Source organism: Mixophyes fleayi, chromosome 5, assembly GCF_038048845.1.
Source record: "Mixophyes fleayi isolate aMixFle1 chromosome 5, aMixFle1.hap1, whole genome shotgun sequence".
Lineage (NCBI taxonomy): Eukaryota > Metazoa > Chordata > Amphibia > Anura > Limnodynastidae > Mixophyes > Mixophyes fleayi.
In genome coordinates, this window is record NC_134406.1 from 252,663,660 (window position 1) to 252,735,748 (window position 72,089).

At 41.7% G+C, this 72,089-nt stretch overlaps 2 protein-coding genes across 3 annotated transcripts in view; both read left to right on the forward strand.

The window, feature by feature from the left end:
- Nucleotides 1–20,451: 20,451 nt before the first annotated feature.
- Nucleotides 20,452–58,896, forward strand: FZD6 (frizzled class receptor 6). Its single transcript, XM_075213916.1, has 7 exons — nt 20,452–20,844; nt 28,337–28,704; nt 48,670–48,866; nt 49,502–50,510; nt 53,205–53,353; nt 56,631–57,065; nt 58,233–58,896. The coding sequence occupies exons 2-7, from the start codon at nt 28,525–28,527 to the stop codon at nt 58,381–58,383; spliced, it is 2,121 nt and encodes a 706-aa protein (XP_075070017.1). The 5' UTR covers nt 20,452–20,844; nt 28,337–28,524; the 3' UTR covers nt 58,384–58,896.
- A 12,477-nt stretch (nt 58,897–71,373) lies between these two features.
- Nucleotides 71,374–72,089, forward strand: part of LOC142159221 (uncharacterized) — a 4,519-nt gene continuing 3,803 nt past the window's right edge. For both annotated transcript variants that reach the window (XR_012692928.1, XM_075213917.1), the window contains exon 1: nt 71,374–71,617. Coding sequence is in view for 1 of the 2 variants with exons in the window: in XM_075213917.1 (XP_075070018.1) it covers nt 71,449–71,617 (169 nt within the window). In the remaining variant the exon portion in view is untranslated. The remainder of the gene's footprint in view (nt 71,618–72,089) is intronic.

The window sequence follows — 72,089 nt, forward strand, 5'->3', positions numbered from 1 at the left end:
TTGATTGATGTACTGAAAGCTGGGGTTTTTTGGACTCTGGTAGGCGGCCTTGGCACTACTGCTTATATGATATATTTATCAAATGTGACGCTGTCTATTTCAGTTATTTTTATTTATTGTTTTTATATGAAATTTTAGAGGATAAAGCACTATGTTATCCTTTGTTTAATTCATTCATCTCTTTTCTAAGATGAATTAATTAAAAAGAAGAGAGAGTTGGTTATTAACTTTGCTCACAGGTGCAAATCTGTACTAAAGTCATAGATTTGGGTGGTGTTCGTCTATAAGATTAATTAATAAAGTATCTAATTCCTTATCAATATTAATGGTTCCTAATGAATTGATATTCTTTATTCTCCTTAATATTGGCTTTGTCTACAAAAACGCTACCTCCACTGTATAGGCGATGGGTACAGTTTAGTAAAAGACATATCTTTTTCTCAGGAATCTGTTCTAAACAATGAAAATCAGCACTGGCCCTGTATAAATGTATGTATTCCCTTTACACCACTTTCTTATAAATCCAAAAATAAAGTGAGGCATTTATGAAAATAGAGTAAAGAAAACCTGGAGTCAAAAATGGAGTTATTTGAAAACTAAATAATGATGGAATCCTCGAAAAATTCCATAGAGCATTCCAGTTTTCTTTATCCACTTAGTAACTTTTCACCTGATAAGAGGACCAGCCTTGCAGTTTTAATGGACAGCTATTGGGTAGATGAGATCTAACCATACTCTCTCACTGTGTACATTTAGCAGGAATGTTGCCCTCCAGCAAGAACTGTTTAGAGGGACCAGAGTTGTGTCATCCACTTGTCAGTCTTTGATCAGCTGCTGATGAGGGTACTTTAAATCTCAGTGACAGAATGATTTAGCAATTGGACATTCACCTTTCTGACTTATGGTTTTTACTTTCCCTTTCAAGCTTTGGACAGAATGGATAGTATCTGTTTAGCCTAAAGGTATAGGCTGTAATTCCTGCAACTGTTTCCCAGCAATACTCCTTGTCCATCCAGCCTAATGATCATTTGCATCTCACAGCTTGTTCTGATTTTCTGTCTGGCATGGAATATGACATGTATTTTAAATAAATGATGATGATGATGATGATGATGATTTGGTGACACAGGATGTATATATGCAGTGTTGCACCCCCCCCAGACACACACGCACAAATTCATGCACAAATGCATGAATTGTTCAAGAAGTGCATAAGACCCGCCAAACGGACAACGACCCCAACAAATGTATATAACTGACATCGCAGTGTTTATTACCACTTTGATGAGTGTGTGATAGGATTAGCCTCAAAGACAGCAGCCTTTTGGTCAGGGACTAGTGTTTAAGTGCATAATATGGTTCTCAACCTAGTAATTCAGAGCACATATTAGCTTTTATTATCAGCAACTGTAAAGCAAAATAATTCCAGCTTAAAGAAAAAAACCAGCATAACCTGCACAGGGAGTGCTAACGCATTGTTTTGCCCTTTTTTTTTTATCAACTAGAACGCTTACTTCTTTCAATGTAGAGATTTAACCCACAAATACACAGTCCTTGAACTGCTGAGCTTTCCTCCTCAGCCACTGTGGTCACTTGGTGTTGTCCCAGCTATTTGAGGGCAGGACTCCCTCCTGTCTCCAGCTGGCCAATGTAGAAGACTTGGGTGTCTCTCTCTCTCACATATACAAAGGTCCAGATCTCACATTGGCAGGATAGCCTCCTGTCATACATTGGCCTCAGGTTTGAACCCACAACTTCTGTCTATCGGCTCCAGTTAGTAGTAATCAGCTTTCTTGGGACAGATATTTGAGGAGCTGCAGTTGGACATGGTCACACACCTGTTGAAGAGGATCCCAAACAGGTTGCAATCTAGCCCTACCTAGACTGTAATTATTATAAGTGAACACCCCATTTTCCAGGTCTATTCTATGTTCTTGGAAGCCAGCAAAGGTCTTATGCACACATCTGGCTTTTAATTCTTTTTTATAGCCAATATCAACTCCAGAATGTCAATGTGGCTATGAATATCCTGTATGTTTTCCTTTATTATTATTATTATTATTATTATTATTATTATCCTTAATTTATAAAACAACAACATATTATGCAGGGCTTTACCTTGAGTGGATCATGATACAAATAAATTACATGCAAATACATGACACAGTAGATAAAGATGGACCTTCCCAAGTAAGCCTATAACTAAGTGATATGGGGAACAATTGACATACAAGGTAGCAGAATAGCATTGTAGCTGTTGGAGAAAGTGTCTGTGGCTATTGTAAGGCACTAACATTATCAGCCACCAATATTAAAGCAATCATTGGCATTTCTGTGCTGCTATCCATGGTGTGTTACCGTTGAAATGGGAAGACAGTGAAAGATGAACAAGTCTTAGAAGAAGCCTTTATTATTATTATTATTATTATTAATTTTTATTTATAGGGCGCCACAAAGTGTCCGTAGCGCCGTACAGGGACAAACAAGTACAATACAAGGTGGGACGGTACGGTACAGTAAACACTAAGCACAGTAACTCAGTAAGCTCAAAGCACAGCTAGAGAGAGGGGGAGGGAAGACCAGCAAGTGCTGGAGCCCAAGAGGAAGGGCACGGATGACGGGGAGACCCCCAGAGGGGTGGGGGGAAAGGTAGCTGGAGAGCAGAGTTAGAAGTGAAGGAAACAGGAGGAGAGATGGCCCTGCTCAAGGGAGCGTACAATCTAAGGGGTTAAGAAACTTAAAAAACTTAAGAAACTCTGCTGCTGACAACTATGACTACTCTTCATTACTGGTATTAACCAAACCTCCTTCCTGTTTTGGCTCTGGAGAAGGCATTCGCTTTCGTGTTGCACTGGCACTCGATTTAGGTACTGAATTAATGACATCAAAGACTTTTGCCTTTAGAAATGGAATGGGGGTAATGAATATTGTTAGACAGTCCTACGGACGGACTCTTCCATACTCCAAACCAGCTGTGTGATACAACTGATGTTATCTAACGTTCCTGATAAGTTTGGCCTCCATTCTATCACGAAACACAAAGGAACAATGGAATTTTTTACAATCTGCCTGGTTTAACTCCACTCACCACAAAGGCGCGGAGTCTAACGTAAGTAAGTTTGAAGGAATACTCCTGTAGTTTACAGTATCAGTGATTGCGTAGATGAGACAGTGAGAGACAAGATTTTTAGAAAAAATCAGAATGTCATCAAAATCGGCAACCACACAGGAATAAAGTAGATCTATGAAGATTTCATTAACAAAGCTCTGGAAAACCTGTTGGGGAATTTCTGCCTTTTTGGATACGATTCAAATTGTAGGAACTACGCAGATCGAGATTAGTGTATATTTGGGCTACTTTGTTGCGATCAAATAACTCAGTAATGAGAGGAATAGGGTAGTGGTTTTTGATGGTAATAGGATTGACGCCACGATAAGCAATGCACGGAGTGTTCCATACTTTTTCTTCACAAAGAAAAAGCCAGCCCCAGCTGATGAAGATGAAGGTCTAATGAATTCACCAACCAGTTATTAGGCTAGTACTACGCTTCCAAACTCTATTTACCCTTGATGAACTTATGCAGCTTGGTGATTCCCAATTCTCTCCTTAGGAAAGGGAGATGAGATTGATAAATAATCTGTACCTTAATTGTGTCTTCATCTCCTTCATCTCCTTGTGGCTTTCCCCAAGCATTTGAGAATAGCAAATTCCTAATCTGTTCAGGAGATGTCAGGTTAGGGTCCTCCAAGCACTCTCCTCTTACTCTCTGTCCAAACATCTGTTCCATCTCCGTTATCCTTCATTGTCCTTCTGGGTTACAGACCACTTCAGCTTTTATAGATTCTGGAGCAACAGAGAATGTCATCTCCTCCTCTCTTGTGAACAAGTGGTGGTTCTTACTGCCATTGATGGCAGTTGTATTTAAATTGGTATTATTCATCATCGTACTTCCCCTTTAACACATCAAATGGGTTCTTGACACCTGGAACAGATAAGCTTTTTTGTTGTACCTTGTACCACTAGTACTGTTATCTTGACCCTCCCCTGGCTCTAATGACACTCTCCTCATCTGGACTGGTCTTCTTTCCAGCTATTGGCCTGGGGTCCTGTCTGTATGTGTCGCTGCATACACATAGTTACGCCTCTTCAGATGATACCGAACCAGACTGCGGTAGTTACTTCTTACATATTATTCAAGTCTCAAGAATGTTTTTAACAAACCACAATCCGAGACTCTGCCACCTCATTGTGCATGGGGCTGCCCCATTGATCTTCTTTTTGGGAAATCTCCTCCATGGGAATGTGTTTATCTGCTTTCCCTCCTGGAGACTCAAGCCATAGCCTAGTATATCAAAGGGAAACTTTGCCAGAATGCTGCAGCTAAAACCTCAGTATTCCACTAAAGTTCTAAAGAAAGAGTGCTGAATTGGATCACTTATTGACTCATGAAGTCGCAGGATGCTGGAGGCAGCAGAGGAGGTATGACCATCATCATCATCATCACCATTTACTTATATAGCGCCACTGATTCCGCAGCGCTGTACAGAGAACTCACTCACATCAGTCCCTGCCCCATTGGAGCTTACAGTCTAAATTCCCTAACATACACATACACACAGACAGAGACAGAGAGAGACTAGGGTCAATTTTGATAGCAGCCAATTAACCTACTAGTATGTTTTTGGAGTGTGGGAGGAAACCGGAGCACCCGGAGGAAACCCACGCAAACATGGGGAGAACATACAAACTCCACACAGATAAGACCATGGTCGGGAATTGAACTCATGACTCCAGCGCTGTGAGGCAGAAGTGCTAACCACTAGGCTACCGTCGTTTGTCAAATAACAATGAAGGAGGCACAATTTTGGAATAACAGGTCGTTTTGTTGCCATAGAGGGGAGGTCCAGGCTAGAGCTTGGCATGAGAGCAGAGAGATAATAAAAGCAAGCTTTGCCCTCTCCGTAGGGAAATTATGAGGAATTAATTCAAATTGGATGGAACATTGATTCATAAAGCCTCAGGAGGATTTAGGATCTCAGTCGTACTTAGCAAAAGCAGAAAAGCCGCAAACTGGAGGTATGGGAGCAGCCACTGAATATCAGGATCTGCTGAATAGTATTTGATGCAGGGTATCAGAATTAGCTTAGAAACGTAATCAGCCAATGGCTGAAGAGGGGAAACTATAAAAGACGGAAGTGCGCATACGTATTCCCTTAATCCAAGATGGCGGCCGCCATCTTAAGACACTGAGGCGAAGGAGCATGGCAGAGGATACCAGTTCTGTGCACCAGACCCCTGTAAGCAAGCCGAAGGGCACCGGCGTGAGACACAGTCCCTATTTTATTGAGTTGCAATAGACTAAAAAGAGACAGTAAAAACTTCAAAGCTCCTTTGCTAGGAGCATTTTATAATTGCTCTTTTATGGTGACTGACAAATTGAGCTCCTATCTTCTATTAGTAGAAGTATAGAAAGGTTACACAAGGTGTCAATGTTAATTAAGTACTAGGAGAGAGAGATCTAAGCCTCCATTTAAATTCTATTAGAAGAAAAGAAATCAGTCACTTAAAGTAAATGCCAAAACATACAGAAAACTATGCAAATATCAGAAGTTTTACTGTAACATAGCAATTAGCAGATGAAGCGTTTTAATTAAAACTTCAATTGAAAGTAATGTATTAGAGTCGCCGGTCAGGAGGAGTAACGGATAGTTTGAAATTGCTTAACAGATTTATAGGATTAAACTGTGATGTCTGTAAACCATAAAAAAAAACAATTTGGTGTATCATACAGATGTGCACTATCTTTCTACATCAGTATGACAGGAGCCTCAGATTACTACTCGGTCTTGTTGGGGGCTCTGCTTATTCTATTATCTAACCCTTAGTCTGTGGCTTCCTGGTGCCTACATTTCCCCTGTCCCTAAGTGAACAATTATATCCTTAACAAAAATCAGTCCAGCGCTAACCTTTAATTTAGGAATAATTTAAAATCAGCATTTGCAATATTTTCTTCTATTTAGGACTAATAGACCTAAAATAAAAGTTGGACCAATACAGAAAGGTACCATCGAATATCAATGGGCCTGAGACATTAAGGAGAGCAAAGCATAAAAAAGGAGTAACTTTGCATCTGGGCAAAACCATGTTGCATTGGAGGGGGAGGTAAATTTAAAATGTGGGGACAGATTTATTAGTTGGGGTAGGGCATGTCCTAGACCAACCTTAAATTTCAGTGTAAACATAAAGCTATCAAGTATGTGTGTGCTAAATGAAAAAACAGCCAGTATTTAACTTATGTGCAAAATAATAAACTAATATCCACCCCTTGCATTGTAACATGGTTTGGTCCAGGAGAAAACTTACACCTTTTTTTGTCTTACTTCTATTAATGATTCAGGCCCAATATGTGCAAGTTCCCAACCTGCTAAAGAACATAATGCATTTAACCTTGAATACAATCTAGCAAAGCAAAATGGAAAAAACATCTTTATGTGAGAGTGGATCTAAGATTGCTTTGCGGGGGGAAATCATCAGCAGAAGCAACGTTTATTTATAGGGCGCTACAGATTCCATAGTGCTGGACAATCATCCTACAGATTTGACATATATGAATACAATAAATATCATAACAGGTACATGAAAACAATTAAGCATGGTACATGTGTGTGTGTATATATATATATATATATATATATATATATATAGGTATATATATATATATATATATATATATATATATATATATATATATATAGATAGTCATGACCTGCAATGGACAGCTAGCCAGTTTCGGTATGAAATCCAAGCGTGTGATTAAACAGCAAATAAATTCAACATAAGACATGACATCAGGGACGTACGAGGTGTACAGACATGAGACATAGAGTAGAAAGGACCCTGGTCATGAGAGCTTACAATCTAGATGTAGGGGGTAATGAGAAACAGTAGGTGCAAATTGGACACAAGTGGATGTGCTGGGTGGAGGATGCAGAGGTGTTGGACATGAGGGTGTAGGAGGAGATAGGGTAGGCAGTAATTTGAATCATATTGAACACATTGGTAAAGAAATTGGCCAATAACTCAATCGAATGAGCTCTCTCTTTTATAATGATCAACACAATCATGTGGTCAATATACTGGTACAGTATACTATATGGGGCCATTGTACTGGTATGATGTATGGATAAAATGTATAAGGTCCCTCCAGGGCTTAATGTGTCAGAGCATGATTCAGTATAAGGGATAATGTAAGTGGCTGTAATGAATATGGGACTCATGCCTGAAGAGGAAGGGTAGCGACGTGTTTTGCCAACTTGTCCTTGGGTGCCAAATCAATTTGTCCCAACATGATATACAATTTTTTACTGCCTTACACACATTCCAGGAATTCAGCTATCTTGTCTTTACTAGGCCAGAAATAGCTTTCACAAAGTAAGTGTGATATCTGGCTTTTATTGACTTAAACATGTAGAAGAGACATTGACGTAGACATTTCTATCTATCAGATGATCTCAAACATACATTAAGTACAATCTCATTATTATCTGTAACTGTAGTCTGATAGCTTGTATCCAATGCTAAATGATGAGATATAGCTGAGTGTGGGTTTATTAATTTACTTTCATGGTTAACTTTATATTTAATAAAGGCTGCCCCGTGGAAAACGTAGACCAATCTAAATGCAAAGAATTGTTTCCTGAACACAACAAAATTACACACATCTCTCTAACTTCCTAAGTGAACAAAACACTTGACTAACATACAGTATATATTTCAGTTTGGTTTGCTAAATACTAGAAACAAATAGTTTTATGCAATAAGCAATCAGTAAACCATATGCTTTCAACACATAGGGGTATATTTACTAAACTGCGGGTTTGAAAAAGTGGAGATGTTGCCTATAGCAACCAATCAGATTCTAGTTATCACTTATTTAGTACATTCCACAAAATGACAGCTAGAATCTGATTGGTTGCTATAGACAACATCTCCACTTTTTCAAGTGAATATACCCCATAGTGTTATCTTCTGAGTTGTCATTAAAAAGGATTACACTTAATTTTAGAGGGAAATTTTGACTATAAGAACCATTTCTTTCATTATATCTAGTGTGCACTTAATGACAACGAAAAACGAATTATCCAAGAGAACAATAGTTGTAGCCAAGGTCTACAGAAAACGTTTGTAATGACTGACCTCAATGAACTTCTATCTATGAAATAAAAAAATTGAAGGGCTTGACCTAAAGCTGGGTACACACTACAGAAATTACAACCAACTTTTTATGCCGAGCGATTTTACATGCGATCGTTCCGATCGCTCGGTCCATGGACTGCATACACACTAGCCTTGTTTAGGACGATAAAGGGAAGAGCAGACGTCTCTTTAGCGACTTTTTACAGCCATGTTGTCGTGAGAAATGACTGTGATTTCATACTCACTGTTGTGGATCGGTCAAAAGTTTATACACACTACACAACGGAAACGAGATTAGAACGAAAATATTAAATGGTACGACCAACCAAATGAGGCGACAATCGTCCATTTGGGCAGACTTTCGACCATCGCGTAACTGCACACACTGACCCAACTTTTGAACGAGAGGTCGTATGTCGGCTGATTTAGCCGATTATTGGATGAAAACTGTGTAGTGTGTAGCTAGTTTAAGAGAGAGGAGGTGGACTGAGAGTCTGCAGCTTCCAAGTGGCTGTGCTCCAGGACCAATTACAGGGAAGATGCGGCTCCTAAACTATATTAACTTATTTCCTGTAATGTTTTTTTTTTAGCTGTGATGATTGGTGTGTGTCTTGCTAATTATAGATATAGCGATCAAGTGCACTGAATTTTACACTTATTAGAAAAATAAGATTTTGTTTTGTGGAATGGAGTTATTTAAATTAAAAGGAGTTTTCTGAATCTGCCACCAGACTTCTCTGCCTGCTAAGAGGTGGCATAAACAAGGCCTTAAAAAGGAGAAAGAGTAATGTGAAAAGGGCACTCTTGTTTTGGTGTGTCAATATGATAATTTTATGTTCATTAAAAAATTATATTTTTATTAGGATTATTTTAAAATATCTTATAGCAAAATATTAAAAAATGTAAAGATGATTTTTGTACCAGATTCAAAATACTGTTAAAAGGTAGTGTAAACTACCATGCTGTCTCACTGCTATATATAAATAGTCAATATGTCTGAGCTGAACAATTAGTTCACCCTAAATGTCTGGGACGAATATAATTATATTGGTGGTAAAATAACCACACCTATCCTTCAATGGATACTCTCTTAAACTTGCCTTGGTGTGTCCTTTATGATGATCTGTTAGACACCTCCAAGTGGGTCCTGTGATTATTATCTATATATTGAGGGGATATATATATTTAGTACTTGTAATGTGTATCAAATCAATAACCATCAATTAGTTTATGAACACTAAAAGTACTTCCCCCCTGCTGTGCTTAATACATATCTGTTGAGAGATGATTGTGTGTGTCTATAGTTAATTGTTACTTAGAGTATAAACTCCTCTTAATATCTCATGAGCACGAAATTCCTAGGTAATGGTGAGGTTCCACTTTATATAACCTCTAATCGGCTACTAGTTAATCTGATCATTAGTAGGATAACGTAATTCTGATAATAGACACTCTCATAAAGTTCTACTCAGTCAGATGCTAGTCTTGCATTCTAAGTCTGTATATGAGAACCGTCTGCACACCCTATCTAGGACTCAACTACCAGCTCTTTTAGAGTTGGCCGTACATCTGTTTTCCGTAAGATATGTATTTTTGGACTACACATATCTACAAAAGAAAGCCATAATTGTGATACACTTAGATATGGATGCATCCATAGATACACCTTCTAGAAGGCATATCTCTTGCGGTTACTGAAGGTCTGGTGCAAAGAGACGCAATGATGATGACGATGATGATCAGTAGAGCTATCTAGCCGCTTCTGATTGGCTGATTGCATATTGACCCCTTCAGCTGATAGTACTTAAATAATTAGTGCCATCGCCATATCATATCAAGTCGCGTCTCCCTACTTGCATTTACTCTGTTAACAATTCCATTTGGACTTCTGCAAGAGAGAAGATTCCCTTTGGATTTTTAAAGAGCATACAAGAGATGTGGATGCGTTTGTATTTAATTACATTTTCTATTGAAAATGTTCCTTTCACATTTATTAATAAGAAACGGTTCTCTCTTGGGTATATGTCACCTCATTATATTATTATATTGTGTATGAATAGGGTATGTGTCATTTACTACTGACACTGTCAAGTCACATCTGTATACTCTTGTGGGGCGTACGTATACCCACTGATACTCCTGAAGTACGTCTGATGCAGATACCACTGACTCAACATATGTACGTAAGTCTTGTCCAAGTGCATCTTTTCCTAAATGAGTTCGTTGCGCAAATGTGTTCATCTCTAAATGAATGCCAATATGATTAGACTATATATAATTCCAACAACACTTAGGGGGGTATTCAATTGACTGCAAGTTGTTTTTTTTCCCGTGGCGTTAAAAAAAAAAAAATCACACGGGGCTTTTTAACTGCTATAGCGATCGTTTTTAGTTAACACATCGTGAAAACTCGTGCAATTCAATTGAAAAAAAGGGAACGCTGCCCCCGTGCGTTGATCATCGCGTTTGCAAGTTTTTAGGGGAGTGAAGGGGAGTTTTAATGCGGTCATGTATAACACAAATAAAAGGACTGACATACATTTTCATACATTACATTGCATTACACAACCATTCTAGTTGATAATATCTACATTACAGTACTTTCTTTAGCATATTTTTTATTTAACTATTTTTTACTATAGCATCATCTAGTGCATAGTTACATATTTGTACCAAAAACATACATAAATATAATAATTAGTGATTATTTTTTTTTTATTTTTTTTTTTCCACAAGAAAATCAACTTTTACATGTTAGGCATTACTGATAAACATAGTATATATATATATATATATATATATATATATTTTTCATTATTACATGATTTCAAATACTTTTCTAAGTTTTTTTATTTTTATCACACCCCAAAGAGGTGCGAGATAAAACAGCATATTGGCCTGTTTAACGCGCCGCGTTAAAAAACAATTCAATAGCTTTTAACGCGGCTGCCTCTCGCACGCCCTATACTTTCAATAGACCTTCTACTGGAGCGCGAGAGGAATGAAAAAAAAGGAGCGTTAAAAATTAAATTGAATTGTGGGTAAAGTTAACCAGCTCAAAAATTATAAAAAAACAGCGTTAAAATGACTTAACTGTCTGTAGTAGAGAGACTCTCGCGGTCAATTGAATATCCCCCTTACAGTACATTTAGAAAAGCTCTTCTATTATATGAACTTTGTTCGGTCTCATTATAATATCTTAAAAGTAAAAGACACATATGCTAGTACGATCCTGACATGTCTTCTTTTATATTAAGAACATAAACATAAATATCCCTAAACAAAAAACAAAAACGCTACCTCTAAAAAGCACATAAATTGCTGCACATTGCTTATAATAAGCACATTAATTAATACTCCAGATATAGTTTTCCATCCTAGATTTTTCCTCATATCAAGAACTTTAGTCGCATAGTAAACATATCTTTCCGAATGCTGAAAACAGGATCTGTAACCAATTTGGACCACATTTTTGGAAAGATTATCCAGATTTGGGGGTAAATGTATCAAGCTGAGAGTTTTCCGGCGGGTTTGAAAAGTGGAGATGTTGCCTATAGCAACCAATCAGATTCTAGCTATCATTTTGTGGAATGTACTAAATAAATGATAGCTAGAGTCTGATTGGTTTTTCAAACCCACCGGAAAACTCTCAGCTTGATACATTTACCCTCTGGTGGTGGTCATGCCAAATGGCAGGGTGGCACAGATAGATGGCACATGACAACATGTGCCAGAGTGATCATTGGCCGACTAGATTTCCCCGTCTGATAAATCGCTGGTGGTCACTCTGGTGGTACACATGGTATACATGTTATGCAGCTGCCATCTGACACCCTCCCAGACCACTGTTTATGTCATTTCTTATGGCTTTTATGTCTGGAGAACCATCTGTTGCACTGAGGCTGAATATACCTCTTGACCTGAAATTACACCTCTACAGTTCTACGAGATGAGTAACTGGAGGGTTCTGGCTAAAAACTATTGTTTGCCTGGATTCCCCTTTACGCCTATAACTTAGACCATGAGCTATTTGCGCTATAAACAAAGAATGTCTGCCTCTTACCTTGTATAATGTTATACTTTGTGTTTACTGTGTTCCAACACCACATGCCATCATGTATTACAATGAGAAGTTATACGGAAATTCCGAGCAGTATTATATATAAATATTGTACTGCGGCTTAACAGAACCCTAGATACAGTAAGACACTGTTCTGCTGTCCACTTTACCATCAACAAAGGCAGCACAGTGGCCTAGTGGTTAGCACTTCTGCCTCACAGCACTAGGGTCATGAGTTCAATTCCCGACCATGGCCTTATCTGTGTGGAGTTTGTTTGTTCTCCACATTTTTGCGTGGGTTTCCTCTGGGTGCTCTGGTTTCCTCCCACACTCCAAAAACATACTGGTAGGTTAATTGGCTGCTATCAAATTGACCCTAGTCTGTCTGTGTGTGTATGTTAGGGAAATTAGACTGGAAACTCCAATGGGGCATTGCCTGATGTGAGTTAGTTCTCTGTACAGCGCTGCGGAATTAGTGGCGCTATATAAATAAATGATGATGATGATGATGAAAGAGTTATGACCTGTAGTAAAAACCTGTTTTCTGGTCGATGTTTGAAACAAAGGCAATAGGTAGTTCCTAGATCTACAGGAATGGGTGTTATGATTTAATACTGATGCATACATAGCCGGCCTTTTGAAATGCAGCCATGTGCCCTATCCATTGCGGAGCCCTGTTAAAGTTTAATTTGCTGAGCTGCTTCTTCCCCTTTGTGGAGCCCAGAGAATCACTCTGAATCAGTTGTTCCTGGGGCAGTAAAACAGAGCACTGGCTTATTCTACTGGTTAATCAGCCGAAAATGCCTGTTAGAAAGGGAAGTGACCTCGCTGACTAATAGAAAGCTGCAAGCCCTCTACTTGTGGCTTCCTATTGGTCTACGTGGTCACACCCATTAGGCTGCTCTAACGGCACCGACCTTTGTACTACAGCAAAGTTGGAGCCATTTATTTACACTTGTATTTTGTATGGAGGTTTTTTTGCTGCACAAAAATATTTGACAGCCAAAAATGAATTACAAGGATCCATCTGTTTCAGATGCTCATTTACTTATGGAGATACACAGGTGGTTTTCAGTACATGGAAGCTAAAAGGTGATTGATTAGCTGTCCATCTTTAGACCTCATGTACAGCCTTCAGCTACTGGCTGCACGTGCAGAGTCCTCATGTGACCAATGCATTTAAAAGAGGCCGAATGAAATGAGTGTGGCAGCACATGTACTTAAGGTTACTGTACTCTTTACAGCGAAATAACTGTAGGCATTATTTAATTATTTTGAAGAGAAGCACAGATACACATCTGCACACAGCGGCATCTGTCCATCATACATATAACTGCACCCCTTGGAAAGCACGTTTGGAAAGCACATTCGGCCTCATTTAGAGTTGAGCTCAATTTTGTGTTCCCAACATACATGTAAAATGCAGTCTCTTACCTAGTTTAAAATTCCACATACTTTGCACCTACCTTCGCCTGGATGCAGCCACACACAGGGCCATCTTTTCCATTGGGCACAATGGGCAGCTGCCCGGGGGCCCCATGGGCAAGGGGGCCCCATAGGCACGGCTCTTAATGAGAATAAATAATCCTGCAAAAGAAAAAAACCTGCAAAAAAAACCTTCAAGGGTCACTGAGCAAGTACATCTATCTATCTCTATCTCTATATATCTATATCTATATCTGTATATATCTATATCTAGGGGCCCTGGTGCACTGCTTTGCCCGGGGGCCCATAATGTTGTTAAGATGGTCCTGGCCACACACTAGATACACCAATCATCATCATAATATTGATCAACAGCAGCACGTCTATAAAAAGACTGTATTGAGACTGTATTAAGACTGTATTGTGACTGTATTAAGACTGTATTGTTTACATCTGTATTGAGTTTACGATGACTGTGATTTAAAGACTAACACCATATTTCTGTTTAAAACATTGCATGAGTCTCTAGACGTCATTCCATTCTCTTTGAAAAGACTTATTACGCATGTGTCTACAGAAAAATGCAACCATCAAGATTCGAGGGAAAGACAAAAAGACAACTTTTAGGAAGAAGTGAAAATAAAAGTCCCGCAATACCCTGGTTGTATAAGTGTGTACACTCTTTTCACTCTTTTCCCGCTGTCGCTGTGTTCAGAGTTAGCCAATCACATTCAAAATCATGTTCAAAGGTAATTATCCTACACCTGGCAGGAATGAAGGTGATTGCGACTAATCCCAAATAAAGATCAGCTTTTCCTGTAGTATTGCACCAATGGGGGCCCGAGCGCCCCAGGCAGGCCCCGGTATTTTATAGCCATTCCACCCTCCCACACCCTCCTTTAGGCTGGGTACACACTGCAGGGTTTTCAGCTGATTATTGGGCCAATCACATGATAAATGACCGTTTGGCCAGATATGGCATTAGTGTGTACACTGCAACGTTGAACGCGTTCCAAAGCTGAGCAAAGGTCCTGAAGACTGGAGAGTGACAAGATCACTGCTACCCTTGTTTCTGTGTGAGCAATGGCACTGAGCAATGTCACTGGAGACTGGAGAGCAGGGGCGGGCTGGACCGGAGGTCAGGGGGGCAACGGGCCCACGGGCCGCTCAGTCTAACGGCTGTTCGGGCCGCAAATGTCAGCACACAAATATCAACTTTAAATTTCAGTGTACAAATAAGCTATCAAGTATTTGTGTGCTACATGAAAAAACAGTCAATTTTTAACTTATGTGCAAAACAGAATACTAATTTGCACCCCTTGCATTGTAACATGGTTTTGTCCAGGAGACTGAAATAAGAAGTTTCTTAAGTTAAGATCCTTAATGAATCAGGCCCAAGGTGCTAATGTGCAGGATTTTGTAGAGTAGCCCCTGCTGGACAGTTTAAAATACAATAAAAGGAGTGTGCACAGTAAACATAAAAGGTACCGGTTAATATGCTGCTATAGATCTCACAGTTTGTCATACATACAAAATTACAAGAATAGTGGGATGATCCAGCGCATGTAGTTAACCGTAAAATATGAAATAAAAACGAGGACATAAGGGGTAAATACAAAAATGACTTAGGGCTAGATTTACTAAGCTGCGGGTTTGAAAAAGTGGGGATGTTGCCTATAGCAACCAATCAGATTCTAGCTGTCATTTTGTAGAAGGTACTAAATAAATGAAAGCTAGAATCTGATTGGTTGCTATAGGCAACAACCCCACTTTTTCAAACCCGCAGCTTAGTAAATATATTCCTTAGAGTCTAAATCTAAAAGGGAGATGGCTAACGTGTGGGTCAAGAATTAATATTTATTAAGGTAAACCTGACAAATGTCAGTAGATCCACCTCATATAGTTTCTATTTCATTTTTACGGTTAACTATATGCGTTGGATCATCCCACTGTTCTTGTAACCCTGCTGGTCAGTGTTTTGTTCCATGCAATCCATCAGAAATGAACAAAAGAACAATTCTGAAGTCACCGGAATCCCTTTGTCTACTCTACAACAGACCTCCTTCACATTGTGCCATTTTGTAGACCTTTAAAACTGAACGTGTTCCGGTACTTCACACAGACACACAGGAAATTCAGTTCAGCGTAACAAATCACTGACTGCAGACTGTAAAGAATTTTCTTTGAAACAAATGCAATAGAGAAGAGATGATGACACCCAACATAATTGTGAAATTGTAACTACTGGTATCTAGAAAAAATAAAAGAGCTTTTTATTATTTATATTTATATTTTCTATGGAATAAATGACTATAATATCTAGATTTCTGGTCTAGATAAGGTGTCCACAAGGACACAGCAGTGATGTTGGTAGTATTGATGATTAATGGTGACAGGTTGATTAATTAATCAGGTTGATTAACGGTGACAGGTGCATTTCTAAATCTGTAAGGACAACACATTCCTTGCTGATATACTAGGATTGTACACAGCGCCGGTGCCCCTCGCCCTTGGCGTTGACCCCCATGGTGCTTCCCTGCCCCCGCTTCTTACCTAGTATTACATCATAGCCCAACGCTACACCCCCAGCCCATTACAAACATGGAGGAGCTGCAGCTTCACGGGTAAAAATCTGCCAAATGTGGCAGTCGTTTAGGTCCTCCTCATGATATCACCAGCCTGGATGTGTAAAAGACTATATTAGAACTATACAGGAACTGACGTAGAGCACGTCTAAAAATGGTAACCAGAGAAATTATAAGAGTTGTGGGAACACTAAGGATTATTTACTAAAATTGCGCAAAGGTGCATTCACCATATCAACCAATCAGATTGTAGCTTTTCTCTGTCTAGTGTAAGTTAGATCAATAAAGCAATGGTCTGATTGGTTATTAAGTTTTAGTACAGATTTGCACCACGGAGTTATGTTAGTCATTAACCTTCAATATCTATTTTCTTAAAAACCTTTGCACTCCCCTATGCTTTTCGGGTGTTGTATTAATTTTAGACACTGACAATGCCGACAGAAATGACAGCGGCCGAGAAAGAACGATTATTGTAAAACTGACAATGTAAGAGGAACTCCACATTCATAGAGCGACTTATCCAATTGAGTACAAATCAGAAATTACCTCAGTGGTCATGGATCCAGTGAAAATAACGCTTTTAAAGCGGCAATGTTGGGACCCACTGAATTGCATTACGCAGGCAGTGGGTCTCAACATTGCCGCTTTAAAAACGCCATTTTCACTGGGTCCATGTGCAGTGACGTCATTTCTGACTGTACACATTTGGATAAGTCGCTCTTTGAATTCATTAAAGCAGCCGTAAATCCTGCATGCCTGTTACATGCTAAGTCGCTTTTTTTATGTTCTCGTTTTTATACTAATTGTTTCTTTTTTACATACTTGCCAACTCTCCCGGAATGTCCGGGAGACTCCCGCATTTTGCGAGAGTCTCATGGACTCCCGGGAGAGTGTGGCAATATCCCGGATCTGCCCACTTTACTAGGAAGTGCCCAATTCCTAGTGAAGTGGGCAGAATTAGCTCCCAAACGCCGCCATTCCCAGTGAATCGCGGTGTTTGGCCCACAAATGACGCGCATTTTGGAGCCCCGCCCCCATCAATCCCACCTCTCCCGGTATGCTTTTTTACCGCTGTCATTTCTGTCAGCAATGTCAATGCGGCTGGAATGACTACCACCGTGCTTTTCTGTGTTCGGTGTGAATCAGGCGTTTAAAACAGGGCAAAATAGCGCCTATGCATTCAAAAAGCTTCCAGCTATAAAGCAGATGTTCAAATGAACACAGGACCAAGTGGTCGTTTCCAAATAAATGATATATTAGTAGATTTTGTAATGTGTGGGAATTTGACTGGGAAATTATGAAACAATATCCCTTTTCCTGTGGAACAAAAGAGTGAAGTGTTTCAAGGCTGGGTCACTTCCTGGCAGCCCAGAGATTAAACAGGTGCACTGAGGACTGAGCCAGTGCTCTCCCAGCTACACACTGCCCCCTATGTCTGGAACACTGCAACACATCTTATTTGTATTGTTATTTCTATTGAGTTAAACAGCACCAACATCACCCAAAGTGCTGTACAAAGCAACTAAACGAAGTAGCTTACGTTCAATATTTAAAGGGATCAGACTAGTTTTTAAAAAAAAAGAGACACAGAGGGGGGAATTCAATTCTCCCGAAGTAGCGCCGCGATAACTCTAGTACTATTGGTTTACCTACCACTGTACACATCTGAAGAGACAGTGACCTATTCACACTATTCTTCACATATATTGTAACATTTTTCAGAACATCTAGTATACCAAAATGACTTATAAACTGGATTTATTTTTACACCTTAGATGCTGGACTATGTTCATGCAGATAATTATTTACAGTCAAGTAAAAAAGAAAGTACATTCTCTTTCAAATCTGTGATTTTACACTTAAGGATATATAGTAATGAACAATCATCTGGTCATCATCAAGGCTTAATATTCTATAAACAGATCTCATTTAACAAATAACACATGACAACTTTCACATTGTCATTATTTATTCAACAAGAAATATGACAACTATAATGACACCCCATCATAGCTTGTACAACTCCTCTGTGCTGCGCTACGCAATGGATGTCGGGTGTGATGACGTCACCCCCGACATTCACTGCGAGCGCCACACGGAGGAGGAGAAAAGGGAGGGAGCCAAGGTAAGTATTTTTATTTAATTTTTTTTTGCAGGATTTTTTTTTTCAGCGCTGCCCCCTTGCCACAACCAAAACTCCTGTTGGGCCACATTTACAGGATGCTGGGCCGCATGCGGCCCGCGGGCCGCGGGTTGGACAACCATGCTATAAATCATTATCTCCTTCAAATCACTATCTCCTTTTCAAAAGCTCTCTGCGTCTCATGTAATTGCAGAGGGTGGAGAAGGAGGGTGTCATAATGCAGGCAGAGCTCAGAGGCGCGTGCTAAAGCCTCTCTGCTCAATACATCATGTGCCATGTGACTGTGGTTGCTATGGTAGTCCAGAATCATAAATCATTAATAGCAACCAGAAATAAAAAAAACAAGTAAAAATAGTAAATACCAACATTCCTCTTGTAGCTTGCCAGAGTGATTTATGGTAAAAAAAAACAAAAAACAAACAAACACCTGATTTTGTCATGTAATTGCTGCTTTAAAACGTGTTATAATGAAAAAATTACTAAAGTCACTCTTTGTTATTTTCTTCTGTGTGCAAATGTAAAGACATTTAGGGTGTCCTGGAACAAATTCAGGATGGACAATACTTGGATGACATTGTCCAGCTTAAAAATAAAGTGTCTTTGTATTTTCACTCTGCATTAAATGTGACAATATAATTTCAAGTATAGTACGTATTTTGCATAGAACAGGTCACATATCAATTTGAACTAAGAAAAATTTAAAGTCATCACATGCCTCAATCATTTATGGAATAATTAATTAACATCAATAAATAATTAAAAGGAACCACTACAGTTAGCAGACATACAGGACCTCATTTAGAGTCGGACGCAAAGTCCGTGTAAGGAGTGTAGAAGTGGGAGTGTGCCGCAGCTTGGTAGGGTATTACGAGTGGCAAGCAACCCTATTTGCGTCCCACTCGTAATACCCTATGGAGCTGCGAGCAGTTCCTGCAGCCAGCTAACCGCTTGCACCACCTAATTCCTGCCGCACAGCTTTAGCCCGTCTGCACCTCACTGCCACAAGGATGTATTTACATGGTCACGTCTTCACAAATCCGTGTTCCTCCCATTCTCTCGTAGTGAGTCGCAAACTGACGCAAGTGTTAATTGCGTCCAAGATGCAGGCGGATTTGGGGCTTTCTGCACATGCGTGGTAGTGTTTTTTGGTTAGATGCGCCTAAAACGGACTTTGCGTCCGACTCTAAATGAGGTCCATAAAGTCACCAACTGTCCCTAATCTCTAGGAACAGTCCAAGGTTTTGAAGACAATTGTTACTGATTCCCTGTTTTTCATCATATTTCATATATTTTTATATGTTTCTAGTTCTTCTCTTATCATCCTAATGCATAATCTAAAACAGAGAATGTCACATTCAACAGATTTCTGGCCAACAGTAAAATATCTCTGGTAGGCACGTTTAGAAGTTATGTATGATCATATGCAGAATGTCAATAATATTACAATGAATTTAGCTCTTTTTCATTCCAGACACATGAATTCGCAATTTACAGAAAAGTGTTATTGTCTTATCAATTATAATTACGTTAAAGATAACTATTACTCCTTTTTTAAAAAAACATAATCCTAAATGATAAATACAAAATATTGAATATTACAAAAACAACATAAAAATACATACAACAAAAATGACGATAAAACTTGTCTATTGTCTTATTGAGCCAAACAGGCTAAGTCCACATAGGGAAATGCATTTGTATTTAATACTACTAACAATACTGATACATTTAGCATATTGCACTTTTATAATTGTAGTTTTGAATTATTAATTGCATGGAGCTTCATTTATTTTACAGCCAGTGCAGCAGTGGGTTGGATGTATCTAAAGCTGATGCATGATGTCATTAACCCCCTCAACGCTGGAGCCATTGGCCACACAGCTGCATGTGTGATAGTGGCAGAGCACAGAGACAGTGACTGATACAGAGGGAAGATCCATGAGGATCCATGTGCTGTCATCAGTAATTCTGTGCAGTAAGGACTATGAGGGAAGCTATGGAAGGGGTTAAGTCCTAACTCCGGTCCCTCCCCAGGGGGTGGTGATGAATGCCAGCATTCAGGAAATCAGTTTGTAACATGAGTCTTCTCTCTGGGTAGGATCAGTGCAGACAGGGACGTAACAGCTGCAGGGAGATCAATAAATCAATATAATCGATTGTTATCGCAGCATAAACTGGATTGTAAAGATTAGCACCAATCAGTAGTGAAAGTACAATAACCAACAGAGAGGGGGGCTGGGGCCACCAATCAGAGACGGACTAACAAGGGAACTTCAGGAAACTGCAGAGTGGGAGCTCTGGTCGGGATCGCTGGCACTGCCTGATGCTTGCAGTAGGTGGACGTCTGCTGGCTGAGATTGGGGTGATCACCCATCACAGGGACCAGGGATTGCTGTGTACCCGGATTGTATCTGCCTAGGTCGGGCGTGCACAGGTAAGATCCGATCCAGATTGTTAGTCTGGGGCTGATCCTGGCTGTGTTGGGTAGGGAGGAGACTACTAGATGGAGACAATAGGGGGTAGGGGGCAGCCAGGAGGATCAGGGGTACAACACAGGGGAAAGCAATCGGTGGAGAGATCTGTGGGCAATAAACTCATAAATAGACGATAAATATGCAAACAGTGCACACTGTGGCTAAAGTTTTTTACATTTCTTCCTGCAAACAGGTGGAGTGGGGGGCACAGGGAGGAGATGTATAATCCAGCTCTACAGGAGAGAGTATTTATTATATTACTGCACCATTATAACAACCACATTCTGGATTGCATTCTGCTTGCTCACTATTATTATCACACATATAAACATTTGAATGCTAAGGGGTCACCAGAGAATTCATATTCTGCCCTGGGCCACCTCCTGAACTGAGAGACACATTGGGATCATTGTCATTATCTGCATTCAAACACATGTTTTATTACACTTAATGGGAATATCACTTAATTGCATGTTGATATTTTATTAGCAGGATGAGTAGCTAAGAGCTACTTTATGGTTTGTTTAGTCAATTGTTGAATTGCATCTTTATTGTTTTCCAAATGACAGCCCTGTATTTTAGCTAGTGCTTGGATGGCCTGAGAAAGTTATTATGGATCAGTGACATAGTCCCAGTTTCAATGTTTTTTTGTTTCATTGAAAGAGTACAAATGTTGTTTTGCTTTTTAGACAAGTGGATAGTTGATTTTCACATGTCAGTTTGATTTTTATAAAACAAAGATATAATATGTAAACATTTGCGTTGAGGTCAGCCAAGTTTTCCCGAGTGTTTTAACAGGTGTGGTAGATGTGTTTTTAACTTAAACTGACACAGAATAAAGGGTTCTGTAGGTTTTGCTGTATTTCAAGTTCATTCAGATCAACTCCTGATTTTAACATCTACATATAGAGGGGTATTCCATTGTCAGCGAGTTGGTTTTTTTTTCCCCACAGCATAGAAAAATAAATAAATCTCCCGATGGTTTGAAGGGAGTGAAGGGGAGTTTTAACTCGGTCATGTATAACACAAAAAAAAGGTTTTGCATACATTTCCATACATTAGATTGCATTACACATTGATAATATCTACATTACAGTATTTCTTTAGCATATTTTTTAATTTAACTATTTTTTTTTACCAAAGAATCATCTATACCAGGGGTTGGCAACCTTTCTCTATCAGAGTGCCGGCTAAAATCTAGTGAAGCCCAGGTGTGCCAGTTGGGTGATATATAGTTATAGATATAGATATACATACATACATACATGGCTGCCTAGAGAAATTCATGGCCCCAGTACAGCAACTTCATGTGTCCCCCCTTATAGTCAAGTATGGTAAAAACAAAAAAAAAAAAGCGACGCAACATCTTTTTTTACCATGCAAGTGGTCGTACAATTGGGGGTGTGGCAGTGCATCATTGGGGGCATGTCTAGCAGGTGAAAAGCACCAGGCCACCCTCTTACAGAAAAATGCATTACTCACACATGCCCCCTTGCTCAGCAGCTTTGCTCACATATGTCCCCTCTGCCCACATGCTTTAATCACACTTGCCCCCCCTCTGCCCAGCACCTTTAGTCACACATGCCCCTCTCCATCACCTTTAGTCACAAATGCCTCCTCTCCAGCACACCTTCTTCTTACCTTATTCTCCACTGCACAGCATGGGAAGATATCCAGCAGCCCGCCAAGTACCATGTGACCACTGCAGTCACATGACCTTTAAAAATTATTTTCAAAGATAGATCTCCAGTGGGGACTCGGGCCACCAAGCAGGCCCGGGCAATTTGTAGCTGCCCCCTCCCCTATCGGATATATATATATATATATATATATATATATATATATATATATATATATATATATATATATATATTATTTATGTCTCATTTTATGAGGCTAATATCATATTAACGGTAAGGGACCAGCAAAAAAACTTTATGCCGCACAGTAGTGCCCCAGTTCACATCATACCTCATAATTGTGTCCCCAATTCATCTTATGCCTCATAGTTGTGCCCACAATTCATACTTTGCCACAGTTGCCCCCAGAGACTCATAGTATGCCACAGTTGCCCCACAAATACATAGTATGCCACAGTTGCCCCCAGAAACACATAGTATGCCCCAGTTGCCCCACAAATACATAGTATGCCACAGTTGCCCCCAGAAACACATAGTATGCCACAGTTGCCCCCATAAACACATAGTATGCCACAGTTGCCCCCAGAAATATATAGTATGCCACAGTTGCCCTCAGAAATATATAGTATGCCACAGTTGCCCCAGAAATATATAGTATGCCACAGTTGCCCCAGAAATATATAGTATGCCACAGTTGCCCCCAGAAATATATAGTATGCCACAGTTGCCCCCAGAAATATATAGTATGCCCCAGTTGCCCCACAAATACATAGTATGCCACAGTTGCCCCCAGAAACACATAGTATGCCACAGTTGCCCCCATAAACACATAGTATGCCACAGTTGTCCCCAGAAATAAATAATATGCCACAGTTGCCCCCATAAACACATAGTATGCCACAGTTGCCCCCAGAAATATAAAGTATGCCACAGTTGCCCTCAGAAATATATAGTATGCCACAGTTGCCCCAGAAATATATAGTATGCCACAGTTGCCCCCAGAAATAAATAATATGCCACAGTTGCCCCCACAAATACAAAGTATGCCAAGTATATGTGCCCCTCAATTTGCTGCTCTTACTTACCTTTGTAGACTCGTCTTTCTCCTGAAACCTGGGTGGGAGCTGCTTCAGTAAAGCAGCCAATGATGGCCGAAACGGAACTTCTGCGCATGCGCAGAAGCTCCGTTTCGGCCATCATCGGCTGCTTTACTGAAGCAGCTTCAGCATCGGCGTGCTAGACAAAAGTGGTCAGCGTGCCACGTCTGGCACGCGTGCCGTGGGTTGCCGACCCCTGATCTATACCATGTCAAAACACATTACTACATTTTATATTTGTACCAAAAACATACATAAATATAATTAATTAGTGATTTTTTTTTTATTATTTTTTTTTATGTTTATTCTATTTCATTATTTTTTCACAAGAATATCATCTTTTACATGTTAGGCATTAGTGATAAACATAAGTTTAGCTTTTTTTTCTTCACATTATTACATGATTTCAAATACTTTCAGAGTTTTTATTTTTTTTTATTTTTAACACACCCCAAAGAGGTGCGAGATAAAACAGCATATTTGCCTTTTTAACGTACCGCGTTAAAAAAGAATTGAATACCTTTTAACGCGGCTGCCTCTCGCACACCCTATACTTTTAATAGACCTTTTACTGGAGCGACAGAGGACCATTTGATGAAAAAAACTGAGCTTTAAAAATGGAATTGAATCGTGGGTAAAGTTAACCCGCTCGAAAATGATAAAAAAAACAGCATTAAAATGGCTTAACGCGGTCAAAAAAACAAAACTCGCTGACCATTCAATACCCCCCTATATATTGATCTCTTTCTGAATGCACTGTATAACTTATCACAGTTAACGCTGTATAAGCTCACAATACAATGACATGTCTTTCACACTGCGCACAGAATCCTGGTAAGTTAGTGTGAAACTGAGGCTTCTTAGACAGGGGGGTATCGAGTTGTCAAAAGTAATATAGCTGACAGACCTCTCGCCATTCCTTGCCTTGGGGGAAGTAACTAACACAGATGTTACACAAAATATTGCCAAGCCTGGAACTAACCTGGTGCCTACACATTGCAAACATGGGAGAACGTATTAAAAAAAAACCCAAATAAACACATTGAAATGTTTTTCTGTGTGTGAAAATAGTAATTATTATTAACCTTTAATTTATAGTGCCAGATCCCGTCCTATACTGTTATTGTGATCATATTGCACCTTCCACTTTCAGTTTGGTAGAAAAGTAGATTTCTCGGTGCACAAATATAATAAAAGCCCATTTTATGATTCATTTTAGGCAAAAATGAAGGAGATAAAGGAAAACATTAATAAAAGGGATAAATTCTAAAGTGTCTGTAGGTTGGATTGATGTGACATTTTACTTTCCACCACCTGATCTCGGCCACGTCAGAGCTGGTGAATAGATTAAGTCCACTCGCAAGGAGAAAAAGACTGTTCGCCCTTCTGCAAAGTGTGGAACACCCCTGTAGCGCCCCCCTCACCTCCACTCCTTTATCTCATTTAAGTAATTCTGAAAATTAATTCATCCACTTCAGTACAAAACTAAGCATACCCATGCACATGACGTACGCCCCTGATGCACCCAACCCCCCCTCCATCAGTTTCAGAAGACATGATCAGAATGTCATCTTCTTTTATAGGAGTCCCATTGAACATCGGCAACTCCTCTGTTGTTGAAGCTTTTACCGAGGTTTCTGCTTTTATATTGTGCTTGAGCTCAGGGATTTGGGGATGACCATTCGTCTTTGTAGCACCGACCCAACTTAATATAGGACTTCTCGTGGCCATTCCCCTTATCAGATCTGGCTTTATGTCTGATGTTAACTTCCTCAATAACTTTTGGTCCACTTAATTCAAAACTTTGGGAAATCGTGATACTTGGGTGCTGAGTCTGAGAGATGCGCTTTTGGAAGCCATCTTGTTCTACAGGGATTTGTGCTAAAAAAAAATTAATGGTTTTCCATAGAATAAAGGTTGTCTTGCTTATGGCTTTCATTATAACTAATATTGAGGCCATTAGAGTATTTTTGGATGAAGCGGAGTCTCCTTCTCTTTTGGCCTTGTCCGGCATCAGTAAAATCGACCAACAGCATCTGCCATTATGCTTTAATCTTTTTTACCAATTTAGCGCAGTCTGATTGGTGCTATATAGAGTTTAAGGCTGGATCAATGTCTGGGGAAAATAATGCAGGGCTGTCTGGGATCATGATATGATATTTTGATACCAACTCATCTTCCACTTGTAGGGGTAGAGCGGATGGCTACCTTAGCAAAATGCCTCTGATTTAGGATTAATTGCCCAGTGGGAGCTATAAAAGTTTAGTTGGAGGAATTGTCTACTAGGGGCAGAAGTCTTCTGTTTGGTAAAGTCAAATGTCCTCGTCCTCCCGCCTCTATCGGTGGGAGAATCACTATAATTAGTGTGCCAGCTATGGGCAGATGTTTGCCTGGTACTCTGGTTTGCCGAGAACATACATCCTAATTTTGCCGGCTAAAGGCAGAATTTTTAAGTAAAATATGGCAGCTATGGGTAGATGCAGACAATGAGGAACCTGTGCTTGAACAAGCATCTTACTGACCTCTAGTAAGTGCACAAGTTACGCCTCCTAAGAGGGGTATATGCATATTTTGACAGGTCTGCATGATCCACATTTGCGTAAACTCTTCTTTACTGTTCTTGACCCATGTTAGAACGCCCCATCCATCCTCTGTTCTGCTTCTCCAGCTACAGGCAGCCATAAGAGCAAGAATCGTGCAAGTCTGCGTAGGCGCATCTGCAGACGCCCACTTCCGAAAAACTGCTGTTTCTGCGATGTAAAAAATCATACTTACCCCCCTCTTCGGAAAGCGCTGCCTCCAGGTCTTCTCCTCGTTCTTTTCATTCTTCAATTGCGCATGTCCAGTTCCAAGAACTGGACATGCGCACACAGATCCCCTCTCTGTCTCTGCAACGATAGTTGCAGAGAGAGCGCGCTGAGTGACAGGGAGGCATCATGTGATCCCTCCACACATGCGCTGTACAGCTCTGCTCTTCGGAGCTGTACAGCGTTACAGCAGAGCTGACAGCATTAGATTTCTTCCATTCCGATGATGTACGCCAGCCTCAGCTGGCGTACATTAACATGACAAGTTCTCGAAAAAAATGTTTTTTCGGGACTTGTTAGATTGCGACCAGGAGCAGTCACCATTCTGTTGAATGGTGACTGCTCCCAAAAATGAAGAGGAATGCAAAGCAGCAGATATCCATGATATCTGCTGCGATGCACCCTTAATAAATTTGCGGAGGACAGGAGGCACCTTAATGACCCGTTAAAAGCACTATCGTGCTTTCTTAAATATGCCCCAATGTGTATACAGGTAATACATACTCTGGAACATATGCATATTACAGACTTGTACAATGGTTTACTGACCTCTACTGCAGACAAGTTGTGTACACCCAATACATTGCCCAGGGGACTAATTAACCTCATATCTACAATTCTCATTCATCTACATAATCACATTACTAAATCTCTATGTCTCTATGTGCAGGAATGTATGACTGTCTAGTGGCCTAAAGTAAATTAGTTGAATAAGATTGTATCAGGTTGTTACCTCCTTAGTGTTTCTCATGTACAGTTTTTCCTGTTGGACACATTTTTTTCTGTACATACCAAATATGAAATAACTTTGTATCAACTAATTCCATTTTACATTTTGTCTTATTTGTAAGACTTCCTATTTTTATCTAACTCATGCATCTGTCTTCCAAGGCAATGATCCTACAATTATATATATATATGATCACGGTGTTTAGCTTAAAGTGGAGCTGTCACCGAAACACAATGGAAGCAGCAATCTGTGTGTTAAAGTCTTCCACAGATCAGTTCGCTGGGAACTGATACTAGTTCATAGTAAAATCATAGACTGCGTTCTCATGAATAAATGTTTGGCTCCAAATGTCGGCCTTTACTGTGTGTAAGAATACTTAGTGGTGGAGGTATGTAAAATTAACTGACTGACTGGCCTACCCTATCTTGGATAGAGGGTTTTCGACGGTAGGAGGACGGCTCCCTAATGCTGAGTGTCAACACCCAGGTGTTAGGCCCCTCCAATGATCAAGATGCCATAGTGTAGGGGCAGCACGGTGGCTTAGTGGTTAGCACCTCTGCCTCACAGCACTGGGGTCATGAGTTCAATTCCCGACCATGGCCTTATCTGTGTGGAGTTTGTATGTTCTCCCCGTGTTTGCATGGGTTTCCTCCAGGTGCTCTGGTTTCCTCCCACACTCCAAAAACATACTAATAGGTTAATTGGCTGCTATCAAATTGACCCTAGTCTCTGTCTGTCTGTGCATGTTAGGAAATTTAGACTTAGCCCCAATGGGGGCAGGGACTGATGTGAGTGAGCTCTCTGTACAGCGCTGCGGAATTAGTGGCGCTATATAAATAAATGATGATGATGATAGTGTCTTGTGCCTATTACACTAACTGAACAGCAGCAGGTCCCAGGGACCCCCCCCCCCCCCCATGCCTTATCTGGATGCTCAGTGATGCCACCTTCATTGTGGTCACAGCAGGAAGGAGCAAGCCCTCACTATCCACCAATGAGAGCAGGGAAACAGTGCTAGCCCCCACCATGGGGAGGTCAAAGTTCAAATGGGAGAAGTGCTGGTATGGCACCACCCTATATGGCCCACTGTGATCACTGCTTTATACTTTTAATGTATTATATATGATGCTGTTTTCTGTTGCCCTTTTAATGCCTCTTTTTTGTTTTTGTTTTAACAGGATGCCCACTAAGCCTCAATCCTGTGTCATACCACTGCCTGATATTGAAGTACCCTCTGGGAATGTTAGCTGTAGAACTACACCACCATTGGTCCTCTCCTAACTCTGGGTCATCCATACACCCAATGAAACTCCAATCAGCCTGGACTTAACCTAATACAAGCATCGGAAGTCAGCTCTTCATCAAAATGTGGTGTTTGGGGATTGTCCTTCTGGGCACTTTACTGCTGCCCATGGCGGGAAGTCACAGTTTGTTCACTTGTGAGCCCATCACGGTGCCCAGGTGTACAGGGATGCACTATAATATGACTTTTTTTCCTAACCTTCTGGAGCACTATGATCAAGCAATCGCAGCTGCACGAATGGAGGTAAGTCTGTGCTTGTCACTGCAAAGTTGTGTGTTAATCATGAGAATAAAAAACCACACATCACCAGTTCTTAGGGTGTCTCAACTAAACAAACTATGTGGCTGTTTCACCCCAAATAACATGTCAGTAGGTTACAACATCAGTGGGTAAATGTATCAATGTGCGAGTTTCCAGTGGGTTTGAAAAGTGGAGATGTTGCCTATAGCAACCAATCAGATTATAGCTGTCATTTTGTGGAATGCACTAAATAAATGACAGCTAGAATCTGATTGGTTGCTATAGGCAACATCTCCACTTTTCAAGGCTGCCGGAAACTCGCAGCTTGATGCATTTACCCCCAGATGTTTTGCACGAATAATACATTCTAGTGCAGGACATTAGCAGCAGTCCAATCCAATTGTCACGTCAATCAAGACATTGAAGGAGAAGTAAAAGACCAATTTATTAAATCGTGAGGCTGAAATGTGTTAGAAGTGATGCAGCGTGTCCTGTAAATTATGCGTCAACATTCACCTCCAAAGTCTGAGTTGGTCACTGAATGTAAATCATTTTTTTGAGTTGTTCAACTAACCTTCCACTTACCTCAGGGCGTGCCTGGCTGTTCTGTTGCCTGAGGCGGCAAATTAAATGGTGCCCATTTCATCACGTACACAAACTACCAACAAAAGACAAACTATTGTAATTTTAAACATTATTAATTACATTTAGCAACACAGTAATTACCAATAATTTATATATTTGCGTCAAGAAAGCTGCTATTTTTTAAATTATTCCCCTCCTCCAATTTACTGCCCACCCCCCACAACTTGATGTCTGGAACAGTTGCACCATTGCCCTGTTTATGTAGCAGTCTATTCTCCATATCCTTTCGTCCTCTTTGAGGACACACTATTTCTAAGTACAGAGGAGCAGTGAGCTGAAAATAGGTTTGTTTGTTGTACTATATGTTTAGACCTAGTTTTTAGTTTATTGTTGTAAGCACAGCTGGTGTCTGTGACCGACAAGTGTGCAACTCATCAGCATATCTGTAAAAGTTAGCACAGTGTTTGTTTTTGGGTTTTATTTCCATTCATTTCTTATTTTCCATACATGAAACACTCCGGGCTAGAACTAAAACCACAGCATTTTCTAAATAAGAGAATGAGCTGTTTGATAACTGTATTCCTCTCCTATTGTAATCTATGTACATCCTGGATTCTAATTGCACAAGAGGTCATGATCATCGGCTATTTATATAGCACCACTTATTCTGCAGCGCTGTACAGAGAACTCGCATCAGTCCCTGCCCCATTGGAGCTTACAGTCTAAATTTCCTAATACACACACAGACCAGGGTCAATTTGATAGCAGCCAATTAACCTACTAGTATGTTTTTGGAGTGTGTGAGAAACCCCATGCAAACATGGGGAGTATATATAAACTGTACACAGATGAGGCCATGATTGGGAATTGAACTCATAACCCCAGTGCTGTGAAACAGAGGTGCTAACCACTGAGCCACTGTGCTGTCCATGATCATTTAGCAGCTCTACAATGACACTAATTCGCTATCCCTCCCATGTAGCATCATACCCTATTCATTGTGATAATTCCATTATTATTGGGCAGCACGGTGGCTCAGTGGTTATCACTTCTGCCTCACAGCACTGGGGTCATGAGTTCAATTCCCAACCATGGCCTTATCTGTGAGGAGTTTGTATGTTCTCCCTGTGTTTGCGTGGGTTTCCTCTGGGTGCTCTGGTTTCCTCCCACACTCCAAAAACATACTGGTAGGTTAATTGGCTGCTATCAAAATTGACCCTAGTCTGTCTGTCTGTCTGTCTGTGTATGTTAGGGATTTAGACTGTAAGCTCCAATGGGGCTGGGACTGATGTGAGTGAGTTCTCTGTACAGCACTGCGGAATCAGTGGCGCTATATAAATAAATGTTGATGATGATTACTATCATGGTGATTTGAAGGGTAGAAGCATAGAGTAATTCTTATCAGAACATGTTTCACTTGAAGTAGACACATTTTAAAAAAAATATATTCTGTATAATAATACACACTCTTTGTTTGTTTGGGGGTTATTTTACGCCCTCCTATTTCATACAGGTCACCTCAGTGCCAGCTACAAGAGAAATGTACACTACAAGCTAAAATAAATATCCCTTTAACGTGCAGCATTTCTGCTTCTCTGCACAGAAGGTCCCTCCCCTCTGAGTGACAAATTAGATTTCCTAGGATTTAGTTTTATTCCCCTCTCAGTGAAGTTTTGCTCTCATGCTTGTCTTGTTTGGAATGTTTGGCCCTGTAGACTGGAGCTTTGTTCTCTTGCCTGCAAGACTAAACAGCGCTCTCCGTCTGGCACCCAGCCACAGAACACAATGGCATTTCCACAGCGAACCTCACAGGTTTCATCAAGCTCGGGAACTCTCAGATACTGTGTCACTTGTCAGGATAAACGGCTGAATAATACATTTTGTGCCCGCGTCTCTGTTTCAGCCGCCGCCGCCGCACCGCTGTGTGGTGTCTTTTCTTCTTTTTCTTTAATGTAAAGCATTTCTATACTGTGCACATTGACTTTCTCCCCACCACAAATATTATATACAAACCGGTAAAACCCCTTTTTTCTATTATAATTGTGCAATCCGCGTTACTCTGCATTCTTGTTTTTTGTCCCCTGCAGCATCCACAGAGCTTATCAGCTCTGGTGTGACAGGAATTGGCAGTGACACTGCGTGTAGGCAGATAGATTATATAAAAGCTCATGTGGCACTAGCCTCAACTGGGCACTGTCTGCGGCTCTGGGAGGTGCTAGTCTTAGACAAACAATAGTCCAGCACAATCACTGGAGTTCCGTTTCATAGGCTTGCCCAGGTCCACATGTTTCAGTACTCCCAATAAAGTGGTCCCAGTTTAGGGCTAGATTTACCAAACATTCTAAAAAGGAAAAGTAAAGTGTTTCCCATAGCAACCAATCTGATTCTAGTTATCATTAATCTAGTACAGTCTAAAAAATGATAGCTAGAATCTGATTGGTTGCTATGGGTAACACATCCACTTTTCCTTTTAGAGGGTTTGGTTAATCTACCCCTTGGCGTCCATTAAGAGAAGATTAATGCCCTCTTGCTATATGTTACACCTGGCTCGCGTGTTATTATCCTCCTGTGTGTCAGCTGTGTTGTGTCTAGACCAGTGTTTGCTAACCTGTGACACTCCAGGTGTTGTTAAACTACAAGTCCCAGCATACCCTTCCAGCAATAAGCTATAAATAAATATATATTGGCAAAGCATGCTGGGACTTGTAGTTTCACAACACCTGGAGTGTCAAAGGTTAGCCAATACTAGTCTAGACTGTCATCGTCCTGGCTGATTATTAACAAGTTGCAAATCTGTTTAAAACATTATTGATTAATGATTTGAGTGTAAATATTGTATGTTCTGCCCATGTTTGCGTGGGTTTCCTCCAGGTGCTCCAGTTTTCTCCCACACTCCAAAAACATACTGGTAGGATAATTGGCTGTTATTAAAAATCGACCCTAGTCCCCCCCCCTCTCTGTCTGTCTGTGTCTGTGTGTCTATATTAGGCAATTTAGACTGTAAGCTCCAATGGGGCAGGAACTGATGTGGATGAGTTTCCTGTACAGCGCTGCGGAATTCACACTCCTGCCCGCTCCCTGCGCTCAGCCAATGATCGCTGACTCTCCTCCACTCTGATCACCTCTTCCCACTCTAGAATCCAAGACTTCTCCCACGCTGCCCCCCTTCACTGGAACGACCTCCCTCGCTCCATCCGTCTCTCACCCAACCTGTGCTCCTTCAAACGGGCACTTAAAACTCACCTGTTTCTTAAGTCCTACCAACCATCCACTTAACCTCTCATCTCTTCGGTTCTCCCCTTTGCCTCACTGGCTCCCTTCTGTGCCTGATTCTGTCCACCCTCCCTTAGGATGTAAGCTCGTATGAGCAGGGCCCTCTTTCCTCCTGTTTCCATACCTGTTCTTCCACTCCGTCTCTACTGTATTTGCCTGCCCGGAGTTTACAAAGTATTGGTATTTTATGTTTAATGTTCTGTACTGTTTTGCCCTGTATGGTCTACTGTTTGTACTGTGTACGGCGCTGCGGAAACCATGTGGCGCCTTACAAATAAACGACAAATAATAATAATAATAATAATTAGTTAGAACCTTCTTTAAATCCCTCATTTCCTCTCAGTCCTCTAATCCCCGTCGTCTCTTCGCCACCTTTAACTCCCTCCTTTCTCTTCTCCCCCCCCCCCTCTCCGGTCCCTTTTTTTCCTCTCAGCTGGTGACTTCGCCACTTTTTTCTCCTCCAAAATTGAAGCCATCAGACTTAACATCTCCTCCTCCAACCCCTCTCCCGCTGCCATTACTGCTTCACCCCCCCTCTAACAAACAACTCTGGAGCTCCTTCAGTCCCACATCAGGCGATGAAGTTCGCTCCCTTATTCTTTCCTCTCCTCCCTCTACTTGTCCTCTTGATCCAATCACCTCTAACCTCCTTCGCTCTCTCTCTCCCACTGCCTGCTCCTACCTGGCACACCTCTTCAACCTATCACTCTCCTCTGGTGTTGTACCCTCCTCATTCAAACATGCTCTCATCTCCCCTATCCTCAAAAAACCTAACCTTGACCCCACCTCCGACGCCAATTATCGCCCTATCTCTCTTCTCCCCTACGCCTCCAAACTTCTTGAGCGGTTAGTCTGCTGTCGTCTCACCAGATACCTCTCGGACAATTCCCTCCTCGACCCTCTCCAATCTGGTTAACACCCCCTCCACTCCACTGAAACTGCCCTGGCTAAAGTCACCAATGACCTCCTATCAGCCAATTCCAGGGTTCACTTCTCCTTACTTATCCTCCTTGACCTCTCCGCGGCCTTTGACACAGTGGACCACCCCCTCCTTCTGCAAACTCTTCTCTCTCTCAGCCTCTCTGGTTCTGTCCAAGCCTGATTCTGCTCTTACCTCGCAAACCGCACCTTCTCTGTCTCTACGTCCAGCTCTTTCACCGCCCCGACGCCCCTCCAAGTAGGAGTCCACAAGGGCTCTGTTCTCGGCCCCCTTCTTTTTTCGCTCTACACTTCCTCCCTTGGTGCGCTCATCTCCTCCTTTGGTCTTCAGTATCACCTTTATGCTGACGACATTCAACTCTTCTGATCTCTCGTCCACCCTCCTCTCTCGTGTATCTGACTGCCTCTCAGCCATCTCCTCCTGGATGTCTTCACGCTTTCTCAAAATTAACATCTCCAAAACGGAACTCATAGTCTTTCCTCCTTCCAGACTCCCCTCTCACCACAACCTCTCTATCGTTGTTAACAACACAACCATCTCATCTGTCACCCAACTCCGTTGCCTGGATGTCACCCTTGACTCTTCTGTCTCTTTTGCCCCCCACGTCCAATCCCTTGCTCAAGCCTGTCGCTTCCAACTGCGCAACATCGCCCGCATCAGACCCTTCCTCTCACAAGACGCCATCAAAACCATCATCCATGCACTCATCGTCTCCCGCCTGGACTACTGCAACTTCCTCCTCACTGGCCTCCCTCTCTCCCATCTCGCCCCGCTCCGATCTGTACTCAATGAAGCTGCTAGACTCCTCTTTCTCTCACGCTGCTCCTCCTCTGCCTCCCCCTCTCTACCAGGCCTTACACTGGCTCCCTTTCCCCTACAGAATCCTCTTTAAACTCCTTACTACCACTTACAAAGCTCTCTCCCAGTCTACTGCTCCTTATATCTCAAACCTCCTTACCATTCATACTCATGCTCGCTCCCTGCGCTCGGCAAACGACCGTCGCCTCTCCTCCACTCTTATTACCTCTTCCCACTCCCAAGTCCAAGACTTCTCCCGAGCTGCCCCCCTGCACTGGAATGACCTCCCTCGCTCCATCCGTCTCGCTCCCAATCTGTGCTCCTTCAAACGGGCACTCAAAACTCACCTGTTCCTGTAAGCCTACCAACCATCCACTTAACCCCTCATCCACTCCGCTTGTTCTCCCCCCTCTCCCCTGGTCCCTTTTTCTCCCTTGCATCACTGCCTCCCTCTGTGCCTGTTTTGTCCACCCTCCCTCAGGATGTAAGCTCATATGAGCAGGGCCCCTCTCCCCTCCTGTCTCCATACCAACTCTTCTGCTCCGCCCTCACTCCATATGTCTGCCCGGAGTTTCTGAAGTATTGGTACTTAGTGTTTATTGTTCTGTAATGTTTTACCCTGTATGGTCTACTGTTCGTACTATGTAAGGCGCTGCGAAAACCCTGTGGCGCCCAACAAATAAATTATTATTATCATTAGTGGCGCTATATAAATAAATGATGATGATGAAATATTCATTATGGTTTGTTGTAGTCTCCTGCTGAATGAATAGGGACGTTGGTAACTGTGAACGGGCAGAATATAAGATTCAAGGGCTTTTGTTGACCAGATAGTATCATGGTGATGTCTTTTTATTAGGTGGAATCTGCATTATATGCAGAGGTCAACATAATTGTTTGATTGTGGAGAGAACGGGAAAGCATTCTAGAATTACTGTACATTTATTAAAAACCATTTATTTCATTTTGACCATTTGAACTGTTTAGGATTGTACTACATGAGAAATGGTATTTACCATAGTATCCAGTGAGCAATATACAAAGCAGAAGGAATGGTATCTACAAAGGCAGTTTATCCTCTGCTCACAGATCTCAGCGTATATTTAGTATTAGTTCTGATACTAATCATTGTATCCAGTGTCTAACTAGAGATCTTCTCTCACTTGTAACAAATGTTTCTACAAAACCTGACCTACTCCAACATGTCCTTGTGTCCTGGATGTTATGTTTTAGTTGCAGAGCTGATGATTACTCTGATTATCTGAATACAACACTTGCTTAATAAAGTCTTTAGCCAATGCTGGGGGGAAAAATACTTTCAAGGCCATTTGTTGTAATTAATATTACAAACTCCCTCCCACTTTTTTTCAAGGGGGTGGGAGGTGGGAGTGACGGGGGCAGTAATAGACTCATGTGGAAAAATGTTTTGGGTTCTTGTGTCAAAGACTAAACATTTTACATAAAGTACGCATGTTACTGCTGTCTTCTTGTAGGGCAAATGGCAAAACCGATCGGGCAGAAAAAAAATGAAAGAATCTAGTGAACTCAATAACGAGCTAAATGTTCAGATAGTCGTTGACATTTATATTTTTAAAACTTGGTATTAAAAAAGAAATACAATTTAGGGATTTTGATTGTATTACAATGTTTCTTAACTGCTTTTTTCACAAATCTTATTGCGAATTTGACCAACATTGTTTATAAAATACTGTTTCAAAACCATGACCTTTCAAAAGAAGCAAATCAGAAAAAACCTGTCTACATGTAGCGATGCTGACCTGTGAATATGTTACATTCTACACTACTTAGTTAAAAATTAACTACTCTCACTCTTCAGCCTTCACAGGAGACCAGGCATAGATTTGCTGTGTACAAGGTGTTTTCAGCAGAGTGTTAAGGAATGTACTAATGTTTGTTCAGCTTCTTTCTGTGCTACAAAGTATCGATCTGTATATATTTCGTTTCATTCCCCCCACCCCCCTCATCCAAGGATTTTTAAGGTTACATTATTTATTGCTATTATACACTTTTACTATTACAACACATTTATAGTATTATAAGAGTAGTAGATTTTTTTTTTATTTCTTTTTTCCATTGCTATAAAGTATTTTTTACATCTTAAAAATATATCTAAAGAAATGGTACAATCTAAAGAATTTCAGGGAACAAACTAGCCTCATCCTTCTGTGGGCCACAGGCTCTGATGGGCCCTTCCTCCCATCCACCATCTCTTCACTAGAAAGGAAGTATAGAGAGGAACAGTGGAGGCTGCTTAGTGGAGGCTGCTTAGTGGAGGCTGCTTAGTGGAGGCTGCTTAGTGGAGGTTCTTTTACAGGCTACTTCAGTTATGCTAGGATGCAATCGCAATTACTCCCAGCGCTCTGACTTGCCTGTGAGAGCAGTCTTGTAATTATGGCCACTTCACCACACTTCCCACACAGAAGATCACGATGAGTGATGATTACTTGTCATTGCCATAGATCTGGGGTCTGCATTGTATATACTCCACTGGCTGGACAAGTTTAATCATTGGCTGTATAAAACCACCCCCACCTTTTTCTGACCACGTATTGGACGCTGTACACAGTAGGGATGAGCTGAATTGTATCCAGTATGACCACACTTATCAGAGGAATGAACTGGCTGCCATCACCCCAACTCTACTCGTCCCACAAAATGCAGAATTAGAATGGTGAAGAGAAACTTAGAAAATTGTATCGCTGAAACTTTGTGTCTCTGTAAAACAACCAGATCTAACATGAAACTCTATGCACGTAAAAAAAAGTTACCTTCAAATTTGCTCATCTCTAGTTGACCGTGTTCATGTTGGCACAAATTATATCTTGCAATTGTATGTGTATGTGGGCTCTGCTGGGCATAGATAATTTTCTGCACACAGGCTGGTCATTGCTTGCTGAATCCAGATTATTCAGACCAGTGTGGCTGGTTTAGCACTGAACAGGGAAAATTGGCTTTAATTTTTCAGTACAGGATTATATAAAGGACCAGGCAGAGGTGCAGAATGTTCTGACCCAGCGAATAATCTATAGTAAAGTGATCATGATCAATTTACTAACCCCTAGGTTCCCAAACTGTGCGCCGCGGCTCACAGGGGTGCCTTGGACAGGAAGAGGGGGGAAAAAACCCAAAACAAACAACTTACCAATCCGGCAACACCCAGGATGGATAGATAGGTAAGAGGGGGCACAGAGTGTGTATGCAGAGGGGGCACAGAGTGTGTATGCAGAGGGGGCACAGAGTGTGTGTGTGTGCAGAGGGGGCACAGAGTGTGTGTGTGTATGCAGAGGGGGCACAGAGTGTGTGTGTGTATGCAGAGGGGGCACAGAGTGTGTGTGTATGCAGAGGGGGCACAGAGTGTGTGTGTGCAGAGGGGGCACAGAGTGTGTGTGGATGCAGGGGGCACAGTGTGAGTTAGCTGTAAATTTATTTTTTGACAGAAATATAATTGAAAAAAATATATACAAATATTATTTTCCCTTTGATTTATGTGTATTTTTTACATACAACTAAAAAAGTATTTCTGTCCTGACCTAAAAACTTATTACGTTTTTTGACCCAGCTACTTGGGACTGCTCAGTAATTATTTTGAAAGGGTACCTTGAAAAAATTATGGAGACTAAGAGTGCCCTGAACTGCAAAAGTTGTACTAACCAGCTCTTTTAATGGCCTGGCTAAATTTACATTGGGGGGGGGGGGGACACGAAGCCTACCGGATCTACAGATCCCTCGCCTGCGACGCTCTCCCCATAGGTTAAAATGGCTAAGGACTTCTTCAGATGGCATTGGCTTGATAAATAGCGCAAAATCGCAGTCCCCTTAGACACCTATGTGTCTTCTATAGTATCGGCAAATCAAGGCACATCTCCCACGGGTGGTTCCGAAGACCAAGTGAACATGTGTCTTATGCAATACTGTGTTCTGCGATCTATGGCTGAGGGCAGTGGATGATTTGGATAAATGTGTTTAAAGCTCCAAGGCTGCAGGTGTGTTTGCGTCTAGCGCTGCCCAAAAATTGCTTGCTCTATACAGTCAAGGAGCACTTACTGCTAGGCATATTACATCCTGTGTGAAAATCACTGTACTTGTTACATGGTGCTGGACCATTACTGGACATATAACATACTGAAGGATATGATGGGGTGGGGTCCCATACTCTGATTGCCATATATATTTATAAATAGCGCATATGGCACTTTAAAGTGTATAGTAACCTGAAAATATTTCCCATTATTCGAAAATATTTCAAAGTTTATAATTATTCTGAAATGAATGTGTCTGCAAAGCTTTATTCCAGAAGCCTGGTGTCCTAATCTCTGTTTGACTCAGAGGTTTTATTTACCAGTAAAATTTGCAAGTCGATGACAAGTCTCCCCTTGTTTTTGCAAAAATACTTAAACGCTAAAGACGTGTGTTGTGAGCACCCTTTAATATTCTGTATGTACATGTTTGACAGGTTCTGCCAGTAACTGAATAGCCGTGTTTGTCTTTGTATCATCCAAACTGTTGCTGCAGGTAGAGTTTTGGTGTGAGTTACACTGTGCAGCTTCGTTTTGTGAAATTAATCTCAATTATATTCAGTTATGTTCCCAAGAATGATTTGCACTTCTGTGATGTGGGACTGTGAGAGCGTGCAAACGATCGGGCATGCTCCCGGCCATATCATCTGATCTGTTCTAAAACGTAGAGCCAAGTTTTTAAATGTCATTTTAGGAATTAAAAAGGAATCTGTATTCTCTCCTACATACTGTAAAAACTTTAGTTTAGTTTTCTGATGTGTTTACACACTGTTTTTGCTTGTCTTTTGGCTTAAGACAACTGTATTTTTTTCCTGTGCATAAATGTGTGTGTGGTGTGTCTTTTTTTTTTTTTGTTGAGGTTTTGCTTTTTAAATGCTGGATTGACTGGAAGAAAACGAATGTGCCACACCTTGCAATTACGGCTACTGATACCACTGTACATTTTCCACCACTGTCTGATTCACTTTTGGATCCTATACTTAGTGAAGTGAGTGCGGCTACAGCCAGAGCCTTATTTACTAAGGTAGATAACTCATAACCTCAAAACAATTAAAATGATCCATCACTGATATGACATGTTCATTAGGACGTGTACTCCCCTGTGTCTCCAGACTGTTTTAGGTCGCTAGCCAGCAGTTAGCACCAGGAATATATGTTTATGTCGCTTTTCTGGGTCATAACTAAAAACAGATTAATTTAAGGAATGGTTGTCTGGGGTACTGGATTTAAGCCATACTGCATGTATTTGTTTGCCGGGAAATGCATTCTAACTATTGTTTATTTGCTTTTTCGGGAATAATGACTAATAACCACCATTTATAAAGACACACTGGGGGACATTCAATTGGGCGCGTTACTGTAAAAAGTACTATTACCGTTATTACGGTAGTTTCAACGCAGGCTTTTTGCTCGCAGAGAAAGCCCGGTTAAATTTACCATAATAGCGGTAATAGAGTTATCGCAGCGATACTTCGGGGAAAATTAATTCCCACCCCAATGCCTTCATTTTTGGCTTCCTCTAACAGTTATAAAGTTATGTACCTTGTTCTCAACTGTGTCTCCATTTTTATAGTAACCTTTGACCAGCTTGGCAAGCATTGCATGGACTTCTAAATGTTAAGTTGCATGTACTGTACGGACTTTGTTTTATACAAAGGGGCATTTGACATCAGTCTTAACACATTGTTTGGATAGAAGCCTCACAAAACTTCTTTTTGCCATTGTGGGACACTCACTTTTTAACTGTGTATTTCTCTGTTACATTCCCCTCCTCACATAATGACACTGCCCCAGTCACTCACAGCCCTGTCCTTGCCTTACCACAAGAATGGTCACAGGCATTCCACCCTCTTCTGCCGCCCGAGTCGGCCCTGATACATAAGTGTGCCGATCTTGCAGCATGCAACTCAAGAACCTCCCACGAGGAGCTTGGCTCACCACCGGGATAAAGTCATGTGACGAACAGTGTGAGAGTTGTAGGTACAGGAGTATGCTTCCTCTCACACTGTCAGTCACCATGCTCGTTCCTGCAGTGAGACAGGGGGAAGGTGGAAAGAGGCCTGTTGGGGGGCCAGGAAGTGAGGTGAGAACCTTTTTCAGTCCTCACCTCCCCTCATGGGAGTAATAGCCCTGAGTTGACATGTGCTGCATGTTCAGCACATTCCATTGTTATTGGCAGCTGTTTCCGACTGCTATAGCTGCCTCAAATAGAATGCTATGCAGGCGCTCACACATATATACATATACGCTGCATTTTAGGTGGAGAACCCCCTTTAACGTGCACTACGTTGTAATTATATAATTTATAATGATTACCTATTGTTCAATGGAAAACTAAGGACAAAAAACACTTGTAGTCTTCCTGTCTTCCTCTACTTGAGAATTTGCAACACTTAGGAGCAAGTTGATTAAAGACTGTAATGTATTAAAGCTGCATTACTGCCGAATTACTACATTTCACCTGTCCCTGAGAGGACTCATCAGAAGCCACAGTCTTCACAGTTGTGGCTTCGGATCGGCTTCGCATTGACCTTTTCGCTCACATTCCTCCTCTGCAGTGTTACATTGTTCCAGTTTTCGGCATTGACCAACCTTTTGGCTCTGGTTATGCCCCCCCCCCCCCCTTACAATTGAAATATATTACTTTTACATCCTAGCTTTACATGCTCTTTAAATATATTTAGTCAGTGTTGAAAGCTGCACTAGTGTTACTGACACTCCTGGAGAGCATAAAAACAATACAAAACAATTTTTTTTTATTAATATATTTGTAGATTTCCTGTCACTGTGTATAGGAGGGAGGTATTTATTAAAAAGAACAGTGTCATGAAATACTTAAATATTCTCCTCCCACTCTTTCCCCAGAACTCCCAGTCTGCAAATTATCTATCTAGCTATATATATATTGGTGTGGTTAATAATTTATAAGAGCCATGTGGAAGCAGCCAATGGTTAGTGATGTTATATCAGTGAGACTCAGATTATCCAATCACTAACTGATTACAGAGAACAGAGGTCTATAAGATGTGGTCGTGCATTGAAGCAGAAGAGACAGGTTGTGGACCTCACCGAGGGCGGTGGTCAGTTACTGAAGTTGCTAATTGGCAGTAAGTTTACTGACCTGTACATAAATCCCACTGAATGGAACAAAAATGCAACTCAAATGGGCTTGTAATAAAAACTGAGGACTAGAGATGTTCGGGGAACCGATTCTAAAATTAGTTGGAATTTCTCAAATTTTACAACTGGTTAAAAAGTTGAGCATGTTGGTGTTTGCACACTTTTAATTTAATTGATCTTGACATTTTTTTTATTTTTTTTAAAACACCATTTGAAGGTGGACCCAGAATGGCGAAAGCCAGCCACAAATTTCGAACTGCAAGTTCAGAGTCAATTGTACTGTGAATATATTTAGGATCATCGTTCTGGTGAAATTCAATTGAATTTCGACACCGTTCAAAGTTCTCTCTACTGAGGACATACACTTGGACTTTCAAGGAAATGCAGAGAGGAAACAGGATGAAAGATAAAATGCACTAGAACCCCCAAAAACTGCATCATTTTCATCCTTCATTCTCCAGACATTGTTGCAGATACACGCCCCATCTCCGTTCAAAAAAGAAAACGCAGCCTTAGGGGTAACATAGAGGAAAGTTCAAAATGCTTATATCTCAGTTTGTTCGTTCTCCCTCAGTACTTTGCTTTAAAGGGATGTGTGGAGAGCTGACACACCACCAGGTACCTCGAAGTACCCGGGGTCGGTAAATCTCACAGGGTAATCTCTCCTCTTCTCTCACCTGTTCTTTCTTTGGGGTTGCAGATCTTGGTGAGGTCTACCAGGGGGTGTCTTGGGTTTCTCCTGCCCAACTCTATAAATGATTGGTGAATCGCACCAGGGGGAAGAGCCACTCGCTCTCCGAGTCAGTAAAAGATGAGGTTGTGACATCATGGTGGAAGTCCTTACAAATATGATGAAGAGGATAGTACTGAAGAATAAAAATGAGTCCCTGTGTAACGAAGACCAACTCTCACATTTAAGAAGAAGTTAATTATAATGGGGGTTGTAGTACTAGTTATAGTAATTATGAAGGGGAAAACAATGATGTGGGTAGTTAAACCTTGAACAAGAATAAACACAGATGTCGGTGTAACCGACGAGGGCAGGAGTAGTCCCGGCAGTGTAGGGCAGGTCAAGCCAAGACCTCTAGCTCAGACAGACCACAGTACTGGAGGGAACCTCAGCAGTATGTGGTGGGCTACTCACTTTTGCTGTGGAACCTGAACATCCCGAATCAAAGGCCTGGATGGGCCTACAGGGAATCTCCTCCATAATGTAGAATTGGAAGCATTTGTAGGCACCTGATACAATTGAAACAGAACAGAATATTCTGCAAACAACTGGATCAATTCAGGACACCCTCTGGACTGGACCTGGGCTCCCTCTGTCAGCTTACAATGAATCACTGATATCTTACTCTTTGGCATTGACAGATTCCCCTCTGGGATTGACTGTTCCCTTTTTGGTTCTGGCCAAAACCTGACGGCTTTCTCTTTCAGATAGTCGGCTCTTTCGACAAGACTGGCAGCTTTCACTGTCAGGTTGGCAGCTCCCTCTTTCAAACATGTAGCTCTCTTTGTAACAGTGGCAGCTCTCTGAGAGATTGGTAGCCCTTCTCATCGCCTCTTGTCTCACTGCAGTGGCGAGGCACTGCCTGTCTTTGCCTTCAACCACAAAAAAGAAGTATCTCCCTTTTCTACAGAAATATTGTGTTCCTGCACCTATTCATTCAAAAATGTAATACGGAGTTGATTTTCATTTGAAGAAAAAAAAAATTTTTTTTTTTAATAAAATACCTGAATAGTTATGGTTTTTAAACACCATGAAAATGTTGACCTGTGCCTGCGTGTAACAATAATTAATTATTGTTTGCACTCTATTGCGGTTAATCTGATTCGCTTACACTCCCTGTATGACAAACATCTTGTCAATGTGTATAGAATGCCGGGATCTCGCATTGATAAATTCTACATCAAAACCTTGTAAATTAACCTCTTTACTGCCAGTGGAGAACTCGCAACAAAGGGGATTTATGATCATCATCGGCTATTTATATAGCGTCACTAATTCCACAGCGCTGTACAGAGAACTCACTCAGATCAGTCCCTGCCCCCATTGGAGCTTACTGTCTAAATTCCCTAACATACACAGACAGAGAGAGAGAGAGAGAGACTAGGGTCAATTTAGTAGCAGCCAATTAACCTACTGGTATGTTTTAATTGGGAGGAACCCCACTCAAACACAGGGAGAACATACAAACTCCACACATATAAGGTCATGATCGGGAATTAAACTCAAATGACCCTAGTGCTGTGAGGCAGAAGTGCTAACCACCGTGCTGCCCATTGATGTGGCTTTTCCATACATCCAAAAGTTTGTCTCTGTGCAGTGGTGTCTCCTGTGTCCCATGAATTCCTGTTAAAATAGACATTTATTTTTCTTTTCATGTTCTCTATGGGTTGGTCATTTTTGTAATAATAATAAATTGCTTTGTAAGGCTCCACATTGTCGGATAGTAGGGAAACCCAGGCATAAATAAAACTGGGACATACAATGTAGACAAAATAAATGCAGACATGAAAACAAATGGTATGGAGGACCCTGCTCATTAGAGAGCTTACATTCTAATGGGAAAGGGCACAGCTGAAACAAGAGTAGAGAGAGTGGTTCAGAGTGGAGATTAGGGCAGTAGTGTGAGTACGGTCAGAGTAATAAAGTAATGAGATTTCAGACAGTGTTTAAAGCCGTTAAATTTTAATTTGCACATATTAATGTGAATGTGAGCATCACATTTTGAACCCACGGTTCCAAAATTGGATTTTTATGACCGTTCAATCACAAACACATTTGGGACCTTTTGACCCGATGAAATTCTGTCAAATTTCAAATCAATTCTAGATTTAATTGAGCATTACTAGATCGGAAGCTGCAATTTTTGCCAAGAGTGTTACTAACTGACTGGGTACCCAAACTCTTGCACACAATATTATTTTTTATCAATCAGTTACATTCAGCAAATAGATCATTTTAAAATGTGTAGAAATATTTAGATTAAGTTTGTACCCCACAAAGGTTCTTTTTTTTAGCAAAGCAAAAAAAAAATCACTTGCAGGTTCATTGATCTGTAATAATATATGACCAAGAATACACAAACTTTTGCCTACAGTGTATCTGATAGCAGAGGCTTTTTTCAATACAGTGTTTTTTTTTCCCGTTTTATAAACTAATGAGTTCATCTGTGCTTTGGAGTCTTGGAAACGACGCAGGTTTCTGACCTATGAAAGACTTGTGTGTTCTGTGTACTTGGATCAATTTCCAGCTCGAAGAAAGACTTCTTTATAAAATTCGGTAGCTCTCTCTGATCTCCTTGTATTTAAGGTAAAATGTAACAGCATAGAAGGACATGCAGACAATGGAAGCTTTAACCGATTCTACCTCTTGTTATTGGTATATGTGTACATAAATCTATTGGTTCATTCATTGAGGATGACCAGATGTGGACTGCTCAGTAAGACCTTCAGCCCTTTTTGATGTGTGCTACAAACATGTGGATTTAGCCCGCAGTCCAGGTTTATACATGTATAACATATATGTGAATGGATTAATCCGCATATTTAAAGTGATATGCTCATAAAAAAAATACATATCGCAATTAGCACCACTAATTCCGCAGCACTGTACGGAGAACTCACTCACATCAGTCCCTGCCCCATTGGAGCTTACATTCTAAATTTCCTAACATACACCCACACAGACCTAGACCGAGAGAGACTACGGTCAATTTAATAGCAGCCAATTAAGCTACTAGAAGGTTTTATATATATTTATTTTTTTACCCTACCAGGGAGCATGCATGTGTTGGTTTGTGAGACGTTTGGGAGTAGAGCATTTTGTACCAGACTAAGGGCCTGATTTTGAGTTAGGAGCAAAGAAAAGGAGCAACTTTGCACCTGGGCAAAACCATGTTTCATTGGAGGGGGAGGTAAATTTAAAGTGCAGGGAATGATTTATAGTTGGGATACGGCATGTCCTAGATGAACTTGAATTTGAGGTGTAAAATTAAAGCTATCAAGTATTTGCGTGCTACATGAAAAAACAGCCAGTATTTTCCTTGCTTGCATAAAAATAAGTCAATTTGTACCCCCTTACATTGTAACATGGTTTGTCCAGGTGCACAGTTGCTCCTTTTTCTTTGCTTTGCTCCTAACTCAAAATCAGGCCCTTAGTTGGGGGGTGTTATATTGTGAAATCTGAGCTAATCTAGATCACATGGACCTTTTTAAATGAAAAAATAAATAAATGATAGTGTTTGGGGCTACATTTACTGACATTTGTCAGCAAGATTTTATATAGATTTACTGCAAAATCATCTGTCATTCATCATGATCCATCTCCACACCCTGCTCCTACATTTTTGAGAAACTTTTGCATTGGCTAAAAATACAGAATTTTGGCCCATGGTAGCACAGTGGCTGAGTGGTTAGCACTTCTGCCTCACAGTACTGGGGTCATGAGTTTGATTCCTGACCATGGCCTTATCTGTGTGGAGTTTGTATGTTCTCCCTGTGTTTGCGTGGGTTTCCTCCAGGTGCTCCGGTTTCCTCCCACACTCCAAAAACATACTGGTAGGTTAGTTGGCTGCTGTCAAAACTTACTTTAGTGTCTCTCTCTCTGTCTGTGTCTGTGTGTGTTAGGGAATTTAGACTGTAAGCTCCAATGGGGCAGGGACTGATGTGAATGAGTTCTCCGTACAGCGCTGTGGAATTAGTGGCGCTATATAAATAACTGATGATGATGGTAAATTGTTATTGAAAGGTAACAGACTGGCATAGTTTCTAGACTTCAAGGCAATAATGCAGTGAAAATAAAGTAGGAGATATCACTTGATTGACGTCACCCCCTTTATCCTTCCTAAATACCTAGTAAATATTACAGACCTATAATAACTAACACATGTCCAGGACCTGTCTGTTAAATGGCTCTTACAGACCTTCTGCCATTTACATTAAGGGGGTCTCCTCCCTCTAATCCGTATAATTGTATGTACAAGGCTTATAACAAATTCTTCCAATACTTCTTGTGCGTGACCAGCGATCATTATTCCAGTTTGTAGGAAACTAGATAAAAATATGACTGTTTACTTCCTTAACATCAAAGAAGACAGGAAAACTACTAAAGTAAGTGAGAAGGACTGAGCAGCAGATATCACTGACGGAGGCCTGTCCTATGGAACCTTACACATACAGGCAGATTTCATAACACAGCGCACATATTAATGGAAATGTCAATAAAATAAACCATATTGTCTATAAAAAAACTCAGGCATCATCTGTTCCACAAAATGATTTACACCTCTTGTGTATTTACTCCTGTCTTGTAGAACAGCTCCCAGTTGTGTTCTGTACTCGTATCGTGTGGACATTGCTGTCAGCCAGAATGAGATACAAATGCAGAGTTGTGTAACAAGTTTACAGATTTGTTATGACTACTGAATGCCGTTGTAGCGTTCTCTTAGGAGTGAATTAGTTTTGTATGGAGGTCACTAAATTGTAATAAGTTTGATTTCCTTGTTGTGCCACAATTCTATGACCCCCCCCCCTCCCCCCCCCGTCCCCATAGGCAAACCGAGGGGGGTTTCCTAGTGCCTGGAAACCCCCCTCCAAGCCTGGGGCACTGTATAATTGAGGTGGCTGGACCCTGCTCCCGCTTCACACAGCTCTGCTCGAAAAGAGAGAGCTGCGTGCACCGAACAGTAGTGCACATGTATATTATGGGGATAGGAAGAGTTGGAGAGCAGCCAAGTACTGTCTAATATTATAGCCACGCCCCCATGCATGCTGGTCACGTCCACTGGCAGCGTGGTTTGGAAACCCCCCTCTACAAATCCTGCATTTGCCCCTGCTCCCCACACCCCTTTCTCTGCATAAATTCCTGTCCTTGTAAAGCAGGGTGCTGTTGTTTGGCGCCCATCTCGTACTTTTTCATTGCCTGAGCAGGGAACAGAGCAGCATTAGACCAATACATGACAGGATCACCGTGCGGTAGAAGTGTTCAATTTAAAATTTTGTTTTAGGTGGAGTTCACTAAATTATAATAAATTGTGAAGTTTAAAGCGTAGCTCTGCATTAAAGGTTCACAAAACATAGGCCTTCTACCCACTGGCATAACCGGCTATTGACTTGTAGTTTTACTTGCGTTCCAGAGGTCACTATTTGACCTCAATGCGTTAAATGCAGTAAATGGAGCAGGCAGCATTTGGAAAACTGCCAAACACCTGAACGCGAGTAATATCGCAAGTGGGCATAGGATAATTGGAAATAATGGATACCATTGTCAGACCCGTTTTCTTGGGTTGTGCTAGGGTTCCGGGACTCTAATACAATGGCTGAAATTGATACCTTCATTACTGATGCAGCACATCACTGCAGACCTCCACCTCTTGTCTGACGCTGCAACAAACTCATTACATTCACCCCCCCCCCCTTCCCCCACAGCCTTTGCTAACTTTGACCAACAGAGTTGCCTCCTCTCTGCATTGCAGTTTACATCCTAGGACCTTTTGTAATGTTGATTACTGCCCTATAGTATATTATTTTTTGATGCACATACAGTATGTGTAGTATGATATAAATGTTTCTGGAGTTGATTAATGATGGTGCATATATTGCTGTAGGCATTTATTTGTAATATTTATAGTGTACTAACTGAAGGGTCCTCTACACCTGGTCTGTTTTAATTTTTTTTGGGGGGAGCACACATATTATAATGTTGTAAGTTTCAGTTGAACATTGTTTGTGGGGAAATATTTTGGTCATCAGTAGCTTCTCTTAAAGCTAGGAACTAGTTTACCTACATTAAGGGTCAATACAGAGAACTTTCATAGAAACTTTTTGCATGATAACAATATGCACATTTCAATCAAATTCAATCCAGTCACTTTCAGATGAACATTTTTTTTTTTTTTTTTGACTGATGTGCTCATCTGTACTTGACCGTGTTGGATTACTTGTCACCAACATTTGTCCATTCTTTAACATTTGGATTAGAGTAAATTGTTTTGTCAGCTCTGTTACACACTACAGAGCCTAGCCTACGAATCTCTTAATTAGGTGGAACCTTGTGCTAATTACTGAGCTGTAGATTGGAATTCAGCTCCCTCCTACACTGTTATTTTGTAACATCTTGGTATCGTTTCTGGAATGTGTAATTTAAATTGTGATGGGATTAGTTGACCTATACTTATGTCATATTTTGTCTATACTCTTGTGTCTCCACAGCCCTTTATTCCTCTCCTGAAACTCCGCTGTTCCCCAGAAGTGCACAAATTTCTCTGCTTGGCCTTTGTTCCAGCCTGCACGGAACCAAAACACATTACGCTGCCCTGCAGAGATCTGTGTGAGACCGTGTACTCAGACTGCAAACACCTGATTGATACCTTCGGCATTACCTGGCCAGCAGAACTCGAGTGCAAAAGGTGGGTGACCTTCTATGCCTCCAACATACGCAGCAGATATAAGATACTTGTATCCCTTATTTTATTAAGTGCTAAGGTGAGGAGAGTAACCTAGTGTAAGATGCCAAGGCACGGTGGCTCAGTGGTTAGCACTTCTGCCTTACAGCACTGGGTCATGAGTTCAATTCCCAACCGTGGCCTTATCTGTGTGGAGTTTGTATGTTCTCCCTGTGTTTGCGTGGGTTTCCTCCGGTTTCTTCCCACACTCCAAAAACATACTGGTAGGTTAATTGGCCGCTAACAAAATTGACCCTAGTCTGTCTGTCTCTGTCTGTGTGTGTCTGTGTGTTAGGGAATTTAGACTGTAAGCCCCAATGGGACAGGGACTGATGTGAGTTCTCTGTACAGCGCTGCGGAATTAGTGGCGCTATATAAATAAATGGTAATAATGTTGTTGTTATTATTAATAATAATAATAATAATAATAAGATCACAACACTTTCAATATGTAAATTGTCTTTTGTTAAATTTCTTATTGGAGCAACGTATGTTTTTTACTTTTAGGTGTTTGGTTCCAATTTACTCTGAAAAGTGTGAAAATCTAAAATAAACACAAAAATATGGATGTAAATTGATCCACCGTTTCTCTTCCTCAGGTTAGAAGACTGTACAGCGTTAAAGACGTCCGAAAACAACCATCAACAAGGCACACACAAACCGCCGGAGAAAGTTCAAAGAGACTATGGATATTGGTGCCCTCGCCACTTGAAAACCTTCCAAGAGACCGGTTATAAGTTTTTGGGGAAAAATCATTGTGCCCCCCCTTGCCCTAACATGTACTTTAAAAAAGAGGATTTGGATTTTGCCAAGAATTTCATTGGCATCATTTCGATCATCTGTCTCTGTGCCACGCTCTTCACTTTCCTAACCTTTCTGATCGATGTGAAAAGGTTCCGATACCCAGAGAGGCCAATCATCTTCTATTCGGTCTGTTACAGCATTGTATCGCTCATATACTTCATTGGGTTTCTAATGGGGAACTCTGTCTCCTGCCACGAGGCCAATGAGGAGTTTGCACATGAAGACACTGTGGTTCTTGGTTCCCAAAACAAAGCCTGTACGGTCATCTTCATGCTCCTATATTTCTGCACCATGGCGGGGACCATATGGTGGGTCATGCTCACCATAACATGGTACTTGGCGGCAGGTCAGAAGTGGAGCTGTGAGGCCATTGAGCAGAAGTCCATGTGGTTTCATGCGGTGGCTTGGGGCATCCCAGGGATCCTCACGATCATACTTCTGGCCATGAACAAAGTTGAAGGAGACAACATCAGCGGCGTCTGTTTTGTTGGACTCTATGACCAAAACGTCTCTACGTATTTTGTGCTCTTACCTCTGTGTTTCAGCGTATTCATTGGGCTTTCTCTACTCCTGGCTGGGATTATATCTTTAAACAACGTCCGTCAAGTGATACAGCACGACGAGAGGAACCAAGAAAAACTAAAAAAGTTTATGATCCGTATTGGAGTTTTCAGCGGCACTTATCTTGTTCCCCTGGGAATATTATTGGGGTGTTATGTCTATGAGCAGTTGTCTAGATCTACATGGGAATTGACTTGGGTTGCTGACCATTGCCAGGAATACCATATTCCATGCCCCTATCAGGTAAATGCTTTTTCTTTGTTTTGATAGTTTGTAATTTTGCATTAACCTATCATAAATGTTTTCTTTGAGAAATGCTTTCTTAAAATTGGATAATTTGTTCAGAAACCTTTTCACGATTCTGTATATAAATACAGTGAGCCTGAGTCACTAAGAAGAGCAAAGCATAAAATAGGAGTAACTTTGGGCAAAACCATGCTGTATTGTGCAATGGAAAGGGAGGTACATTTAAAATGCGGGGACAGATTTATAGTTGAGGTAGGGCATGTCCTAGATCAACTTTACATTTCAGTGTACAAATAAGCTATCAAGTATTTGTGCGCTACATGAAAAAACAGCCAGTATTTAACTTATCTGCACAATAATAAATGAATTTACACCCCTAGCATTGTAACATGGTTTGTCCTGGAGAACATTTACTCCTTTTGTTGCCTTACTTTCCTTAATGACTCGCCCAGTGTGTTTATTCAGAATATCTCAGTTTGGTCCGTTTTTGCACAAATTTGCTTTCAGATCCCATACGTTTTTTGGAGTATGGCAAATATACAGAAGTAACGTTCTTCTACATTCCCTGTTGTACTGACTTTACATTTGGGACTCCGTGATGGCTATTTACTAACATTGTTCAAATGTGCAAAAGTGTTCTAAAACTACTGCAACCAATCAGACACTTGTTTTCATCGCCAAACTTGCACTAGACAGATAAAAGCTACTTGCTGATTGGATGCTATGATGTCAGGGCAGTTTTGTACCTTTTGAGCATTATTTGTAAATGCTGTACTTTTACTTAGACTTTGTCATGTCGTGAAAATCGGTGGTACTCACTTTCTCGATGCTCCAAACGCTGACAATAAGAAGAACGACATAATGACTCCGAAGCTGATATTGACGACAGAAGTATGAGTCTGAAGCACTCATTACCGCTGTTAAGCATGTAATGAAAGGAGGCGGCGGGTATACAATGTTTTTTTTTTACAAACACTTGTACATTGTACAGCCACCGTCTGCTTACATTACCCCCTTAACAGCGGTAATAATAGTGTCACGTTTTACACTGATATAATTTACTGCTGCCGGGATGAAGCTTAGTCGCAATGATTAAACGTCAGTTTCTCAAACAGTCGGCATTATACTTCTTTCGTTCAATGAGTGCTTGGGACTCATACTTCTGTCATGCATATCAGCTTCGGAGTCATTATGTCGTCCTTAGTACTGTCCTCGTTTGGAGCATCGTTATAAGGTACCCAACCCGTGCAAACAATAATCAAGTAGTGAAATGTAATTTTTGTTCGGCCTTGACGTTTTGAGTTCCTAATATTTATTGTTAATTTCAAAAGGATCCAGCTATTTTGCTAGACTGCACACTTTACAAGGAGCAGCCCATAAAGTATTTTTGCCATTTGAAGGCGGTCCTTAAAGGCGACCTCTATCTTTGACAGGCTGGTAATCCTAACTTTCCCTTATCCTGACCCAGAAGAACGCTGCTACAGAGAAGCTCAGCATGGCTGCTCCAGCTTATTATAAGCTCCAGCTGCAAGGACTATTTATAAACTAAATTAATGTATTATATTTTTTGCATTCAAAGTTTAAGGGTAGACGTATCAAGCCTTCTAAAAATGAAGAGTGGAGGTGTTGCCCATAGCAACCAATCAGATTCTAGCTATCATTTTCTAGAATGTACAAGATAAGTGATAGCAAGAATCTGATTGGTTGCTATGGGCAACACCTCCACCAGCCTTCACCTGCTTCCCCACAGTCGGCTGCTCCTGATCTTATCAGAACAAGACGACTTCCATGTCATGTGACCTCCTCTGCAAAGTGCAGGGAAGTCATGTGGTATACCCGGAGAAGGAGGGAGTGCGGCCCTCCACACACCACACAACTTACATGTTCCGGCAGTGGGACAGGTGGCGTGGCCACATCCAGTTGGGGGCATGGCCACATCACGTTGGGGGCGTGGCCACATTCCCAGTGGGCTGCCTAGCCCTATAAAGGCTTTCCATTAGCTACCTTCCTTCCCCACAACCATTCTCACCCGCGGGACAGAGCCCTAAATCCGGGACTGCCCCGCTGACATTATGGCGGTTGGGAGGTATGCCTCTCACTGATGTAGTGCATTTGATGGCCTTGTCTAACCAATAGTAATTGGAAATAACAATTAGTCTAATTTTTACACTTCATTACATTTTCAAAAAGTAACAGAACTTCAGTTTCAGGTCCAGAGCCCTGCTCCATTCTGATGTCATGCTCCAATCTAGTATATCAGCTCCAGCCTGCTTCTGAAGCTGGCGTACTGACCACACAGATAGTGCCCTGGTCGGAATCAAACTTCTCACCCCAGGGCTGTGATACAGCAATGCTAACCACTGTGCCACTGCGCTGCCTTATCTGGACAGAGGAAACATAGAGGATTATTTGTTTGTTTTGATACATACGTAGTAAACTGGGCACTATGTGAAATATAATAGTAGCAAATAAATATATTGGGACAAAGAGGAATCTTCAGATGAGGTTTTACTAGGCTAACGTTTGTAATTGCAACATATATATATATATATATATATATATATATATATATATATATATATATATATATATATATATATATATATATATATATATACACATATTATATAATTTTATTTATCTGCAAATGATCCTTTTGTAACTTTTTTTGTTTCTACATTTTTGTTACAGCTAAAGAATTTGATCAGACCAAACCTTGGCCTGTTTCTAACCAAATATGTGATGACTTTAATTGTTGGGATCTCCGCCATTTTCTGGGTCGGAAGCAAAAAAACCTGTTCTGAGTGGGCCAACTTTTTTAACCGGAATCAAAAACAAGAGTAAGATGAATTATTTATTTGTGGAACATAATGGTTTAGGCCGATGATGGGCAATAGGTTGTCTGTGGACGCATGTGACCCAGGGGCACACGCAGGATTTTTAAGGGGGTTACCCCCCCCCCCCATCCAAATAAAAACCAAAAAACGAGAGAGCTCCGTTTTGGCAGCTCTGTACCATCCAGCAGCCACGGCACTGTCAAAGAAGCGCCCGCGGCGGTGCTGTATACTGCGGACGCTTCTTTGACAGCACCGCGGCTGCTATATAGTACAGTGCCGCTATGTAGGGACACTTTAGTGGAGGGGAGGGGTTTCTGGAGACCCAGAAACCCCCCCTATGTGCGCCCCTGTGACCAGAGGCGGAGCTAGCCAGCTGTGGACCATGATGCACTGCTCCTGCTGCACCAATGGTAGTTCCGCCACTGCATGTGACCAGAGGCGGAACTAGCCAGCTGTGGACCATGATGCACTGCTCCTGCCGCACCATTGGTAGTTCAGCCACTGCATGTGACCTTACAAACCTCCACATGTCAGCCTCCTGCTCCTGTTTGCTTTATGACTTGGTCAGTCCTGCTTTACGCCCCAACGAGCACCACTCCTGACCCCAGCTCATATTAAATAAGTGTGTGGGGAGGCTGTATTGTTTAAGTGGAAAAGGCAGTTATGAGGTAAATGAGGTTCTAAAGGGCATATAGAGGTGGGTATTTTGGGATGAATGGAGGGTGGATTTGGGGTTGGCATGTGGAGGATTATTCTAAAATCATGTGGTGCCTCTTTCTTTTCACATGTGGCCCTTGAAGTGTATCGGGTTGTCCATCACTGGTCAACCCTTCATCTATAACCCCAGTCAGTTTAACGATTCACATCACCATTCTGTGCTATTCTTAATGGTTTAATACTCTGACTACATGCGGGATTTGGATGAGTTGGGGAACACTCTGTCCTGCTGTTAATATACTAATGTACTGATTGTGTATAGGTTATCCTACTTCTGTTCACTATAAAACTGGACCTTACTCAAACATGCCTAAAAATGACCACGTACTGCAAGTCTATAAACATGTTCTGCAACATTTCAATCAACGTGAAAACAGCAACTTATTATACTTTTCAACTAATTTAGAAATGATTACTACTCAACTCTACTTGTGCTATGCTCATGTGCTTTGTTCATGTATTGTAGGCGCAAAGGGTTAAAATAGAAAGCTCTTCTCAGCACCACATATCTCCTTCCTAACTCCCACAGCATAGCCCGCACCAAGCTTCTCCTCAGACCACCACTCCTATTTATATGTGGTCTATTGGTGTGGTTTCATTTTACACCGCCCTCCCCTTAAATGTAACACTCGCTTTTCACATGTCGTTGATTGTATTGTAATTGTATAATAGTCTTGCACGGTCATACTATTATTTCCCTATTGATATGTTTTTGTTGGTGGACTTAAATCTTCATTTCCTCCGGGTGTTTTGTCTTCTTGCGGATTGAGTTTCTTCCTCCCCACATTCTATCCCAGCAGTATATTTACTACGGCATCTAACTGTCCTCCAGCTTAGTGGCTCAAATTGCGTTTATTCTGGGACCTGATTGGACAGAATGGACTCCAATTCAAAGCACAAAAAACCCACCCCCTCATGTTTTTTGAGCAATTATCTTATAATACTCTTATTCTTGTGACTGATATTCCCATGGGTGTATTCTATCTGTGAGTCCGTTTAATGTCCCTAGTTCATTCATACATCTTTATTTTTGTTTTGGTATGATTGAAGGTGTGATCAGATGCCAGATGGTGTGGTCTGCAGGGCACAAGCCTTACTTGTTCTTAAGCTCACTCCTGGCTAGCCGTTGGCTGGACCCCCAGCTCTGGTTTGCAGACTGGCAGATCTGTGGTTTTAATTTCTGACTCTATGAAATCAGCAGCCTTGAATAGGTTTTTGTGTCAGGGACAACCAGCGTTTGCTTTGCTCTGTGGTATGTCTCCTCTGCTCTAGTTTTCAGCTAATGTCAGCGGGGGACATGTCCGCCTAGAGCAGGAATTACCAACCCCATGTAGTGATGTGCACCCAGCCTGACTAATCAGCACATACTCTGTATTTCACTGACACTTCTCCATGTTCTTCTGAAACATAATCCTTTTACCTGCAGGTTACTGCAGAATTCTTACAAGACATGTGCTGGTTTTTTTTCTCTCTTTGTGCTTTTGACTGCATTCAGACAGTGAAAAAAGACTGACATTCGCTTAGTGGTTAGCACTTCTGCCTCACAGCACTGTGGTCATGAGTTCAATTTCCGACTATGGCCTTATCTGTGAGGAGTCTGTATGTTCTCCCTGTGTTTGCGTGGGTTTCCTCCGGGTGCTCCAGTTTCCTCCCACACTCCAGAAACATACTGGTAGGTTAATTGGCTCCTGACGAAATTACCTCTAGTGTATTTGTGTCTGAATGGTAGGGAATATAGATTAAGCCCCCCTGGGGCAGGGACTGATGTGAATGCATAAATAGAGAGATTTTAATATATATATATATATATATATATATATATATATATATATATATATATATATATATATATATATATATATATATAGATATATATAGTGTGTGTGTGGGAGGAACCTCCAAGCAAACATAGGGAGAACATACAAACTCTACACAGATAAGGCCATGGTCGGGAATAGGCTTTAAAGGACATTTCTATGTTTTATTGTATATATCTGGGCTTAAAGTCAAATAGATTTATCAAACCTTCTAAAAAGGAATAGTGGAGGTGTTGCCCATAGCAACCATCAGATTGTAGCTATCATTTATCTAGTTTACAATCTGGTTTGTTGCTATGGGCAACAACTCAACTCTTTCTTTGTTAGAAGGTTTGATGAATCTACCACTAAATATTCTTCATTTTTCTGTGTATATCGGTGATGGGCAGCCAGAAACCATTCTGGGGCTGCATGATGCAGCCCTCTATCCTTCAAACGGGCCTCACATTACCATTAATTTCAATAAAACAATACATTTAATCTAATAAAGAGACACCTATCTGTAATAAAATATCAGCAGGCATTTGAAGCAAGTGTTACAAGTTATAACAAGCAAACCTGCCCATAAACCAGGTAGGAGCCGGAGGTGGCAGGTGGAGGCTCGGAGGGGAGGCCTGTTACCATCAGTAGCCCAAATGGCCAAATGATTGGCATACTTGTCGGATATGGTAATATTTACTTACTCTGCCGTGCAGGATAAACATTTCCACTCTCTGGTTTCTAAACGTTGAATTCTTCTCTTCCAGCCCGGTCACCGAGAGCAGAAGAGTCCTACAGGAGTCCTGCGAGTTCTTCATCAAACACAACTCTAAATCTAAGCACAAGAAGAAACATCACCGGTCCAGTTCCCACAAACTGAAAGTCCTCTCCAAGTCCATGGGAACCAGCACCGGCGCCAAAGCCAACCACGTAGTGTCTGCAACGACCATCACCAGCCACAATTTCCTGGACAGAGACACCGCTGTGGACATGCAGAGTACCAGGGACCTATCTCCAAAGGGAGATCAAGAGTCTGGCAGTAGTATGCTGAAAGGAAGGACAGATCTCACCGCGGAGGCAACTGCACAAACGTTACTAGAGACCTTTGAGGTTTCCACACAGCAAGGGGAGCAGAATAATAAGCCCGGGATGAGCAGAGGAAACGGCATGACTGGCAGCGTGCAGAGAATGATTGAGGGGAGGTGAGAATCCAAATCTGTTCCCATAAGGGCATAACCAAGTGGTTCCCAAACTGTGCGCCTAGGCTCCCTGGGGTGTCTTGGAGATCTCACAGGGGTGCCTCGGCCAGGGCCAGTGGTATCAAGGCGGGGGACTACTTGGTAATTATTTTGGCTTGGGGGTGCCTTAAAAAAAATTTTGGAGACCCTAAAACTGCCTTGAACTGAAAAAGTTTGGAATCCACTGGCATAACCTATATTTAGTTTTGACTTATTGCCTTCTTATGCTCTGAGGGCCTGAGTCATTAAGGATAGTAAAGCATAAAAAATGAGTAACTTTGCACCTGGGCAAAACCATGTTGCATTGGAGGGGGAGGTAAATTTATAATGAGGAGACAGATTTATAGTTGGGATAGGGCATGTCCTAGATCAGCTGTAAATTTCAGTGTAAAATATAAAGCTATCAAGTATTTTGTGCGCTACATGAAAAAACAGCCAATATTTACTTTATGTGCAAAAGAATAAACTAATTTGCAGCCCTTGCATCGTAACATGGTTTTTCCTGGAGAACATTTACTCCTTTTTGTGCCTTACTTTCCTTAATGACTCAGACCCTCAGTATTTAGGTAAATCATGTTACATCTGGTTGCAAATTCAACTGTTTATCTCCATTAATGTCATAATTATTAATGATCTAATGATAATCCGTATTATTTACACGTTTGGTACATTTTACGATTACTTAAATAGTGTTCAATCTGTGAATGTCTATACGTGTACCTTGTACCGATTGATAACCATGGTGAAACACATTGCCATATGTTCTAGAGTGTCTGCCTGCCAGCTGTCCGTGTTTAATGAGAAGGGGGTATGGTGACAGGGCGGCTTATGGGTTTACTGGATAATTTTGGAAGCAAGGAGATGTGTTAAACAGCCCTATTAGGTTTTTTATTTAGACCAGAAGGCAGTTGGAAGGGGAGAGGGGAAAACTAAAAAAAAATGTTTTTGTTTATAAATCGAGCAGAAAAAGTTGTAAGTCTGTCAGGTGCACTGAATTCCAGTTCACTATTTTGCTACTTATACCTAGCCTGTCAATCTGCACGGAGGGCCACTGTCTGACTTTATTCATTTGTCCATTTGAAAGTGCAATAACACAGCGTTTCCTATATTCCTCTCTTCTCTGTAATACAGTTTGCGCATTGAAAATGACTTCACTGAAACTGCACCATACCCTGAAAGAGCATCTCCGCACCCCACCCTACACGCCAGTCTCACCAGTGTGCCGACACCGTTCCTCGATAACAAAGAAAAGGAGTTTGGCAACAGCACACCGACTGCGTGAGACATCGGAATGGAAAAGACTGTTTTAAAGCAGCTGGTAGTGTTACTGGCGAACGCAAACGTTTCACAGAGCTTTAAAAAAAAAAAAATTGCACTTAGTACACAAAGCTGGACACCATTGAGAGCATTTTCAAGTAGACCAGGTGATTGCTCACCATGGAGGCAGCCATTTGGGGACTGCAGCCTATTAATTCATTTTATATCCTGTTACATTTTGTAATGTAGAATTTTAAATCTATTTTTATCTGTTCTCTTCCGTAGCAAACTTTTTTGTAAAAAAAAACAAACCTTAAGTAAATGCTTTATTAACAGCGATAAGAAAGGGAATGTATATACTGTACGTAGAGTGCAAGCTTGGTACGTCCATATTAGAAATTACATATACATTATCCATCGGAGATTCCCTCGAGTTCTAAAAGAACCAGGAAACTACCACTTGCTTTATATCCTGCTGTCTTCACTTTGGTAGTTTTTACACTGGAATTATTTAAAATAAAAATCCTAATTTTCATAAGCAATTGTGTCCTGTTTAAACCCTGGCTTTGTTTTATGGCTTTCATTGTTTACAGATAGTAGGCAAGCGTTAGGCAACCTGATACACTTCAGGGGCCACCTGGGGGGCCCTCTGGCATTCAATAGGGCCGCACATTTACCTTAATCTCAGTAATAAGTTAAAATAAACATTTAATTAGACAAAGAGACACCAGTCATCTGCAATAGCATTTAAGCAAGCATTTTAAATTTGTTAAAAGCATACTTGTCAACTCTCCTGGAATGTCCGGGAGACTCCAGAAATCCGGGTCGGTCTCCCGGACTCCTGGGAGAGCAGGCAAGTCTCCCGCAATTCCCTGGCCAAAATAAAGCCATTCGCGGTGAATCAGGTCATTTTGGCCCCGGCGACAAACCATAATTTTCTTTGCGGGGGGGGGGGTGGGACCAAAATGATGCGATTGACCACGTCACGCCCCTCTCCCGGACTGTACTGACTGAAAGTAGGCAAATATGGTTAAAAGCTATAAGAAAGAAATCTGATAATAATGCAGGAAGAAGCTGGGGGGCCACAGTGGAAGGCTTGGAGGGCCATATGTGGCCCTAGGGCCATCTGTTACCCATCACTGCAGTAGTTGTAGTCATTTGGTGGGTTAGAGTCCATGAGAAAGCAAGTTACTATCCCACCTCTATTGCATTTGTTCTTTGGATGTGGATAATATGCATTCTGGTCTTTACACCTTCTTCTAACAATTTCTGATTACATTTTTAAGCCTCTTTCAAATATTGCACTTACAGCAATTAAAGGGCTTGTACCCCTAAGCAGTGTTAAATGTCACCCCTGCAGTATTTGACAGCATTCAGGTGGGAGTGGTTTTAAGTGGGTGAGGGGGTGGGGTTTAGTGCCAAAGAGGGCAGCATCTGATTGGTTGTCAGTAGCTCGTAACCAATTGCATCCTGTCCTCTACTCCAAATAATGCCCCCCAGTCTTCCAATACCTCCCAGCTGAACACGATCAAATACTGCCGATGCCACTGACGTGCACAACCACTTGAAGCCATTTGACTGGGCATTAATTCTGGCCCAGAGTTAAAAAAAAATTAAAAAAAAATAAATAAAAATAATGTCTATTCTGCAAACTGTACTTTTTGTCCTTATCAGACACTAGTTTATAAAGGAAAATTGAAAGTACAGGGAGCAGAAAGGACCAGTTATAGCAGCCTGCTCCCCATAAATAAATATATATTATAATAATAATAATATATTTTATCTAAACTTAGAACATAAAAACATGTGTAACAATAGGACATAATAAATATTGTTTTTCAATTGTCTTAAAATGAGACCTATAAACAGAAGTTATTGTTTGTTAACATTATTTATATAGCGCCAGCATAATATGTAACTCTTTACCGTTCAGAACAAACATAGTAATAAAACAAGAGGGTATCTGCTCGCAAATTTACAATCTGTAGTATAATAGGAGTTTGATACTTGAGGTTATGTGATAGATATCGCATATTGGTCCAGCCAGATTGCAAAGGTAAAAAGTGCTTTGTGGGGCTGTGATCCAGTGACATAGAAATGTTGGTCTGGGGGTCGGAGGGTTGTTTGAGCAGAGAAAGGATACACAAGTAAGTATTGTGTGACTCTGTATAGAGGAAGGGGTCCTAACCTGGGGTCCGTAGATAGAAATCTATGAGTCGTGAACTTGGATGGGAAAAGCATTACGGGCCTGATTCATTAAGGATCTTAAATTAAGAAGTTTCTTATTTAAGTCTCCTGGACAAAACCATGTTACAATGCAAGGGGTGCAAATTCGTTTTCTGTTTTGCACATCAGTTAAATACTGACTGTTTTTTCATGTAGCACACAAATATCAACTTTAAATTTCAGTGTGCAAATAAGCTATGAAGTATTTGGGTGCTACATGAAAAAACAGTTAGTATTTAACTTATGTGCAAAACAGAATACTAATTTGCACCCCTTACATTGTAACATGGTTTTGTCTAGGAGACTTAAATAAGAAACTTTTTAATTTAAGATCCTTAATGAATCAGGCCCTACATCTTTATTTTCCCTAAACTCTAACTGAAATTTAGCATTTCCTTTTAATTATGCGTCTAGGCAACAAAGCACAGTTGTATCACTAGTACCTGTGACCATATCAATAGAAATCACAGGTATTTTCATCTCATGTTTGGTGCAGAAAGGCTCGTGGGCTACAAGAATGGGACCATAGGCTTCACCAAACTGCCAAAGTGGTCCATGGCACAAGGTATAGAGGGATGGTAAACGGGTAGAGTAGTTTGGGGTTATTAGGAGGGAAGTTTAGGAATTTGATACTTTGCCTGAAGAAGTGAAGTTTTAGGGCACATTTGGAGGCTAAAGAAAAGTCTTGTGCAAGGAAGGGAATTCCAGAGGGTAGGTGTAGCCCGAAAAAAAAAAAAAAAAAAAGTACTGTGTCCAGCAATGGGAGCAGATGATGATTGTGGATCAGAGACACAGATTTTGTGCAGAACGGAGGGGTCCATCTAATCCGGTGACAATTACCTACTGGAAGCACCATTTTGACGGCAGCCTTCTAAAGCCGGGTTCAGTAGAGTTATTTTATTTCTGTCCCAAAGCTACAAACTTCCTGTGTAAGGGATGTAAATGTTGTTTATTCAAGGAGCAGATAATAAAATGTCAAAGAACATTTGCTAATTTCCAAGCAAAAGTAAAATAAATGGATCGCTTTTACAAATATACAAATAAATAAAGAAAAATGTTGAAGTTCATGTCCCATTAATATGGAGTCACTCTTCTTCCTTCTTCCTTCTTCCTTCTTCCTTCTTCCTTCTTCCTTCTTCCTTCTTCCTACAAGGTAGTCACAGCACCATACAAAAATAGAATACAGACAGTATACCAGGGTACAACCAAAACTTGTCTATATTAGGGAATTTAGACTGTAAGCTCCAATGGGGCAGGGACTGATGTGAATGAGTTCTCTGTACAGCGCTGCGGAATTAGTGGCGCTATAGAAATAAATGATGATGATGATGAATATCACCAGGCATAGCAAGTGCAGTGGTGCAGGAGTAGAAGAAATGGTAATGAGACAGAAGGGAAGAGGGCCCTGCTCATAAGAGCTTACATACTAAGGGGAGGGGAAACAGACAGAAGGCACGAGAGGAGTCAGTAGAGGAGATCAAGCATAGGAGGAGACAGGGAGGTGAGGGGAAGAAAGATGGAAAAGAATAAGTGGATTGCTGATGGGCTTTGAGATACAGATGGGTTTTGAGAACCCGTTTGAAGGAGCTAAGATTAGGGGACAGACGGATGGAGGGAGGTCTTCCATGGGAGAAGTCTTGAATTCTGGCATGGAATGAGGTGATCAGTGCAGAGGAAAGGTGACGGTCATTGGCCGAGCACAGGGAACGGGTGGAAGTGTGAGCAGAGTTGAGGCTAGAAATATAAGGGGCAGTGGAATGGGAGAGAGCCTTGTAAGTGATCCTTAGGAGTTTAAAGAGGATTCTGTAGGGAAAAGGGAACCAGTGTAAGGCAAGGCAGAGAGGGGCGGCAGAGGAAGAGCGGAGTGAAAGAAAGATAAGTCTCACAGCCGCATTAAAAATAGAGCAAAGAGGGGCAAGATGGGAGCAGGGGAGGCCAGTGAGGAGAAGGTTACAGTAATCGAGACGGGAAGTGATGAGAGCATGGATGATGGCTTTGGCGGCATCCTGAGAGAGGAAGGGCCAGACGCCGGCAATATTCCTTAGTTGGAAGCATCTGTCATCTGCTCCGTTCCCAAAGGGTGATTATTCCCCTTTAATGCCAGAGATTGAAAACATACAAGCAGTCCAAGCAGATTGTCGGATCAGGGATTTTGGACGCCTGTTTTTTACGTCCGTCCTAATGAACGTCTGATTGTTTCTAATGAGATGTTGATCGAGAATGCTCATCATTTTGGGTCCACACAGAGATCTGTGGCTAATGGTGTAAAATGATAAAACAGGCTCTCCAGAGTCGCTGAGTGTATCGGCCACTTTACATGAAAGTGGCTGTCAACAGAGAACAACATTACAGTAGAATGTAAGTTATTTGTAGTGGCTTTTCAACTGCATTTCGTGCTTCCAAACCACATGCCAGAGACTGATGAAAATAGCATCCAGACTTCATGGAAACAGCACAACCCAAACAATAAAGGAAAATATCAGCTGCCTGTTATTTATACTGTGATCATTGTGTTGGGAGCTCAGCAGATAACAAGTCTTTTGTTTATTTGATGTGTGATAACCTTTAGCTTCTAGGTGCGGCTGCTCTTTATAGCCTCACCTCTGTACAGTCACTTTCCTTGGCAGACTTAGAGGATCCTTGGGTGCTGAATGTGCTTTTCAAGTGGAGTTAATATACAGTTACCGTCCAGCAGCCATTTACCACTAGGAGAGCTGCAGTTTGTCCATACTGGAAACAGAACTCGTTTCTAAATATTACGTTCATTTCTATGAATGTAAAGGAAATCTAGTATATTAAATAATACAGTGTACAATACAGCTGGGTACAATCTTGTCATACAAGTGAGGACCAATACAAAGCATAGTTGCCTACTCTCCCGGAATGTCCGGGAGACTCCCAAATTTTTGTGAGTTCTCCCGGACTCCAGAGAGAGCAGGCAAAAATCCCGGATCCAGCTGTCTTCGTTGTTGAAGATGGGTGGGGGCGGGGCTAAATGTGCCATAGTGACCCCGCCCCCTGCTGCGATTGGCTGAAATCGCATAGTATTGACAGGGGGTGGAGCCTCAGGGCACACCACGCATGGCCACGCCCCTTCGACTGCCCCCCTCCCGGACAGCTGCCTTCAAAAGTAGGTAAGTATGATACAAAGGGAACATCTTGTGAGAGTACAACATAATGGAAAACTAAGAGGCTTATTTAATAGAGACAACGCAAGTTATAGACATCATTTAGAAAGTCAAAGTTAACATCTGGGCGCTCTGGGTCGCAGTACATATGTCAACCACTTGACCATCTTTATCACTAATTCCCTGTGTTTATTTATTGCATGTTGATGACTGGAGACCCTAATGATTTCATACACTGATCACCCACTGAGCAAAACAATTATATATAACTGGGTGATAAACCCTGCAGCTCTGAATAACTGCATTGCGCTAGGACAAGTATTTTTAATGTAGCTCATAATTAACAGGCTAATTGAACTTGAGTCGTCTGTTTTTGGTGCTTGAGTCAATGTGACTAGACCAGTGTAACAAGGTACCAACACTTTGGGGGGAATTCAATTCGGCAGAGCTCAAAGCTCCGTTATATATTATAATACTGTAATTTTAACCCTGATTTCTGCTTGTGGCTCCCGGAGCTGCGAGCAAAAACCAGCGTTAAAGATTACCATAATAATGGTAATAATGCGCACTATTACCGTAATATCAGTAATAGAGCGCCGGCCGTGTTACTTTCGGCAATAACGCGCCCAATTAAATTCCCCCCTTTGAATAAGACTGGAGTTTTCAGCAGGATGAGAGATATTTAAATGTGCTTTGGGAGAGGGAGAGGGAGAGGGACATTGTACAGTCTGTGGGTGTTCCCTGTTTAGTGGGTGGCTGAACAGACTTTTTCTCCCAAAATCATGTCTTGATTTGTACACATCCTCGGGAGTCAGTATGTGGGTGTCATACTGCAGTTTAGTAAATATACATGGGGCATGGATGCAAAACATTTTAATATTGAATGCCGAAGAGAAAACAAAAGCAGAATTTTGGAACTTTGGTCATACATAAACCCATAGTTGCCAAGGAATACTGCTACATCTAGGCACGGCTAATGCAATACTGGCTGGTCCTTGGACCACTACAATTTCCATCATGTCATTCAATATAATTCCCTTTTTTGAACAGTAAGCATATCTCTACAATAAGTCTTAACTTATGAAGCCTTAGGAATAAAAAACAATGTTAAGAATGACATTGAATGTGCAAAAAAATAAAGGTTTTTGTGCAGTTGGGGAATATTAAAAACATAGGGACAAAAATTCCAAAGCAAAATAGAAAAAAATGGGACTATTCCTGAACATTGGGAACTGTTAGCAGCTTTATGGACCAGAGTCCCACATGGTTTTATTCAATCTACAGGGTGATTCAAAAGTCGCAGTACACCCTTTTATTTCAAAAACTCTACAGGAATTGGGCCGATTGGCCGATTTCAAGATGGCGCCCATGTTTGGTACATACCGTAAAAGATAGACCACGTCACCCATACCTTACTGGAGTATTCAGGTTTCCCAATTTCCTGTAGAGTTTTTTAAATAAAAGGGTGTACTGCGACTTTTGAATCACCCTGTATAATTGCTCTCTTACTTCTCTGTCTGTAATACCACGGAATATGCTGGCGCTATATAAATAAATCTTAATAATAATTATTGCACTGTAAAATGTTGTTCTGTTTTAAGTAAACTCTTGTTCAGACCCTGGGGAAATAGACAAATAAAGTCTTCCTGTTGGTGTAAGGTGAGAATATGCTTTATTACAAGGTAATACTCCATGACACAATGTTTGTAATTGAGACGTACTCCCAGGTATGCAGTAAGAGGCTATTGAGCACTGGTCCTTTATGCTAAAAGTGATTTATTGTTACTCTGCATAAAAGGAAAATGACAAGCCCTCTGTAACATTTACAGAGTATGACGGCGTGATTTACAGCATTGTTTTTCTGTACACATAGTTACGTGTGTAAAACGATGGATGGGTTTTAAGGTCACTACCAAGATTCTTTCAACTTGGTTTCTACCAGAGAGCACACAAAGCTGTTCCCTCATTGTTGTGCAATGAATGTGTGAACATAGCTGCACTCTGAAAACATAATGACCAAGCAAAGTAAACAGTGAAACAGGTTCAGGGTGGGGGTTTTCCGAATTGGCTTCACTCTTGGTGTAAGAGAACCTAAGTGGTGCTTGAAACAGAGAAAAACTTTGGTAAACCATTATTAAAGTGAAACTAAAAAGAAAAATATATTGAAATGTTATTTTAAGTCCAGAACAGGATTTTTTTATGCAGAAAATCATTTAGTTGCTCACTGCATGCTACCATATTTTTATTCAAAATTCAAACTTCTAGTTATTTGAGTTCAATCGATATACAAATGTCCTGCTATCAGCAATGCATGTTCAATCAGACTTTTTAGCATTGTTTGCATGTTTGTATTTTTTAAACCTCCCAAAAGCAAAACACAATTTTTGGGGGTAAATTTACTATGGGATGATTTTTATTTCCAGTTTGCAAACAGGCAGACATTGCCAGCCGTTCTCACCTCCAGAATTTACTTGTCATGGTGACTAAGGTTCTCGACCCAGAATTCTGCCAGTAGTTGCCACTACACTCGAGATTCTCCAGGGACCCCCGCATGAGGGTATGGGTTTTAGCGGCACCACTGCGCAGGTCGCGGTCCTCAAGAGAGTGCTGCAGAGCAACGGAATCATATCTAAGATATAGGAGGATTGGGCAATCAAGATAATAGAACGTGATGTGGCGCTCAGAGGATGTAGATCAAACTTAAGAGCAGCGGAGAGGTGCAGATGGCAGGTAGGTGGTAGACACCACAGGTGTAGAAATAGGATCTGGTCAATAGGAGAGATAATTCAGGTGATGCTACAATGATCAGCGGATTGCTGGGATTTACCACAAAAGTGGCGATGAGTATCCGGCCAATAGGAGATGTAGATAAATGCAGAAGAAGGCTGGTATTTACCACAGTGGTGGCGATGATTATCCGGCCAGTAGATGAGATAATAAGAGGTGTAGTTATATTCAGCGGATGGCTGGGATTTACCACAGAGGCGGCGATGATTATCCGACCAGCAGATGATATATAGCAGGCGCTTCAATGATCAGTGGAAGGCAGAAATTACCACGGACGTGGCGGTGAAGTATCCGGCCAGCAGGTGAGATATAGCAGGTGCTGCGATGATCAGTGAGAGGCAGGTTTACCACGAACGTGGCGGTAATGAGGTCTGGAGACTCTGGAACGCTGAAAGAAGCGGGAACCACAGGAGAGTAGATCACGGCTACCACAGTGAAGTAATGATCAAAGAACAGACAATTAGAAGGAGGTCATAGGTGCCTTAAATAGGAGAAGGCTGACAGGTAGCCAATACAGAGTGAGGAAAGGTTTTAAAGTTCCTTCTGGTCTGCAGATGCGCAGAAGTACTCTCAAGATGGTGGACGGCCGCGGCTCTGCACGGGCACCGGCAGAGAGGTGAGTGGCCTTGATCTAGGTCCAGAGGAACCAGAGATCCGGCGAGTAACATTACTATCCTGCTATTTGTGGAGTGAAAACTCAAACCTCTGGTGATGTGTTAGGAATCCTCTAAATTACATTTAGTTTAGGTCAAACCACATGGTAAACCTGGAAGTTAAACAACTTTACCCCTTACATTCTATAACATAGCGCAAGAACTCGTGGCACTACAAGTGCCAGTATGCCCTGACAGGCTATGTCTGTCCTTGCAGGTTGGCGCTTCTACAATTGCCAGCATGTATGTGGCCAACAATGTGACGAAACCATTGGTTCCAATAAAGATAACCTCAGTACACACAGCATACATTTTCAGTTGCAATGGTATCTTAGGTAGTCATATATAATTAGAAGAGGAGTGACTATTATATATAGATTAGCTTTATATATATTGATAACAAGTAGCAGGGCATAGCAATTTAATTTGCTATTTTAATTCACTTTAGTCACTTTAATATTTCGCTATTCAATTAGGAGGTCTATTTTAAGTATATTAATAAAGTACAAGTTTTTTATTTTTAACAAGTAGATCGCTGAGTGCCTTCCAATACACAATTCTTCCTATCCTCTTCATGCTTCAATGTGACGAAACGCGTTTGAACACAATATCTAAACCTACAAGCCATCGCACTGTGGAAAAGAATCCTCTTTATGCTTCCTTTTAATTCCTCTTGTTAAGACTCATGATAGTTAGGCACAGTTACTTTATGTTGTGTAATAGTGTTTAATAAAATCTAAGGTTTTAATCCCTACTGGGTCTGGCCCATTCATCATTTGAACGCAGCTTACCCACAGACACTCTAGAAGGAGTAAAGGGACAAGCATTATTCCTGTGGACCAGAAGTCTTTCAAGAAACATCACATTACAGAACAGAGCTGGACCATGCCAGGAAACTTAAGGTCTTCGACTATATTTAAAATGCTTACAAGGTGGAGCTCCACGTTTATTGCTTGACAGAGGACATCTGGAAGATAGGACTAAGGCTAGGTACACACTACAGATTGTTCACCCAGGTATCAGGCCGACTACACGATAAAAATGCCCATTAGCTCCGACATCGCATTAGTGTGTGCGCTCCCACAATCATGTTTTATCGCACTACAGCTCATTGTATCTCTATAAACGATGGAACGATGTGTATACACTCATGACCAGCAGTGTCCATAGATCTCCATAGAGGTTACAGAGCCACGATCTTATCAGCCAATGGTTACGACAGATGAAGAGCACAGATCTGAAGGTAAATCGTGTACAACGTGTATAGTATGTACACATGAATCAGCATGCTGATCGGGACTTTCAGTCGTTGGTAAACTCGTTAAAGATATCTTTAAAGAAAGCTTTAGGGCTAGATTTACTAAGCTGCGGGTTTGAAAAAGTGGGGATGTTGCCTATAGCAACCAATCAGATTCTAGCTATCATTTTGTAGAAGGTACTAAATAAATGAAAGCTAGAATCTGATTGGTTGCTATAGGCAACATCCCCACTTTTTCAAACCCGCAGCTTAGTAAATCTAGCCCTTAGTCTGCATTGGGATCCATGAGACTAATTTATTTTCCACGTGTACATTAACATCTCAATGACTGCGCCGTTTTGAGCAAGTTTTCCTCCTATCATATTTCTATAATTGTACATGATTCATTATTGATGTGTATTATTGATATTAGAGTACCTAAGTATAGCTGTGGTTTTGTTGTATGTAATTTGGATTGTATAAAGAGAGGACAAGACACTTTAAATATCGGGGGTAGTCACAATCTTTACTCTACATTATAGACGCGGCGCTTCCTTAAATGACCACCTTAATACAGAGAATGTCTGGGTCGCACTTTAAGATGACGTGATTTGGACACGCCGGCATTGGCCGGAATTGTTTGCAGGAGTGATTGCAAACAGTTCTCACCTCCAGGTAGGAAAGCTGAAAATCGGACTTCTCCTATCGGGGAAACTGCTGTCGGATTTTATGTAGTCGATAAATAGTACCCAACCCTTATTCTCCCCATATCCTCCCAACAAATGCACGTTATTGATAAAACATGAATCCATGAACCTGACAAGGAGAATATCCAATGATGCATTAATTGTAAGCTAATTATTTTCAATTAATATTTAAATACTTTAATACTCAGTCTGTGATTAATTATCATTCCCCGGGTAATAGATAAACTAACTGTAGTCATCCAGGTTGCCGGATATAAAGTTGCCGATCTATATTTATTTGTAGAGCTGCACATGACATTCCGAGGATATGACTATATAACTATTCATCATTTGCTGGCAGCCCAGAACAGAAATCAGCAGAAAATGTTTATCTACCAGTGAAGCTTGCAACTTAATTTCCCTACCACAAGGAACCCACCTCCAAAGAGAGGGACCAGCACAGCAACTTCCCGGCCAATACAATCCCAGGGAACAAGGTTCAAAAAAGCACAAATAAACACCCCATCAATAGAGCTCTGTACAACACTAATTAGCTCAATTACTCTGTATGCATCCTCTCCAGAAATACTTACATCCAAGTTTCTACATCTTAAGCTAGGTACACACTACACAGTTTTCATCCAATAATCGGCTCAATCAGCCGACATACGACTGCTCGTTCAAAAGTCGGGTCAGTGTGTGCAGTGACACGATGGTCGAAAGTCTGCCCAAATGGACGATTGTCGCCTCATTTGGTTGGTCGTACCGTTTAATATTTTCGTTCCAATCTCGTTTCCGTTGTGTAGTGTGTATAAACTTCCGACCGATCCACAACAGTGAGTATGACAAGTGAGGCTTTTAGGACGAACGCACTTAAAGGGCGACAGGGTTTGTAACAAGCTGAGTAATTACCTGGTGTAGTATGTCATGGGGTGGGTTCCAGCCAATGGTTGCTCACCTGGGAGGGACCTTGGTAGAATATAGCAGGCTGCACTTCCTGCTTGTGTTCACTTGCAGCACGAGATTCCTGTAGGAGACCCAGCAGCAAGAGAAACGGATAAGTACCACTTGTGGATTTATTCATTGCCTATTATCTTTATTCCTATCTGCCCTCGTCTTTCACTTTATATTTTGCTCCTCTCTATTATTCCCTCCTCTCTCCTCGTTTTCAACCTCCTTTTTTTTTCTGCCTTTTTTCCTTTCTCCCAAATCTTGCTTTTTTCTCCTCTTATTCCTCTCCCTCTCTTCTCCGCTTTCCCTGCTCACCCCGCTGTCCTCCTCTGTCCTGCCAACATGCCCCGTCCTAGGAGAAATGCCCCACGCCCGGCGCGCCTTAGGTCCCCCTCCCCCCCTCGCTCCCGCCGCCATCTTGCCCCCTCTCCCCCCTCGCTTCCATCATCCTCCTTCCATCCAGCCATCACCTCTAGCGGTGCCCCGTTTCTGGCCCCCCTTGCAGGTCATCCTCCCGCTGTTACAGCCGCACGGCGCGGCCGCGCCACCCCCTCTCTCCTCCCGGCCGGTTCGCGCATGCGCAGAACGCGCGCCCCATCGCGCCCGGCCGGGTCCCGCCACGCAGACTCCTCGGCAGGGCTGGCTGCAGGGTCAGCCAGCGGCCCTGTCAGGGACAGCAGCGGTCAGCCCCAGCAGTGGCAGGCAGGCACCCCCCCTCCCCCGGCAGGCGGATATGCCCCCAGTCCTGTCAGGAGCAGGGGCCAGGCCCTAGACACCCTATGCCCCATCACCCCCCCTGAACCAGCAATGAGGGCTAGGTATCAGGAGCACAACCCTCCTGCCCCCCATCAATTGTCCTTCCCTCCCAGCCCATTTCTCCCCCATAGTAGTGGGGCATCTGCATGGGGGTCTAATCCAGGTAGGGATCATCAGGGTCCTATCATGTCCCAGGCCCGTACCCCACCTCACGGGGACCACCGTCACCAACTAGGGGGGGGCACACTTCCCGCCAGACACACAAGAGTTTTTGGAGACAACACCCAGGCGCCGGTGTGGCCCTATTTTCAACGACAGCGTATATCCCCTCCAGCGTCTCGCCTATACACGTCTCATTGGGCCTCTTCCCCGGGGTACGGGGCGGGGGGGCCTTATTACGGGGGTCAGGGGGGTAGGTCCGACAATTTCGTAGTCGATTATCACCATTCCAGCGGCGGTAATTTCGGTTCAGGGCCCCCTCCCCTCCTTGGGGATAGCCGCTTAGAGCGGAGGCGGGAGTCATTTTCGGCGTCCCCCAGTACGGCCCGCGGGTCAGCCCCTAACCTCTCTACCGAAGATAGGGACAGTAACACGGCGCGGCGGCGCTTGGACTATTTACCCAGACATCAGATAACTGTCCCCCTTTCCGTTTCAGAGCCTACTGTTATGCATCCGGAGACGAGGGTCGGCAGTCGCGACCGTCCGTGTGCTGAGGCTCAGGATCAGACGACGGCAGAACGAAGGGAGGAAGTGATCCAGGACACGTCAGGAGGACAGGCCACAGCGGTGTCGCTAGGGCAGACATCTGTCGGTGATGGGAATCCTGCTCCTGCTGGTGAGTCCAGTTCCGCTACTATACATAAGTCACACTTGTTGGATTCACCCGTCCTCTCCACAGATAGTGAGTCCTCTGGCTCGGGTGATAGACCCAGGAAACTAATTAAGTTATTGGAGACTGAATTGCTAGGTAAGCGGGGTAAGCACGCATCCCAGTCAGGAGACACAGATCTACCAGCGGTCCGTAGCGGGTTGGGGCAGGTAGAATCCCTTGAGATCACTCACGGTATTAGGCCCAGTGTGCGGGATAGAATCAGAAGGGGCAAGTACGTGGATATGTACTCGTTAACCGGTGAGGATAAGAAGGCGCTGGCAGCAGCCTGTGAAAAATCGGGCATGGGGGAGGAGAAGTACAGATCCTTCTCTAGATGGGCGAATGCATTTTCCATTTTCGCCACAATATATCTAGAGTCCAGGCCCAGCGAGCAAGCGGAGGTGTGGAGATATATGCACTTGATTAGCGGGATGTT

Excerpts from the sequence above, each read along its gene's own strand:
- FZD6 (XM_075213916.1), top strand. The coding sequence starts at position 28,525 with ATGTGGTGTTTGGGGATTGTCCTTCTGGGCACTTTACTGCTGCCCATG. Across the intron at positions 28,705-48,669 it reads TCGCAGCTGCACGAATGGAG|CCCTTTATTCCTCTCCTGAA; the intron begins GTAAGTCTGTGC and ends GTGTCTCCACAG. Across the intron at positions 57,066-58,232 it reads CAGAGAATGATTGAGGGGAG|TTTGCGCATTGAAAATGACT; the intron begins GTGAGAATCCAA and ends TCTGTAATACAG.